At 43.2% G+C, this 72,089-nt stretch overlaps 2 protein-coding genes across 2 annotated transcripts in view; one reads left to right on the top strand and one right to left on the bottom strand.

Annotated features, from left to right (window-relative positions):
- Positions 1–26,533: 26,533 nt before the first annotated feature.
- On the top strand, positions 26,534–46,955 carry CD3E (CD3 epsilon subunit of T-cell receptor complex; the record flags this gene model as incomplete). Its single annotated transcript, XM_082274689.1, has 5 exons — positions 26,534–26,549; positions 26,649–26,855; positions 35,987–36,142; positions 36,475–36,518; positions 46,805–46,955. The coding sequence occupies 5 exons, from the start codon at positions 26,534–26,536 to the stop codon at positions 46,859–46,861; spliced, it is 480 nt and encodes a 159-aa protein (XP_082130815.1). The 3' UTR covers positions 46,862–46,955.
- Positions 46,956–69,745: 22,790 nt separating this feature from the next.
- Positions 69,746–72,089, bottom strand: part of LOC309568585 (T-cell surface glycoprotein CD3 gamma chain-like) — a 35,663-nt gene continuing 33,319 nt past the window's right edge. Inside the window, exon 5 of the mRNA XM_082274291.1 lies at positions 69,746–69,975. Coding sequence (XP_082130417.1) covers positions 69,910–69,975 — 66 coding nt within the window. The 3' untranslated portion in view covers positions 69,746–69,909. The remainder of the gene's footprint in view (positions 69,976–72,089) is intronic.

The following is a 72,089-nucleotide window of genomic DNA, read 5'->3' as shown; positions in this document are numbered from 1 at the left end:
ATAACTACAGGGGTTTCAGGGGTTGCAATGGCAACTGGGCCTCATGCTCCAGGGGGCTTGTGTGGCTCCCCTGTACACCTGCATAGGAAGGGCGGCGGGGGCAGCATGTAGAGAAATCACTGTCCTCCTTTTTCCTCCTGTAGCTGCAGGAGGAAAATTGAGGAGATTGGTTCCTCTGTATGCTGCCCCCGACACTTCTCCTATCCAGTTCACTTGTGTTCTGCTGTCTCTGGGCCCCTGTTTGGCTGCTGCAGGGGATGTCACAATAGAGAACCAGGAAGGGGTTGGTAAATATGTAATTTACCAGCTCCTTCCTTTTCTGAATGGGCAGAGTCATAGTCAGTGACATTGTAAAAAAATAAAATAAAATGTTAAAAAATAATGCAATTAAAATACCAAAAAATAAAAACTACTGACAGCAGTGGGTGAACTTCCAGGGTCGCAAAGGTCACACTTGCAACCAGGCCCCGGCATTCCACCACCGTGGGGAGGCCCCAAGATGGAAGGAAGGGGGCCCACTTCAGAACTTGTGAAAGGGTCCCACTGCAGGACCATAATAAAGGGCCCCGCAATGAGAGTAAAGGGCCCCAGGATCAGTGGAAAGAGCCCTAGGCTTGAAGGGAAGGGCCCCGGCCAGGGGTTCTGGGGGGAGGGGGGCCTTCATGGGTTCTTGCATCGGGGCCCTGAAGGTTCTAGTTACGCCTCTGGGTAATCTCAAAACCTAATGTAATGCAGACAGTGACAGGCTGGTTATAAAACAATGCATAGCACTTGGCAAGTCTTCTAACATTTTTAGACGTTTTCAGTAATAAGTCTGTCATAAGATTAGCAGTTAAATAAGCAATTCAGACTTGCAGCCAGGCATGCTTCCAAAACATCTATGATGTCACATTGGCACTGGTTGTACCACTTCACAAAGCTTCTAACAGTGGTGCCTCCTCTGCATTTTTTTTTATTTAGGATACTTTTTTTTCATCTAGAGTATTCATTGCACATCTTGTCCACACCACAACCTGCATTATTAGAAAGGACCTTTTTAAAACAAGTAATGGGTTTTTGACCTTGAAAGTTCTTAAACTATTAGCTAAAAATAAAAAGCCCATATGAGACATTAATGCACAATTCAGCAGAAGCGGTTACAGAATCCATATATACTGTTTTTGCAGCCGTTCATCTGCTCCGGAAAGACCTACTTTGAAAACATCAGATCGGAAAATCTATGTGGTTGTAACTGTGGGTTTATGCATTTTCAAAATGTTTGGTTCTTCTGACAAAAGCAGGTGTCATTAGAAGGCAAAATGACTTGCTTAGATATGAGAAAGGCACTTACAGGCATAAGGGGGTAAAAAAAAAAAAAAAAAAGTTGTAAAGGAAACACATAGACTAGAAGGCACACATCAAACAAATTCAGTTAAACAGAAAAAAGAAGAGAGAATGTGAAAAAACAACGCCAAACAAAGAAGAAAAAATATTTAGCAACATTTTGAAAAATAAAGTAATTTTTAACTAAATAAGCTTACAAAAGAACAATGAAGACGCAGGTCCTTCTGTCTTTTCTGCTTGCATGGCTATGTGTTGGTGAGTAAGAACTTTTTTTGGTTTATGGTGTCTATTGTCCATATGTAGATATTCTCTTTTAAATGTATTACAAGGATTTGTTATTTTTGAGAGATTTATATACTCTAGTATAGTTTTGTAAATAAAAAAAAAAAAAAAAAAGTAGAATAGTTTGAAATTTAAAAAAAAAAGACAGTATATACTGTATGTTAATTGATGTTATTAAGATGACATTTATAGTGATGTGTATGTAAAACAAATCATGCTTTATTAAGCAAGTTTTGGATATTTATTATAATGACTATAATTTATGTGGTACATATATTTATTTACAACCAATATCAAAAAAGTTGCGCTATAAAGAATTATCAGTGATAATAAAAATCCATATATAATAACATATTATGGAAACATTCACATAAATAATGAAAATGAAGACACCAGTGATAACATCCAAGTAAATCATGAAATCATAGTCCCACTGTGCAAATATAATTCATTAGTGAAAAGAGCCTGCGCCACTGTGACTGTATCCTCCACCACGTTGAATGGCCTCTTACCAGAAAATAATGACCTGAAAGGTCAAGAACGCCTGCGGAAACACCCAACCAGGGTTCCAAGAGATGGAAGAAGTTCTGAATTCAAAGGGTTAAGATACCGCATAAACCTCCACTTCCACCTTCTCTCACTCCGGTCAGCAATGCAAAGCAATCCAAATAAAATACGCATAGATCTGTAAATAGGACAACCGGAGGGCTACTTATTTACAGATCTGTGCGTGTTTTATTTGGATTGGTCTAAGTGCATTCAATCTTTTATACTATTAAAGTACATTCAGTTTTACACTATGGAGGCTTATCATCTCTTTTATGGGGAGTATTGCTGGCCATTCAACGTGGTGGAGCATACAGTCACAGTGGTGCAGGCTCTTTTCACAAATGAATTATATTTGTACAGTGGTTCATGATTTGCTTGGACTTTATCACTGGTGTCTTCATTTTCCTTATTTATGTGAATATTTCCATAACATGTTATTATATATGGATTTTTATTATCACTGATAATTCTTTATAGCGCAACTTTTTTTTATATTGGTTTTGAATGTGTTTGTCTTGCACTTATAGTTGCTGATTTTTTCTTTTTGTGCGAGCGCAGATTTTTATTTTTACATATATTTATTTGACAACAGTTGTTATGTTCTAGTTCTCTGTTGACTGGTGATAGATGTAGGTTATTTTAATAATGATTTAGAAAAGCAGATTCTGCAATGTGCCTCATGTGTATATGTTCCTCAGATCTATTTATGATCTTATACATTACATTCAAAGTTAATGAAAGACAACTAAACCTGGTCTTAGGCTGCTCCATGTAAATGTACAATAATCAAAATTAGATTTCCATTAACTTGACAGATGAAATGATACTTAAGGTTAGGATCTCTAAAAACCTAAATATATTTTTTCTGATGATTTCCATTTTACTGGCAAAAATGACTATTGAAGGACATAAATATTAACTTATCTTGCCTAAAATGGCTAACAAAGCGTAGCTTGCTTGCTTGTTTTAAATGTAAGTTCAGCATTAAGATAAGGTGAAATGGATAGGGCTGTATACCAAGGTTTATTTATTTACTTGTTTTTAATAGTACCAACATATTTTACAGTTCCTAACAGATTTTATATGGATGCATTAGACAATTACTTTTTAATTTACAAAAATGTTCCAATACTGAATTAATCAGCCTTTTCTGATGGATTTGCTGTATCTGTTAAATGTTAATTTATCTCCCATAATTTTTTGAGGTTTCTATTTTGCATTTTTATAAATTTAAGTATACAACAGTACAAAAAAAGAATACAGACCTAGGGAAAGAAACAAAGCACAGAAATATTCACATTTATACAGCATACTTGTTAACTCGCATATTTTAATATCAATATAAATACAGTATCTCACAAAAGTGAGTACACCCCTCACATTTTTGTAAATATTTTTTATATCTTTTTATGTGACAACACTGAAGACATTACACTTTGCTACAATGTAAAGTAGTAAGTGTACAGCTTGTATAATAGTGTAAATTTGCTGTCCCCTCAAAATAACTCAACACACAGCCATTATGTCATGTCTAAACCGCTGGCAACAAAAGTGAGTACAACCTTAAATGAAAATGTCCAAATTGCGCCCAATTAGCCATTTTCCCTCCCCAGTGTCATGCTACTCGCTAGTGTTTCAAGGTCTCAGGTGTGAATGGGAAGCATGTTTGTTAAATTTGGTGTTATCACTCTCACTCTCACTCTCACTCTCATACTGGTCACTGGAAGTTCAACATGGCACCTCATGGCAAAGAACTCTCTGGAAAAAAAAGAATTGTTGCTCTACATAAAGATAAAGATAGCCTAGGCCAGTAATGGGGAACCTTGGCACCCCAGATGTTTTGGAACTACATTTCCCATGATGCTCATGCACTCTGCAGTGTAGTTGAGCATCATGGGAAATGTAGTTCCAAAACATCTGGGGTGCCAAGGTTCCCCATTACTGGCCTAGGCTATAAGAAGATTGCCAAGACCCTGAAACTGAGCTGCAGCATGGTGACCAAGACCATACAGCAGTTTAACAGGACAGGTTCCACTCAGAACAGGCCTCGCCATGGTTGACCAAGGAAGTTGAGTGCACGTCCTCAGCATCATATCCAGAGGTTGTCTATGGGAAATAAACGTATGAATGCTGCCAGCATTGCTGCAGAGATTGAAGGGGTGGGGGGGTCAGCCTGTCAGTGCTCAGACCATACTGAATTAAATTGGTCTGCATGGCTGTCGTCCCAGAAGGAAGCCTCTTCTAAAGATGATGCACAAGAAAGCCCGCAGTTTTCTGAAGACAAGCAGACTAAGGACATGGATTACTGGAACCATGTCCTGTGGTCTGATGAGACCAAGATAAACTTATTTGGTTCCGATGGTGTCAAGCATGTGTCAAGTACAAAGACATGTGTGTCTTGCCTGCAGTCAAGCATGGTGGTGGGAGTATCATGTTTGGGGGTGGCATGAGTGCTGCTGGTACTGGGGAGCTACAGTTCATTGAGGGAACCATGAATGCCAACATGTACAGTGACATACTAAAGCAGAGGATGATCCCCTCCCTTCGGAGACTGGGCCGCAGGACAGTATTCCAACATGATAACAACCCCAAACACACCTCCAAGATGACCACTGCCTTGCTTAAGAAGCTGAAGGTAAAGGTGATGGACTGGCCAAGCATGTCTCCAGACCTAAACCCTATTGAGCATCTGTGGGGCATCCTCAAACGGAAGGCGGCGGAGCGCAAGGTCTCTAACATCCACCAGCTCCGTGATGTTGTCATGGAAGATTGGAAGAGGACTCCAGTGTCAACCTGTGAAGCTCTGGTGAACTCCATGGGTTCTGGGTTAAGGCAGTGCGGGAAAATAATGGTGGCCACACTAAATATTGACACTTTGAGACAATGTGGACATTTTCACTTAGGGGTGTGCTCACTTTTGTTGCCAGGGAGGATTATGGTGTGGGTTTGTTTTTCAGGGGTTGGGATTGGCCCCTTAGTTCCAGTGAAGAGAACTCTTAAGGCGTCCGCATACCAAAACATTTTGGACAATTTCATGCTCCCAACTTTGTGGGAACAGTTTGGGGATGGCCCCTTACGATTTCAACATGACTGCACACCGGTGCACAAAACAAGGTCCATAAAGACATGGATAAGCGACTTTGGGGTGGAGGAACTTGACTGGCCTGCAGAGAGTCCTGGCCTCAACCCGACAGAACACAATGGAGATGAATTAGAGCAGAGACTGCCAGCCAGGCCTTCTCTCCAACATCTGTGCCTGACCTCACAAATGTGCTTCTGGAAGAATGGTCAAACATTCCCATAGACACACTCCTTATCCTTGTGGACAGCCTTCCCAGAAGAGTTAAAGCTGTTATAGCTGCAAAGGCCAGACCAACTCAATATTGAACTCTACAGACTAAGACTGGGATGCCATTAAAGTTTGTGTGTGTGTAAACGTAGGTGTCCCAATACTTTTAACAATATAGTGTAAATTGACATTCTCAAGGTCCACCTGCAAATTCCTAAGAAAAAACTGACTCCATTATAATCATAATATATATAGGACAATAACTCAGAAGGCGTAAAATATAATAATCTGTCTCACCAGCAAAAGGAGCTCTAGTATCGTTTCACATTTTCAGCTACTTATTCTTTCCATTAAGCAGAAAGAAGCCCATTTAAAAGGAATTCAGTGTCATCACAGTAGTAGCTCGTCCCTAATCGGAGGCTCAGTAGGAGGTTTTATTCAAAGGATGCTGCAAAGCACAGCTTTGGAGTTGTACATATACAGTAAGATAAAAAAAAATCAGGTATAAATAATAGTTTCAAAACTTATGAACCGAATAAATGTAATGAATGATATGATTTTATTTCAGGAAAGAGTTGAGAAGCACATCCTAAAGCCTAAAACACATGGGAGGGGTTCATTCTGAAAACTCTAGGCACACATGTTGCTTCCTCTATTTAGTAGTGCAGTCTCTTATTGTTTAACCATATCCCAAAGTTAGCAAAATAAAAAATGTATAATTTTTCAAGACAAATGCCTTTCACTGAATATGTAAAAAGAAACCTGTATTGAGAAAAATGAAGGTTGCCATTGTTGGTAATGATGTTGCTGAAAATGCTAGTTCCCTGGCTGCAATGCTGACCCATAGACTTCAGTGCTTTCTGATTCATTTGCAACTTGCAACAAGTATCTAAATCAGGCGTTTTTACATTCCTGTGATTTCCTTGCCGCATAGTTTGAGGAGAGGCTCAAATTTTTGAACCCTGATGGTCAGTGTGATAGTTTGGCCGCTACCATGTGACAAGTACTCTCACCAGACTTAACTAGTGCAGTATATTAGCTATTGCTGTGTGTGGCCAAAGGTGTGGCAAAAAATGACCGATGGCTGGGCCTTCATTTTTATTTGTATTTTTCAGGGACATACTAAAACATTTAATGTGAAAATAGCTTAATGTAGCTTAATGTGTAATAAATTGCCTAAACCATAATCAATTGCCCTGAAACTTTGCACAGACTAAGTTTTTAACTTTCCTCATCTATCCTAGAAATGTCATGAATTTTGGTCCTCTATGAAGCAAACTAGGGACATTAAGCTTGTTTTATGGGGAGCTTAATGTGGCTTAACGTACAAAAAAGAGCTTAGATGTTAACCAATTTCCCTCAAACTGCACACAATAGAAGAGTCCATCTATGCCAATGTAGCAGGTTTTTCAGGCATTGAGCCTGGTGTGGGTCTGCCATCGTGACTGGTTACCTCTCCAGCCCATGTGAGCTGCGGCCCTGAGTGTGAGAACTGAGACATTTACAACTCCGGCATCTTTGTTTTGTTGTTTTATTGTATTTAAGGGGATGGGAGAAGGGAATGAGTGGGATACTCCTTTAGGCTTAACTATGTACAACTTGGGACTTTATCCAGAAAAATGTCTGTTAACGCTGCCTTGACGCCAGCCAATGCTAGCCAACGCTCACTGACGCTTAGAACACACTGTAACTTGAAAGAAGTGCTGAATCCTCGACTTTAAGTCCAGAAGACTCAGGACTGTAGAGTATTGAACTACTGACACTGCTGCACTGCAAAGTCACTGACTACTCCCTCCAGCCTTGCACTGGCTTGAGGTAGCTTGTTGTAAATTCCTGTATAGCTGCAACTCTCAACTGGTACTCTGTACAATTCAGGGCCCAAACTGCAGGTGCCCCTTTACACTTTTAGTTCTTCAGGGTCCACTGACTATGTACCCCCTCCGTCACTTCAGGGTCCTCAACCTAGGTACCCCCTTTACAGCTAGCTGACACTGGATCCCAGAACCTCTTCCGGAGTGGTCTCCTCTAACACTTCAGGCAGACCCCCAGGAGCAATCCTCAGTACTCACGACCTGTGTAGGCTTTCCTGGGACTGGACCCCTCTCGCTCTCCGCTGGTTCTCGGCACACCGGATCCCCTCAGCTCAACTCAGCACTCTCTGGATTCTCAGACGACAACCCAAGATATCCCCTTCCTCAGACAGGAGGAGAGACAGCCGTTCTCTCCCTCCTGGGACTCTGCTCCCGCCAAAGACACCCAGTCACGCACTTCCCACAAACTTATGCCCACTCCCAGAATCCCTTGCGGAATAATCTGCCTTCTGGGGTAGTTACATGCCTGAAAGTGTCCCCTGATTGGGTTTCGTCCACCGCCCTATGAGAAGCCTCTCACAGGGATCAGTGGGGAGACTACCCTCTCAGCAGGCACACTTGGAAGCCATGACACTCTAGCAAAAAGAAATCATGGCCCTGCTGTTAGGCAGACAAGGCCCACTATACATTTGCCTAGCACCTACCTATAGGGTGCTACACCAACATATTCTAAAAAGTTTAGCTCATTTGGTAAATCAAACTAAAAGTTATTTACATTTAGCTATTTTTTTACATTCCTAAAACTTTAATGTAAACAGCTTAATGTACAAAGAGCTTAATGTTCCAAAATGTGCCTCAACCTCAGTCAATTGTCTTGAAACTTTGCGCAGCCTAAGTTCTACACTTCCCAAACCTATCCTAGAAGTTTCATAGGTTTTGGTCTCCCACAAGGAAAACTAGGGACATTAAGCTCTTTTTTTTTTGAGGAGCTTAATGTGGCTTAACGTACAAAAAAGAGCTTAGAAATAACCAATTTCCCCCAATTGTTGGGGAGTGTAGAACTTAGGCTGTGCAAAGTTTCAAGGCAATTGGTTGAGCTTTATGCACATTTTGGTACATTAAGCTCTTTTTACATTAAGCTGTTCACATTAAATGTTTTAGGAATGTAAAATATAGCTTAATGTGAATAACTTTTGGTGTGATTTACCAAATCTGAAATTTTCAGAATAGGTTGACATAGATAGACTTTTCTATTGTGCGAAGTTTGGGGGAAATTGGTTAACATCTAAGTTTTTTTTTTTTTGTACGTTTAAGCCACATTAAGCTCTCCCAAAAAAATAAAAATAAAAGCTTAATGTCCCTAGTTTTCCTTGTGGGAGACTGAAATCCATGAAACTTCTAGGATAGGTTTGGGAAGTTTAGAACTTAGGTTGTGCAAAGTTTCAAGACAATTGGTTGAGTTTTAGACACATTTTGGTACATTAAGCTCTTTTTACATTAAGCTGTTCACATTAAATGTTTTAGGAATGTAAAATATAGCCTAATGTAAAAAAACTTTTAGTGTGATTTACATAATGAGCTAAAGTTTTCAGAATATGTTGGCATAGATGGACTCTTCTATTGTGTGAAAATTGGGGGAAATTAGTTACCATCTAAGCTCTTTTTTCTAAGTTAAGCCACATTAAGCTCTCCAAAAACAAAACTTAATGTCCCTAGTTTGCCTCGTAGAAGATCAAAATGCATAAAACTTCTAGGATAGATGAGGAAAGTTAAAAAGCTAGTCTGAGCAAAATGTCAGGGCAATTGATTATAGTTTAGGCACATTTGGGAGATTTCTCAAGACACAACAGTAAGGCCCTTTCTCATGGGCCCAGTTAGTTTTCTTAGCAGGGGAACCCGTTCTGAGCTGAGCTGTGCGGAGTGGGAGGATGACCGGTCCGTGCCCGCTCCACTTATGCAGAATGGACATGGAGGCCGCCCGCTCTGCTCTGTGGACAGTTGGATTTAAACAGGCCAGTTGTCCATGTACACCCGACTGCCCTCTGATCCGATCCGATGGAGGGAAACAGATCCTCCCTGTTTGCTTTTGAACACAAGTCTGTTTACATCCGCCACTCCAAAACGTACAGGCGAACCCATTCAGACCACTAGTGTAAAAGGAGCCTAAGAAAGGAGAGATCTCTCCAAACTAATGGAAGATTCCTCTTAGACAGTGGTCACTGGAACAAGTGTGCCCACAATAAGCTGTCCCCTATTATTTTTGCTGTTTTGGTGACAACTTAAATTTTTTGATTTTTCCAGTGGTGATGAACATAAAACATCGACAGAGGTTCTTAGCCCTCATCATTGCATTCAAAACTAAAAATAAAGTTTCGGCTTTAAATACACATTAACCATTTTACCTAACTATATTATTTGCTCTACATTACCATGGTATTAAACCCAAAATCTAACATTTTATATGTGGTAGCTTACCAATTCTTAGGTATGATGGCTGCATTCGTTTTCATTTTTAAGCCTTTTTTCCTTTTTTCACCTGGTGATCTGGTCAGTTGGTCAGTAAGTCCTGTTTTTTCAACAGAAAAAAATCTGTTCTACAGATGTAGCAGTTAAGGGTTGAGACAAACCATTTTATACTGACAGGGGTGCATACAATGATCAGCTTTTATTTATTTCTGTAAAACCTGTATCCCAAAAGTAAAAAAAAAACTGTTGCTGTAACTACTTAAAAAGTTTTAGCTGGAGTTTGGCTTCCGTTTGTTAGTATATTTTAAATCTGCTTGTCCATCTAACTCTAACGCCCCCAGACTGAGTGTGTTGCTATCCAAAGGTGACCCCTGTGTTTCTTCATCCAGAGTGGAGACACTCTAATACAGGAGGTGTGTTAGTGGCTAGATAGCCAGGTAAAAACAAAGGGGAAAAGCCCCAAAAAAAGAACACTAATGCAGCCACAAAATCGAATGATTGGTAAGCTGCAATAATTACGTTTTGGGTTTAATACTGATTTAACCATAACATTCCTGTTCACTTTTCATTACCCTTAATTGATCAGATAATACTGTTTATTAACTCCTTTTTCTTTAAAGTTCCTATTCATTTAGCATTTTATTGTGCGATTGATATACTTGTTTACATTTAGCCTTTACTGCAACCTTAACAATGACAGTACATTAGCCATTCTTTCCATTCACTGTTATTTACTGATTGACCTTCTTATTCAATTACATTAACTTGACTTTACACATACTATACAATGCCATTTCCAAACGTTAATGTTTTTCTTACCATTTACATTTCCACTGTATAGCATTTTGGAGAACACTTACCACTTTGTACATTAGCCCTTTACTGTGTGCTAAACATAAACTGCACAATAACCATTCGTTTGCCTTTCCCAGTCGCTGTAAAGTGCATCTCTGCCCATAAGATACAATCTATTTGAAAATCAGTATAAACAATGGAACCAAAAAGGAAAAACAAAGAACAAAACAATAAAAAGATACATGTGCTATATATTTTAGAGCCCATTCACACTAGAGCGACTTGTCAGGCGACTTGTCAGCCTGACAAGTCGCGGTCCCTCGCGGTCCATTGACTGCTACAGGACCCATTCTAATAGGAGTGACACAAGTCGCTCCGACTTAGAAAAAGGGTCCTTTACTACTTCGGGGCGACTTGCATAGACATTCATTATATGAAGTCCGTGCAAGTCACGCCGAAGTCGCGGTGCACGGGACTTCACAAGTCGCCTCCGAAGTAGTACAGAGTCGTGCCGCTCCAGTGTGAATGGGCTCTTATTGTTTCGTTCTTTGTTTTTGTTTTTCATTTTTGTTTCCATTGTTTATAAAGATATTCATATAGATGTATCTTTTCTCTTTTTTTTCCACAGATACAATTTTATTTACATTTGAGAAACAAACCTTCTGTTGACAGATTTTGAATCAATTGGTATGTTTCCTTAAATGGGAAAAAAGATCGAAATGTGTGGGCTCAATCCCCAAATTACCTGTTGCCGACCACCCGCCGCAGTTATACGGCGGCAGGCAGCCGCTCTGAGGCGAATTGCCATAGCTGTACAGCGCTCGCTCTCGGGAGTCTAGGGGGCAAGAGCGCGTTGCCAGCAGGGAAATCGATGCAGCGGGTAGGCGGCTCCGATTGCTGCCTGACACCTGCGATCGTTCCCCGCTGAGAGAGAACGGTCGGCTGTTGTAAACACAGCTGACCGTTCTTCTCCCAGGAATGATCATAGAGCCCATGTGATCCTTCTATATGGGATCACATGTCTCTATGGTCATATCAAAAGCCATGCCCCCCCACCGTTAGAATCACTCTTCTAGGCTCACATTTAACCCCTTGATCACCCATAATGTTAATCCTATCCCTGCCAGTGTCATTATAACAGTAAGTGTATATTTTTAGCACTGATTACTGTAGTAATGTCACTGGTCCCCCCAAAAGTGTCAAAAATGTCAGTCAGGGGTCACTTCTATCCGCCGCAATGTCGCAGTCCCACAAAAAAACGCAGATTGCCGCCATTACTAGTAAAAAAAAAAAAAAACAATAAAAATGACATAAATCTTTCCCATAGTTAGTAGACGCGATAACTTTTGGGCAAACCAATCAAAATACGCTTATTGCGATTGTTTTTTTTACCAAAAATATGCAACATAAAACAAATTGGCCTAAAATGCTAAAAATTTTGATTTTTAAATTTTCTTTTTTTGAGAATGTCATATAGCAGAATGTGAAAAATATTTTCCTGACAGACTCCATGGCAGCATACATTCGGGTAGGTCCCACCTCCTCTCCTACCCTATAGGACCCCACTCCCATAAATCTTTGCTCCCTTTCAGCATCCTTGTTCCTTTTTTGTCCTCCTCTGGTTGCACACATAACGGTGCCTTCCCACCTTCAACAGACGTCAAGTGATTATGGAAGTGGTTCGACATTATCCTTTCCAACGATAAGCCCTTGCTATTAGCTGGGTATGGAGGGGGCAACTGAAGACTCAGAAAGCCCAGCTGCTGCGGGTGGCCCAGTGTTGCGCGAAGCCCGGTGTCCTGCGGTGACTGTGTCTGATCTAATCGCAAGTAACCTGGTTTTGGATGATTGTTTTGTGAATCTGACTTCCCTGGTTTCTAGAGGTGCTTCCCTCTCCACTCCCTCGTTTTATTGTATAGTGGCTCCCTAATGTCTTCCTCTTCTATGTTTAGGCAGGAGTGCTTGTATATTCTGTTCCTGCTGCGGTGGGGGCGGCGCTTTCTTACCTGTGACTCGCCGGTTTCTTCTCGGTCCCGGTGTTCACGTCTTCTGCACATGCGCGGGCGGGTCCAAAAACGAGGCTTGGTTGGCGCATGCGCAGTTTCGGGGTCAGCGGCCATCTTGCGCACGCGCAGTTGCCGCGGACGGCGCTGACGTCATCCAGGCACCAATTTTAAAAGGGAAAACTGCTCTGTCAATAGTGGGAATGTCATTTTCTTTGCAGCAGGCTTCCCCAGGCACTGGAACTCTGTCTACAAGTTGGTGGTGCTGGGAGGGTCCCTTCCCCCCCCCCCCCCTTGCAGCTTGAAGGCACAGTATTCATTTTCTTTCCTTCTGCCTCTAGTAATTGCTTCTGTTAGGATGGAGTTGTCCCCTCCCCTATGTGGTCAGCCCTCACATGGCAGGTATTTTGGGGCAGCTTGGGGGAGGCAACGATCTCTAATTTCCCGTTGCTATTTCTCTACTGTATCTTTTCTATAGCTCTTCTAGGTCTGATCCGCAGCATAATACTCGCAAGGAGGATCGGTATTCAAAGACGCAGCAACGGCATTCCTCGTCCAGGTCAAGGCGTAGATCCCCTTCCAGCTCAAGGCACTGTGGTGAAGGCCTGTCCTCTCCATCTAGAGCCCACGGTCGCTCGGGTCAATCCTGCGAGAAAAAATGCTGGGGATGTGGCCTGCAGGTCCCAGACGGAAAATCTCTGCGACCGTTGCTATGCTCAGGCAGCAGGTGAAAGAGGAAATACGGACCAGCATCTGGAGTCCGTGGTGAGATGGGTCCTAAAGGATTCCTTGTCAGATCTTTGGGTCTCCCACCAAAGAGCAACTTCTGTTCATCCATGCTCCCCAGCAATGGAATCGCAGCGTCAAGATTTCTTGGACTCTTCCCAGCCAAGTCGCCCTTCCCTCCTTCTATTGGAGAATGATTCAGAGACGGACGATCCCTATGTGGGGTTTGATTTTGGGATTGTTCCTCCTCTCGTAAAGGCGGTAAGGAAGGCCCTCGATTGGGAAGAGCCTATGTTCTCTCCCCCCTAAACCAGAAAAATTTTTTCAAGATGTGACAGTAATGAGGCTTGTCAAGCACGTAACTCTCCCTATGGAAGATACGGCCTCCTTTAAGAATCCATTGGAGATAAGGATTGACTCTGACTTGAAGCAAGTCTATCTTACAGCAGGCATGGCCTGCAAACCAGCTTTGGCCCTGACGCAACGTCTAAGGCAATGGAAATCTGGACCAAAGACATTGAGGAGGCTCTTAAGGGTGTCTCCGAAGAGGTGGCCAGGAACTCTCCCATTCAGTAATTGAAGATGGCGTCGGCATTCCTGGGAAAGGCGTCCATTGACATCATCCGTCTTCTGGCCCGAGTGATGCTATCTTCCGTGACCGCCAAGCGGTGCTCTGGCTTCGGCCTTGGGTGGCTGATGCCGCATCTAAGCAAGTGTAGTGTCGGATCCCATTTGAGGGTTATTCTCTCTTTGGAAACAAATTAGAAAGTGCTATTACTAGGGCCACTGGCGGTACGTCGGGGTTCCTCTCTCAGGATAGACACGCTGTTGGCTCCAAACGAGCTCCGCCAAGGAAGCAGAATACAGGTCGTGCCAGGGAGGCACGTAGCTACAAGCCAGGCAAAAGCTACGGTAGAGGCTGGAAATCCAGACAGTCCTCTTTTCAGAAGTCCCCCAAGGGAGATTCGTTTGGCGACCGGGAGGCCACAAAGTCGTTTTGAGATTGGGCCCGCTCAGACATTTCTCGTCTTTTCCACTTTCGGTGTGTCTGGGCGGCCTCTAAACAGGACACTTGGACCATCAATACGGTCTCTGTGAGTCATTCCTGGACCTTCTACAGAATTCCCAAACTCAGGTTTGTTCCTACTTCTCTTCCTGTTTTAGAAAAAAAAAGTCGGATTCTTCTCACCTATATAGAGTCCCTGTTCAGGGCGCCGTGGTTCCCGTTCCAGAAATCGAAAGAGGACAGGGTATCTACTCACCTCTTTTTATGGTCCGGAAAAAGAACGGTGCCTGCCGTCCTGTCATAGACTTGACACACCTAAACCGGTTTATTCGCAAAGAAAGATTCAAGATGGAGTCTCTCTTGACAATTCAACATTCAGTTCAGCCGGGAGATTGGCTAATATCAATAGATTTAAAAGATGCATACTTTCACGTTCCCATTGCAAGCAGTTTTCAATAATTTCTTAATTTCGCCATAGGAAGGAATCACTTCCAGTTTACCTGTCTCCCCTTCGGGCTTTCCACGTCGCCTCGCACGTTTTCGAAGGTCTTGTTGGCGGTGGTGGCCTTAACTAGAGTCAGGGGCATCAGACTGCACCACTATTTGGACGATCTCCTCCTCTTGTCCCAAGACAAGTCTCAGCTCCTCGAACACAGAGACCGAGTCATCAAGGTCCTTCGAGAGTTTGGGTGGATCCTGAATATCGAAAAAAGCCACCTGGTGCCCACTCAGTGTCTCGTCTTTCTGGGGGCACAGTTTAATACAGCGTAAGGTACCATCTCTCTGCCCAAGGAGAAGATTCCAGTGGTCTGGGACAGGGTTTCGCTGGCCCTTTCCTCCTCTCATCTCACTGCTCGGCAGTGTCTGAAGATAATTGGGACTCTAGTAGCAACAGCTCCCCATGGTGAAGTGGGCACTATGGAAGCTACAGCCGTTCCAGATAGGCTTTCTACAGCAGTGGAAGTCAGACGACCTGGCTCAACGCATATCTCTAACAGCAACCATGAAGAGGTGTCTTCCCTGGTGGTTGCTACGGGAGAACCTTCTGAACTCTCACTCCATAGCTCCCATTTCATGGGTCACGGTAACATCAGATGCCAGCAGCACGGGTTGGGGAGCCCATTGTATGTCCAAAGTGGCACAGGGCAAGTAGAGCTTCTCTTCCCGCGGAGTAGTCTCCAATATTCTACAACTAAGGGCGGCCTTCAGGGCTCTTCAGGCCTTTTGTCATTTAATTTGAGGGTCATCTGTAATACTCAGGCTAGACAACATAATGGCGGTAGACTATGTGAAGAGACAGGGTGGAACCCACAGCTGGTCCTTGCTTTGGTAGGTGAAACCAATTTATGTCCTGGGCCCAGAAGAATCTGTCCAATCTGTCAGCACCATATGTTCCGGGAGTACAGAACCTGCAGGCAGACTTTCTCTCCCGGGTCATACTCGACAACGAGTGGTCCCTCAACAAAGAGGTCTTCAAGTGGGTTCAGTTCCTAGATTTTCTTCCGGAGGTCGACCTGTTTGCATCTCCATGCAACAAGAAGCTTGCAAAATATTACACAAGATTCCGAGACCCCCAAGCCTTCAGGGTAGATGCTCTCACGGATTGTTGGAAGTTTCACAGAGTCATCCTTTCCTCCGGTCCCGATCATTCTTCAATACCTATGGAGTCTCAGGATGGAAGCAGTGGAAGTTCTAGCAATAATTCCATACTGGCCCAACAGGCCATGGTTTCCCTTACTGACACTGCTCAGTTACAGGGCTCCAATCTCCCTGCCTCTCAGGCCGGATCTTTTATCTCAAGGTCCTGCTTTACAGCCGTGCCCGGCACGTCTGCACCTCAAGGTTTGGTTCTTGAGAGGGGGAGGCTGGAGGCCCTAGGATGTCCAGCAGAAGCTATTCCTTCTCTTCTGAACGCTAGGCGGAGGAGCACCAGTAGAGTTTACGAGAGGATTTGGGCAAAATTCTCTAGCTACTTGTCTCCTAGAATCGTTCCTGATGCGACTCCTACAATACAGGATGTTTTAGGCTTCCTACAGTCAGGCCTGGATCTGTCTTTATCAGTCAGTTTACTATGGGTTCAGGTATCAGCCATCTCAGCTTTCACAGGAGTATCTTTGGCTAAGCATGCACTGGTCGGCCAATTCTTTAAAGGTGCTATGAGACTTAGGCCTCAGAGGAAGCCGAGATTTCCCAAATGGGATCTTCCCTTGGTTTTGTATTTCTTTTCCTCACTCGGATCGACTTAGAATAGGCCTCTGTCGATTAAGGAGCTTACACTCAAAACCGTGTTCCTGGTGGCAATTTCTTCTGCAAGGCGTGTCTCAGAGATCCAAAGTTTAGGGTTTAAAGAGCCATTTTTAACCTTCTTCCTGGACAGAGCACTCCTAATACCTATGCTAGGGTCAACTCCTAAAGTAACCTCAGTTTTCCATGAAAACCAGGAAATTGTTCTTCCTACCTTTAGGACTGGAGAAGACTCTCGGATTCATCCTCTTGCTGTAGGTGACACCCTGCAGCAGTATATAGGGGCCACAGCTGCTTTTTGTCAAACAGAGTTTCTCTTCATTCTTCTTCATGGGAAGAAAAAAGGGATGCGGGCCTCATCCAGAGTGGTTGCTGCATGGATCATTCAAGCCATTCAGTGGGCATACAAATCAAGGGGCTTGGCTTCTCCGGAAGTGGTGACGGCACATTCAACCCGAAGTGTCTCTACATCTTGGGCGGTTTCCAGACACGTCACCCTTGAGGTGGTCTGCAGGGCAGCTTCCTGGTCGTCTATGAACACTTTTATGTCTCACTATTGTGTTGAACCAGCTGCCTTATCTTCTGTTAATTTTGGTGTTCAAGTACTGTCAGTTGATGGTACCAATTAAAAGTTTTTGTTCAGCATCTGCCCACCTGGGAGTGTATTGCGAGTTATTTCCCGAACGTATGCTGCCATGGAGTCTGTCAGGAAAACGGAAAATTGTCTATAAGATACTTACCGTAATTTTCCTTTCCTGATGGATTCCATGGCAGCAGGAGTTCCCTCCCAGTTCCTAAGTAGACTAGTTACAGAACACGGGAGCAAAGATTTATGGGAGTGGGGTCCTATAGGGTAGGAGAGGAGGCGGGACCTACCCAAATGTATGCTGCCATGGAGTCTAAAAGTATCTAAAAGACAATTTTCCGTTGTTTTTTTTTTTTTTTTTTTCAAAATTGGCACTCTTTTTTTTGTTTTAAGCCAAAAAATAAGAATCGCACAGGTGATCAAATACCACCAAATGAAAGCTCTATTTGTGAGAAAAAAACGGACATCAATTTTATTGTGTACAGCACCGCACGACCACGCAATTGTCCGTTAAAGTATCGCAGTGCTTAATCGCAAAATAGGGCCTGGTCAGGAAGGGGGTAAAACCTTCCGGGGCTGAAGTAGTTAACCAATTACATCTGCATAACCATGTGATGTTTGGTGTATATGTGTATATATATGTATATATATATATATATATATATATATATATATATATATATATATATATATATAGTTATAGTGGTTGTATTCTGCATGGTTCTGACAAAGCACGCTCGTCGTGTGAAACTGAAACACGTCACCTTGCTTCCTTCTGCCTTTATACCTTTGTGCTTTTTGTTTTTATTTATCTCCTGGATAAATTTAATAGCATCATCCATGGGAGTGAAGCCATCCTTCTTTTTCATTACCCGCTTGCCAATCAGCCGCCATAGTTTTACTGTGGCAGGTCAGCTCTGTCCCACGAAATGACGTACCTGTACAACGCTTCGCGAGACCACTGGCGGGGGCACGCGAGCGCGCCCATTCATTACAGGGGAAGCTACTCAGCAGGTTCAGTGACCACGATTGCTACCGGGCACCCGCGATCACTCGCCGTAGAGACAGAACGGCGGTCTGCCGTGTTTACAACGGCAGACCGCTGTTCTGTCTCAACAGGGAGCGATCACGGGTGCCTGGTGGCAATCACGGCTGCCTAACCCGCTATTCTGTCAGTTATGAACACGGATATTTAGGAACATAGATCTCTGTGGTCATGCAGGAAGCCCATCTCCCCACAGTTAGAAAGCACCCCCTAGGGACACAATTAACCCTTTGATCACTGTAACAGTGCATATTTTTAGCGCTGATTACTGTAGCAATGTCACTGGTCCCCCCCCAAAAGTGTAAAAAAAATCAGTAACAGTAGGTGTCCGATCTGTCTGTCGCAATGTCTCAATCCTGCTAAAAATCGCAGACAGCTGCCATTACTAGTAAAAAATATATATATATATATATATATATATATATATATATATATATATATATAAATAAAAATGACATAAATCTTTTCCCTAGTTTAACTTTTGCACAAACCAAGCAATATACACTTATTGGGATTTTTTTTTTTTTTTTTACCAAAAATATGTAGCAGAATACAAATTCGCCTAAAATCATGAAAAATTTTTGATTTTTAAATCTTTTTTGTTGGGAATTTTCTATAGCAGGAAGTGAAATTTATTTATTTTTTTTTTTTTTGCAGAATTGTCGCACTTTTTTGTTTATAGCACAAAAAATAAAAGTCACAGAGGTGATCAAATACCACCAAAAGAAAACTCTATTTGTGGGAAAAAAAGGACATTCATTTGTTAGGGTACAGCGTCGCACGACTGCCCAGTTGTCAGTTAAAAAAAAAAAATAGAGTGGTCATTAAGGGGGCAAATCCTTCTTGTCCAGAATTAGTTAAACAGTAAAATAACTTTATGGCCTAATTTACCAGGGGCATCCCAGTGGTGGTAAAACCAGGTGGTTGAGTCCAACCATCAACCACCTGAAAGATAAAATGCAGCTGCTCAGGGTTGTACACATGTCTGCAGCTTCAGTGTTTGCTTTGTGACTGCGACAAAATTATACCCCCTGTTCCATGCACCAAATGTCACCCATTCAAGAGACTGGGGCTGCACCCTTTTTGCATAGCAAGGGCATAGTTGCCAACATTTAAAAAAAATTTCCAGGGACACTTTGCAGCACAGATATCAATTACCACACCCACTTCCCCGAAGCTCCACCCACTCTGCATAAATAATCTCACCTATTTATCAGATTATAGAGTCTACTCAATATAGAGAGAATTACAGGAAATTAAAAAGGGAATTTTAAACTTAAGGCCACAGTAGCAGAGTTGGAATAATTCTCCCATTCAGCTGCACTACTTCTGCGTAACATTTATGGGCAGCCCGATTAACAGGCGCTTCCAGGGACAATATAAATTACCTGGGACAGGCTCCTATTTGTAGGGACTGTCCCTGGAAAAAAGGGACAGTTGGCAAGTATGCAAGGGCTACTGTCAATGTGAGCAAGCCCTAAAGCAAGTCACCATTGAGCTTTCCAGTCATTTGCACTGTTAAGTAATTTATTCTTAAAGACACTCAAAGATCACAACAAAGATTATATATAAGCAGCTGCTATGCATTTATTTTGCAGTCTGGCAGGCTGCAAAGTTTAACAAGAAAAGAGCAAAGATTTCAGTATTTCTGTTGTGAACTTTGAAGAATTCCTTCACAATGCCCATCGCTACATAGTTAAATGTAAGCTTGTTTTAACCACTTGAGCTCCGGAAGGTTTTACACCCCCTGCGAAACGGCACTGCGTTACTTTGACTGTGAGATGTGCAGTTGTGCAACGCTGTGCCAAAATTAAATTTTTGTCCTTTTTTTCCCACACAAATAGAGCTTTTTTTTGGTGGTATTTGATCACCTCTACGGTTTTCATGTTTTGCGCTATAAACAAAAAAAGACAGAAAAAAATCAATATTTTTTATTTTCTGCCATAAAACATTCCCAATAAAAAATGTAATAAATCTAATTTCTTCATCTATTTAGGCCAATATGTATTTTGCTACAATTTTTGATCAAAAAAGTCCCAATAAGAGTATATTGATTGGTTTGCACAAAAGTTATAGCGTTTACAAACTGTGGAACATTTTTATGTGTTTATTTATTTTACTAGTAATGTTGGCGATCAGTGACTGCGATATTGCAGTGGACAAATCGGACACTAACTGAAACTTTTTGGGGACCAGTGACACTAAAACAGTGATCTGTGCTAAAAAAATATGCACTGTCACTGTACTGATGACACTGGCGGGAAAGGGGTTAACATCAGGGGCGATCAAAGGTTTAAATGTGTGCCTAGGTTGTGCTTACTCACTGAGGAAGCTGTGCTTTGACTAGGGGAAGGCAAAGATCGACAATCTGCCTTATTTACATAGACAGATTGTCATTCTGCCTGTGTCCTGTGTAATCGGCGGGTGCTGGTAGATATCGAGTCCACGGTGCCCGCTGCTGGGCTTCCGCTGTTTATGATCACAGCGAAATCGGGTCACCAGCTGCATGCGCATGCGCCCCAGACCCCCAATTGTCAGATCATGTACTAGGTACGTGATCTGGCTTAGAGTGGCCACCCTGCCACAGTAAATGTATGGTGGGAGATCCGCAAGTGGTTAAAGCTCAACTCCAGGCAACAGAAAACCCTTGCACAATGCAAGTTTAAAAAACAATTTTTTTGCCTAGGAATGGAGAAATAAGGTGCAATACTTACCTTATTTCTCCTCTCTAAGGTATTCCAGGCCACACTTACTTTCCCACATTGAATGAGTTAACAACCTTCTAAGCTTTGCAATATAGGAGCCCCACTGCAAGGGTTTTCTCCATCTTGTAGTTGTGCTTTAAATTGGTTTTACTACTTATTCAAAATATGTAAATGCTTTAGTGTACATAGTCTAACATAGGTTTATCGCAAGGTGAATCTAAACTTTCATGCAAGGCAAAACAGCGAGTTTACTATAATGCAGACCTTCACATGCACATATATTGTATTATACATACAGTATTTCTTCCATTAGATCAGTAATATGGACTAACAGCAATTCTTATAATGCAAACAACATAGAAACTGTGCTCTGACCTATTTAGATGACTTTTGCCCCCTTTATCAATATATATGTCAGTTACAGTGAACATAGAACAGCCTTTGCATTTCAGCTTGTCTTTCTAGTACAAAGTTTGTATTGATTTTCAGATTTCAAAGTAAATAAACAAAACAGATGATCAGAACGAGTAGCTATAAATAAAGAGCCTTAAATGCAGTTGTGGTCTGATATTTATATAATTATAATAAGCAGTAAACAAGCTTTAAACCAAGCTCTCAAAGACCTCTGTAGCTGCAAACACTGTGGAGTATTTCATCCTCAAATTTACAGCAAAGGTATTTGTAGATCAAGAACTGAAGCAAGGAAAATCTGCTCCCTAGGTACACAGACAGCAATCTAATAATCTGAAAAATTCCCATAATGGGGATATAGTATAACCTGACAAATACAGCAGTTAGAAACCTAAGGGGAAAGTTTGGGCAGGAGTTGGACTGCTAGGACCAAGCCAGAAAGGTGAGCATTAATTATCTGCAGGTAGGGATGAGCTTCGAGTTCAACTTGATCATTGGCTGTTCGCTCGTTCGTTGAATAAATTGGCTTCTTTCGCTGGAACTTCAAGTTTCCTGCATTATCATGGACTCTGACCTCAAAAAAAATCCCATGCTGGCCGGGGGATTTGAACCCCACAGCCATTTCATTACAAGCCTGCTATTCTACCATCTACGCCACCATTAAGCCTGCTTAAGCTAAGCACACTCTCCCTAACTTTTATCTCAGCCACTGTGTGAGATAGGAGTTAGTTAGTTAGGCAGGGAAAGTGTGTTCAACCTAAGTGTGCTTGAGAGTGACGTAGCTGGTAGAACACCAGCCTTGCCAATTGCGTGATTGTGGGTTCGAATCCCTTGGCCAGTGCAAGATTTATAAGTGGAATTCTACAGTTAATAAATACATTGCTGGCAGGGAGAGAGATTTTTGCTTTTTACAGTTTGTTGAGATCAGAAAGTGCAGTGTATACCACAAAGTCATATATATATATAGGCACTTCAATTCATATCAGTTTATGTCAGTATTGCTAAAAAAAAACAGTGTGGGGTCCCCCCCCCAGTCCATACCAGGCCATTCGGGTCTGGTATGAATTTTAAGGGGAACCCTGTGCCAAAAAAAAAAGGCGTGGTGTTCCCCCTAAAATCCATACCAGACCCTTATCCGAGCACACAGCCTGGCTGACCAGGATGGGGGTGGGGGCGAATGAGTACCGCCCCTCCTGAACCATACCAGGTCACATGCCCTCAACATGGGGGGTGGGTGCTTTGGGGCAGGGGGCTCTGGCCAGTCTAGCAAGGACTAGCTGAAATGCAATCAGGGTGTGGGTTCTCCCGCTTGAGAGAAGTAGATATTTAATTGACTTCTGTTGAAGGGACATGTTGGAAAAATTTCCATCGATCAGGGCCTGCAGCCTCTGACCAATGTATTCTGACAGTGGTGGGTGCAGCTGTAGGATGCCCTGTTTGGCTGGGAAAAAAAAAAAATCTAACAGTGTATGGCCAGCTTTAATGCATGTGTATTTTTCTTGAGGAAAAGAGGAAGCTATTTCCAACAACATTTAGATCTAGTTCTGGAACTACTCAGTGTTGTCTTCAAGCACAATAATTTTCCATTTAAGAACACAATATATCAACAACATGGAGGCATTTCAATGGGTACTTGTACACCCACATTTGCAGATCCATTTTTAGCCTAGAGGAAGGAAGATATGGTATTTTGCACGGAATTAAGCCAGTATACAGCTCTCATATTGCTATGGATTCAGTTCATATATGATAATAGATTTTTTTTTGTGGGGGGGGGTTTGAAAAGTTAGCAGGAGTACTAACTAATAACAAAATAGACATATACATAACAAGTAAAGCCCAAAGAGAGTTTATTGCTTGATCTTAAAATTTAAAGGGACAAGCGTGGAACCCTACATACTAAAGGCCGTACACACGTACCGATCGTCGGCCGTAAATATTTGGCCGACGACCGATCGGCCGATTGTAGGCTTGTTAGTATGATGCTTCCGACAGCCGACAGCGCATTTTCGGCCGAACAGAATCTGTTGTGCAGGCTTTAAAATTTTTGTATGCCGACACCAGAACGGCCGATTGTTCGCCCAGTCAGTACAGAATTCGGCCGTCAATCAGCAGATTTGCAAGACTGGGCATGCTCAGAGAAGAAAAAACACAGGGAAAGTTAACCATCACATGACATCACTTCTGCAGTCGGCGGACAAAATTCGTGTGCAGTCTTTTGGCACTTTTCAGCGGACAGGACATCCCTGGACAAAAGACGGCCGATCGGTCGGCCGACGATCGCTACGTGTGTACGGGGCTTTAGACCTTCAGAAAACCCCCATCCACAAATACATTTCTGCACTGGGATAGGCATCATCCAACCCCCTCAAAATGGGATCTCAGTGGGGCAATTTGTTAGGGTGGGTGAAGAGAAACTGCTCCACGAGGGAGAATTGTAAAAAACAAATGTAGCCACCTGTGAAACATATTCAATATACCCAGATAAAAACCTTTGAGGAGCATACTACAAGGCTAAAAATAAGAAACAGGAACATTTATTGGTATACCTAGATCGACATAAAAAGCATTTGATTTGGATAACAGAAAATTATCATGCGCGATTGAACAGTATTAATGGCCTTTTTTTTTTTTTTTTATAAATACTGGTATTTTGACCCAGGAGATCTCACAGGGTGGAATTTGGCTCCTTCATAAATTATAGGGACAGAAGTAGTATATGTGAAATGCTCTCTTTCCCTTCTGTATATAGGTAAAACTATTAGACGGTTAAGAGGAGAATATTGGAGCATATTGGTCATATAAACCTATCCCTCACCCATGTGGGAGAAACATGGAGGCTAAATAGATAGTCTACAGTCTTGGTATAATCTGGATAACAAAAGGTGACTTGGATAAAAAATGTTTTGTATAGTGGCCAAATGGATATTTGTTCAAGATTCAATTTGATGAGCTCAAAAGAGTTAAATAAAGGCTCCACTTATATTCTGTTAATTTAAAGTACAACTAAAGGCACAACGTTGTTTTTAGCTTTATACAGTGTAGAGAGGGGTTAGAACACCTGTCAGTTTTTATTGCTGTCTGTGCTCCCAGTAGGGAGATTTACCTTCTCTATTTGTCCTGTTTAACATTTATCATAGAAAGTAAAAGAAAATCCCAAATTTTGTGTTTTCCCTGAAAAGATATAGATGTGAAATCTTTCAATTGGGCCACTAGTTCTGGTCACCTGGGGATGCTCAAAGGATTTTTCAGGGATTTCCTCTCACTTCCTGTTTTGGCTATGGGACGGGAAGTGAAGGAAACTCTCCCTAATAGGACACAGATGGCAAAAAATAAACTGACAGGCGTTATGACCCTCCCTTACTCTATCCAAAATGAAAACGTTTTGCCTCTAGTTCTATTTTAAGTAACAAAATATTAAAACTTGTTTACACTTGGAATATAATAACATGAATTAAAGTGGTTGTAAACCCACCTTTTAACTTTTACCTATAGGTAAGCCTTTAATAAGGCTTACCTATAAGTACTGTAAATATCTCCTAAACTTGCACTGTTTAGGAGACATTACCTTTGCATGCAGCCGATGATGTCATCAGCGCATGGGCTCTGAAGAAACGACCACCCGAAGATGGCTGAAAATGGATGGGGCCTCCAGTGGGGACAAAGAGGGCTGCGTTTGGAGGTAAGTGTCACATAAAGTATGCAATGCATACTAGCACATTATGCATTTACTTTTCAGGGAAAAAAAAAAACACACCAGGTTTAATTCCTCGTTAAAGCGGAGTTCCACCCAAAAGTGGAACTTCCGTTTTAGGTAGGAATAGCCCCCTGACATGCCACATTTGGCATGTCATTTTTTTGGGGGGGGGAGCGGGTACCTAGTTTTGACAGGTACCCGCTCCCACTTCCGCTCGGAGCGCCGCGGCGCCCTGAACGGAAGTTCTCCTCTCCCCCTCCCTCCCTGCAATCTTCTGGGACATGTCAAAGGTCCCAGAAGATTGCCGGCCAATCAAGACGCGCAGCGCGACTCGCGCATGCGCAGTGGGTACCCGGCTGTGAAGCCGCAAACTGTCACAGCCGGGTGCCCACAGCAGTGATGCCGGCGCCGAGGGAGAGGATCGAGGCGTCGGGCGGCCGCATCGCTGGACCGTTGGACAGGTGAGTGAATGGCTGGAACTCCGCTTTAAGTTCAATTAACTGCTGTAAGGGATGTAAAGGCATTTTTTTGTGTGCTCTATGTTACCCATTTGCTTTCATTAAAAATAAAAAGGTAAATGTAAAAATATAAAAATAAAACACCTGAATGTGTATTTGTTTGCACTGGAAATGAAATAAACAAATCTATTTTGTCCATGTTTCAGGTATATCAATTGCAGATGATGAAGATTCAGGTAAGGTGAAATTTTATTTATATACACACACACACACACATATTTTTTTTTTCTTTAATTATATGTGAAAAATCTGCTTTTCCTGCCTTTTTTATTTCATTTTGGATAGAGTAATGCCTCGTACACCCGCAACGATTGTTGGCCGTGAATTTTCGGCCAACGTCCGATCGGCCAATTTTCGGCTTGTTAGTATGATGCTTCCGACAACAGACTGCGACTTTTTGGCCAAACAAAATCTGGTGTGCATGCTATAAAATTTTTGTTGACCGTCAACACAACGGCCGATTTTCCGTCAGTCAGTACAGATTTCGGCAGACAAAAATGTGATGAGCAAGACTGAGAAGAAAAAACACACGAAAAGTAAACCAGCACATGACATCACTTCTGAGGTTGGTTTTTGTTGGCCAATAAAATTCGTGTGCAGTCTAGAGCACATTTCAACCAACACAACAACACTGGACAAAAGACGGCCGATCGGTCAGCAGATAATCGTTGCGTGTGTACAGGGCTTAAGGGAGGCCAGCTTCTTTAGCAATGACCTTTTGTGACTTGCCCTCCTTGTGGAGGGTGTCAATGCCTGTGTCCTGTACAACTGTCAAGTCAGCAGTCTTCCCTATGATTGTGAAACCAACTGAACCAAAGAGACTATTTAGAGGCTCAGGAAACCTTTATATGTGTCTTGAGGTTATTAGCTGATTAGAGTGTGACACCATGAGTCTACAATATTGAACGTTTTCACAATATTCTAATTTTCTGAGATATTGAACTTTGGGTTTTCACTAGCTGTGTAAGCCATAATCCTCAAAATTAAAATAAAGAAATTCTCGAAATATATCACTGTGTGTAATAAATCTATATAATATATGAGGTTCTTTTTTTTAAATTGAATTACTGAAATGAGATGCACCTGTATGTCAGTTGGGTCATATCATGATTCTACTTTACATGCTTCCATATTGTTCTCAGTCTACATTAATTCCTCTCTGCCATTTTGCAATTCTTTGTTTATATTATAGGAGACATAGATAAATATAAATTTAATGTGGAAATCTCTGGGCTTTCGGTCAAGATCACTTGCCCTACAGGTGCAAAAAACCTGGCAAAGGTAAATGGTGCAGCACTTTCTATTGGTGAAGATGAAGGATATACAAAGGACCAGTTTTCAGCAGGTGATAATGGGTACTATGAGTGTGACGGCAAGCGTCTCTACTTAAAGGCATATGGTGAGTATCAAAAGGTTGTTAAATATGTCCTTTCCAGCTGTCCTGCTTTCCTATATTTTATAACATTAGAATTTTTGCTCAGAAACAGCCAAAGACACTCGACTTCAGCCATCTATCCCAGAGCTAAGCAATCTATCTAGAGCAAAGCCCTAATCCAAGCAAAAATAAAAAGATACCCCAGGAGGTGCAAAATCAAAAAGTGGCTTTGGCTGCAATACTCCCCCTCCTTTCTGGTGCTGCCCCCCCCCCCCCCCCACGTTAATTCCTTTCCATCACTATATGTCCTCAGTCTGCTGGTGTAAAATGATGCCCCATGGGACTTCACTAAAACACCTTAAGCTGATATCCAATGATGCAGACAGTGACACTGATGTCATAACATCTGCACCACTCCCTACATCACTGAGAATCACCAAGCACTGGAGAAGATGCAAAGAGGACCCTGTGTATCAAATGACTTGCCTGAAGGCATTTTTAAATAGTACGTATAAAAAAACCCCATAGACTACAATATGGGGTGGGGGGGCATCCAGAGGGGAAAGGGGCAACTGTGGGGTGAGGATCCCAGAACTCCAAATTTTGTCAGTATGCTTTTAAGCAAATCCAATTCAGGTTTTCTAAGTTTTATGTTCTGTTCAATATTAATATTTTAGACTCACCTACCTGTTTTACAATCTGGTATGACTAAAAGTGGCCATACAATCTGATTGTACAACCTCTGTACAATCTCCTTTAGATTTACAAAAGGATATACTGTAATAGGTTGACACAGATAATCAATCCAATCAACCTGTATCCAGTCTGGTAGGCCCTTGCACTAAATGGTGGATCCAAAGGAGATTGTACAACCAGATTGTATAGTGTTTGGTGAACATAAGGCTGGTCATAGATCGAAAATTTGGCTGGTTAAGCAGGGATCTACAGTGTATCTGGAAAGTATTCACAGCACTCTACTTTTTGCACATTTTTTTATGTTACAGCCTTATTCCAAAATAGATTAAATTCATTATTTTTCTCAAAATTCTACAAACAATATCCCATAATGACAACTTGAAAGAACTTTGTTTGAAATATTTGCAAATTTATTAAAATAAAAAACAAAAAAACCACATGTGCATAAGTATTCACAGCCTTTGCCATGACACTCAAAATTGAGCTCAGGTGCATCCTTTTTTCTACTGATCATCCTCTAGATATTTCTACAATTTAATTGGAGTCCACCTGTGGTAAATTCAGTTGGTTGGACATAATTTGGAAAGGCACACAACTGTCTATATAAGGTCCCATAGCAACAGTGCATATCAGAGCGAAAACCAAGCCATGAAGTCAAAGAAATTGTCTGTAGACCTCTGAGACAGGATTGTAATGAAGCACAGATCTGGGGAAGGGTACAGAAATTTTTTGCAGCATTGAAGGTCCCAATGAGCACAATGACCTTCATCATTCGTAAATGGAAGAAGTTTGGAACCACCAGGACTCTTCCTAGAGTGGACCGCACAGTCAAACTGAGCGATCGGGAGAGAAGGGCCTTAGTCAGGGAGGTGACCAAGAACCCAATGGTCACTCTGACAGAGCTCCAGCATTTCTCAGTGGAGAGAGGAGAACCTTCCAAAAGAACCATCTCTGCACCACTTCAACTATTAGGCCTGAATAATAGAGTGGCCATAAAGGAAGCCACTCCTCAGTAAAAGACACAACAGCCCATCTGGAGTTTGCCAAAAGGCACCTGAAGAGCTCTCAGACCATAAGAAACTAAAATCTCTGGTCTGATGAATCAAAGATTGAACTCTTTGGCCTGAATGGCAAGCATCATCTCTGGGGGAAACCAGGCGCCGCTCAGCCCCTGGCCAATACCATCCCTACAGTGAAGCATGGTGGTGGCAGCATCATGCTGTGTTGATGTTTTTAGGCAGCAGGAACCGGGAGACTAGTCAGGATCGAGAGAAAGATGAATGCAGCAATGTACAGAGACATCCTTGATGAAAACCTGCTCCAGAGCGCTCTTGACCTTAAACTGGGGTGAAGGTTCATCTTCCAATAGGACAACAACCCTAAGCTCACAGCCAAGATAACAAAGGTGTGGCTATGGGACAACTCTGTGAATGTCCGTGAGTGGCCCAACCAGTGGCGGCTGGTGCTCAAAATTTTTTTTTGGGGGGGGGGGGGGCGCAAACAGAAAAATGTAATAGGCATTGCTTTGCGGCAAAAAACGCTGTAAAAAATTGCGTGACTTTGAGGTCACAAAAGTGTGAAAGGGGCCTTCAGTAATTAAGGTATAGTGTGCCCCCTTTCAATGCAGAGTGACCAGTGTGCCCCCTTTCAATGCAGTGACCAGCGTGCCCCCTTTCAATGCAGAGAGACCAGCGTGCCCCCTTTCAATGCAGAGGGACCAGCGTGCCCCCTTTCAATGCAGAGAGACCAGCGTGCCCCCTTTCAATGCAGAGAGACCAGCGTGCCCCCTTTCAATGCACAGTGACCAGCGTGCCCCCTTTCAATGCAGTGACCAGCATGCCCCCTTTCAATGCACAGTGACCAGCGTGCCCCCTTTCAATGCACAGTGACCAGTGTGCCCCCTTCAAAACAGTGACCAGCGTGCCCCCTTCAATGTAGAGACCATCGTGCGTGCCCCCTTTCAATGCAGAGACCATCGTGCGTGCCCCCTTTCAATGCAGAGACCAGCGTGCGTGCCCCCTTCAATGCAGAGACCATCGTGCGTGCCCCCTTTCAATGCAGAGACCATCGTGCGTGCCCTCTTTCAATGCAGAGACCAGCGTGCCCCCTTCATGCAGAGACCAGCGTGCGTGCCCCCTTCAATGCAGAGACCAGCGTGCATGCCCCCTTCAATACAGAGACCTGCGTGCATGCCCCCTTCAATGCAGAGACCAGCGTGCGTGCCCCCTTCAATGCAGAGACCAGCGTGCATGCTCCCTTCAATGCAGAGACCAGCGTGCGTGCCCCTTTAATGCAGAGACCAACGTGCCTGCCCCTTCAATGCAGAGACCAGCGTGCGTGTCCCCTTCAATGCAGAGACCAGCGTGCGTGCCCCTTCAATGCAGAGACCAGCGTGCGTGCCCCCTTCAATGCAGAGACCAGCGTGCGTGCCCCCTTCAATGCAGAGACCTGCGTGCGTGCCCCCTTCAATGCAGAGACCAGCGTGCATGCCCCCTTCAATGCAGAGACCAGCATGCGTGCCCCCTTCAATGCAGTGTGCCCCCCCCCCCGAGACCAGTGCACTTACCTGCAGCGGCAGCGGCGGCGGCTTCTCCTCAGTCCCCCGGGGTCTCCTCGAGTCCTCCCGCCTCCTCCTTGGCCAATGGCATGGGGTTTGCCTTGCGGCCAATCAGGAAGCGGGTACTAGACCCGCTTCCTGATTGGCCAGGAGGAGGTTCTGTGTGACAATAGCAAATTTTAATTCACTATTGTCACACAATGGGTGGGCTCGGGGCGCACTGCTCTTTGCTGAAGCCTATTAGAGCCTCTGGCTCTAATCAGGTGATTTAAAAAAAAAAAAAAAACGTCTGATGTCTGCATGCTGATTAGGGGGCCAGACGCATGGATGGGGGAGGCAGCGCCCCTGCGCACCCAACGCACCGGCCGCCACTGGGCCCAGCCAGAGCCCAGACTTGAACCCGATTGAACATCTCTGGAGAGATAAGAAAATGATTGTGCACCGATGTTCCCCATCCAACTTGATGGAGCTTGAAAGGTCCTGCAAAGAAGAATGGGAAAAACTGCCCAAAAATAGGTGTGCCAAGCTTGTAGCATCATACTGAAAAAGACTTGAGGCTGTAATTGGTGCCAAAGGTGCCTCAACGAAGTATTGAGCAAAGGCTGTGAATACTTATGTACATGGAATTTTTTTTGTTTTTTAATTTTAATAAATTTGAAAAGATTTCTAACAAACCTCTTGCACTTTGTCATTATGGGGTATTGTTTGTAGAATTTTGAGGAAAATAATGAATTTAACTCATTTTGAAATAGGGCTGTAACATAACAAAATCTGGAAAAAGTGAAGCGCTATGAAGACTTTCCGGATGCACTGTATATACTACCATTCCCATTCAAGAGGAGTCGATGATCAACTCCTCTCGAACTGGACTGTTGCTAAAATTTTGTTCAATGAGCGCTATTGGTTGCATCGCAGATCAGTGAATTCTGACAGTGGAGGTGTCCCTGATGTAAGAACACAATAGCACAGTGGGGAAGATTCCTCTATTCACCTCGCTTGTGTGGATAGGGGATCAAATTCAGTTTTTTTTGCAGCCAACCAATGGAGTCCTCTATGGCCAGCTTTAGGCTGCATGCACGCTGGGCTTAAAAAAGACCAGTTCCCTTGGCAGAAAGAAAATGCTGATATAGTGTGTTTTTGTACTGGAGTTTATGAGAGCTTAGGTGAGTTTAGCATTTGTTCTGCTAGAAAGCTCCAATCAAAAGCGCAAACCAGAAGGGTTTTTTCTGCCTCTAAACGCTGAGCTTAAAATATGCCTCTAATTGTCCTACATGGACACATAGGATAACAGTGAGCTGACTCTACAGGCAAACCACAAAACTCCTGAGAAAACGGCGATTTTATAAGCCAGTGTGCATGAACCCCTAGATAAGGTGTGGCTTAACCGTTTAGTGACCTCCCCACACACATAGACTGTGGCCGGGCAGCCCCTCTGTGCCAGATCTCATGGCTAGTAGCTTCTCCTGTGATTGGACACAGCCGGAGCCAATCAGTGGCCACAATGTCCGTTGGGACCAGCCGATTGTTCAGGAGAATGGCCGAACCTTCAGGAGCTGAAGTGGTTTAACACGTAACCATGGGTGCCTTACACGATCCTACAATAAAGGAAGGTTAGGCTGAAAATGACAAGTAAATGCAAAGCTTTTTCTATTGTATTGGAATTCTTGATCTTAAAAACTGAATGTCATTCAAAGTACAGTGCACATCACTGATAATGGCATTTCTTTTGGCACAAGCTACATATTATATTGACTATTCACAAATAAAAGTAATAAACTGATACTACATGGACTTTTAAAGTTGCTTTCTTTCTCCCCATAGAAATGACATTAAATAGCCACTAATAGGTTCTAATAGATGAAAACTGATCATTTTAAAGTGATTGTAAAGAGATTTTTTAATAACAAACATATTGTACTCACCTGCTCTGTGCAATGGTGTTGCGGGGGAGGGGGGAAGGACACTACTCAAAGGGGAGGAGCCAGAAGCGCCGGCAAGGGAACCCAAAAAAAAAAAAAGAGGATCGGGGCTGCTGTGTGGACTTTAGAACCACTTCACAGTTTTTATTCGCAGAGCCAAGATGTTCTGAATCTTTGAGAAAGGCCTTGCATCTTGAGCTCCTGGTACACAAAATGTTATTTTTGTTCTTTGATCAAGCAGATAAGCTGCTGACTTTTAAATATTAGAACTTGCCTGTCCGGGGTTCCCGCAATGTCGGCACCCGAAGCTGACTTTCATATTGGCTCTCGGATGCTGCCACCGCCATTCAGGGTAAGGGAACGCGGCAATGAAGCCTTTTGGCTTCACAGCTGGTTCCCTACTGCGCATGCACAAAGTGCGCTGCGCTTTCTAATTGGCCCAGCGGCGAAGGAAGAAGGAGGGGGGCTGAACTGCTGAGGGACGGCGCCGCTGCGCTGTTTCCCGGAAGTGGGGAAGGGTACCTGTCAAAAACCGGTACCCGTTCCCCCCCTGAGAGGTGCCAAATGTGGCACCGGAGGCGGGGAGGAAGCAGATGAGCAGAAGTTCCACTTTTGGGTGGAACTCCGCTTTAAGTCCTCCAGTAACATAGTTTCATTTTACACAGGTAGTAGTTATCAGTTTGCTGGGAAGTGATATGTCTTCTCTTCAATGCCTATTTTAACCCTTAAGAGGCGGTAGCACTGCGCCGCAACCACAAGCATTACACACATTTGCAGTGCATCCCCATTTGCTTGAAAAGGTCAAGTTTGGCAGCTGTACTGCACGTAACATGGGGTATGATGTGTGCCACCTTGTTATGTTAAGGTGTTTGAAAGCAAGTGTATACAAAACCATACAGCAAAAAAAAAAACCATGTAAATAAAACCTGACAGCTATAAGCACTCCAAGCAGTGCTTTATGGTTTGCTCCAACCCTAGCAACTGTCACTTTTGACAGCTTGGTGTGCCTCTTCAGTGTTGTGCATTGCGGTAATGCGTGTATTAACACAACGCATGTTATGCGCATGCACTGCAGTGCACCATAATGCACAGCAATGCACCACCGTGTCTTGTGGAGAACTGCATTGGAAAAATGGTGCAGGTCCAATTTTTTTCTGTTTTTTTTTTTTTTCGTTTTGTCTATTAATAGATTCTATGCAAGTATGAGCACAATACAATGCAAAGAACGCTAATGGAATTTGCAAATAATTTAATACCAGAAACATAAATCTGACTTTAGTTGTTACAAATCCGTAAGATCTCTGGAGAGGTCACAAGAGTATTTTAGAAGTCTCTTTTGGTTCCTATTAGGTAATCTATAAGATTCATTTTTTTATAAATGTTTTCTAGCCACTTGAAAACTAGGCCTCCTTTGTCACTTTTTGTTTATATGTAAAAAATAAGTATTTTTTTCCAGAAAGTTACTTAGAACCCGCAAATAAAATATATATATATTTGTTTTGCAGAGGCCCTAGAGAATAAAATGGTGTTTTTTGCAATTTTTTATGTAACACTGTATTTGCACAGTAGTTTATGAAATGCAATTAAAAAAAAAATGCTCTTTAAAAATAAAAAGGAATTTACAAAAAAATATAAACATTTTAATGTGCAAAAACACAATGGATAACCCAATTTTTGGTAAGACATAAAAGATGATGTTACGTTGAGTAAATAGATGCCTAATATGTCTCGCTTTAAAATTGCGCACATTTGTGGAATGGCAAAAAAACGACGACACTTAAAAATCTCCACAGGTGATGCTTTAAGCATTTTTACAGGTTATCAGTTTAGAGTTACAAAGGAAGAATTATTGCTCTTGCTATAACATTTATGGCACGTGAAAATTAATTCATTTGATTTCATTTTTTTAAATATTTACACTGTTCCGTTAAGTGTTTTTCACTTTTATTCCTTTAAGAAGAAATTCAAATATCCCTCTTGATAGAAATAAAGCATGACTGGTCCTCTTTATGGAGACATTTGGGGTTTATAAGACCCCAGATCTCTTCTCTACCCTTGAAAGCATGAGATTAAAAAAAAAATAAAAATGATCTCATGCTTTTCAGAAAAAAAATGGCAGTGCCCTAACCAGAAGTGACGAAAATGCTTGTTGCTTCCAGTCTCCTAGACATGGGGTCCCCAAACTTTCTAAGTAAGGGGCCAGTTCACTGTCCTTCAGGCTTTAGGGGATCGGACTGGGGCCAGTGGGAGAAGAAAATGCCACAGAATCATTGCCCCATCATTGATTTTAAGGGGAGGAATAGAGCCCCACTGATGGTGTTAGTAGGGGAATGGTTCACCCATCATTGGTGTCAGTTGGTGGAATAGTGCCCCAAGGGCCAGATAAAAGCAAGCTAAGGGCCACATCCGATCCCTGGGCTTCAGTTTGGAGACCACTGTTCTAGACCATAGAGGTGATCGGAGGTGATCCGGTCTCCAAATACCTTTATTGTAAGCTGGCGCAACCGCCAGATCTGATCCTGAGCTCTCAGCCGGGACGGGAGAGGCACCGGAGGGAGGCACTAGGATTGCTTTTATTTGGAAGAGCATCGTTGGCTGAAGGAATACCGGGACTATTGCTGACAGCTGCAGCCATAACCCTGGTATAAATACTTGAAGTCAATAATGTACATGTACGTGATTTGGCAGCAAGTGGCTAGAAATTTACATAATACCATCTACTACTACTTCTACTACTACTACTTTTTTTTGTTTTCTTATTGTTTTTATCATAATTAAGAAAAAAAAATATAAAAGCCAATAAAGAATCCATTGTTTTCTTTCAATTCACTTTAAATCTTGTCAAGCAAATAGTCCATTCATATAACATAATTATTTAGCTTAGTCCAAAGTACAGTCCATAGGATGCAATAAAAACTATTTTTAATATTTTATTATTTTTTTCATCCATTGGCTACTTCTGAGGGAGATTTAGTTTACTCTGAAACAGTGTTAGCTGGCCAACCTCAATTTTTGCGCCATCTCCATGGCCTCTTGCTCCTCTCCCCACTACACCTTATCACCCTTTTCTCTTGTCTTTACTCTCCCTCTCTGGTCCTGCTCATCTACTATTCTTTACCATCTCCCTTCCTTTATCAAGCCTGCTCTCCAATTCCTGTTCTCCTCCAGACACAAGTCACAGAACAGCAACATGCTGTGCCAAATATAATGCACATAAAGGGGCTGAATTACTAAAGGCAAATAGGCTGTGCACTTTGCAAAGTGCAGTTGCACTCTGCAAATGCAGGTGCTCCAGAGCTTAGTAAATGAAGGGGAGCTCTGCTGACTTCCATGATCCAGTCATGTGCAAGCAAAAATGCATTTTTGTTTTTCTTAAATTTTCCTTGTACGGGATTGGGTACTTTTTGCAAAGTGAAGCTTTATCTCATTTTACTAAGCTCTAGAGCAGCCTTTCTCAACCATTTTAACACAAAGGAACCCTTGAAGTAAATTTCTGGTCTCGGGGAACCCCTGGTAAAAATTAAAAATCTACAACTCATGACACATTAGTGGGAAGAATGCTCCTTACTCTTGTCATCATTGGGAAGAATTACCCCCTTACAGACAGCTAAAAGGAAAAATGGTGTCATTGGGAACTTATCTGAGAGGTGAAATCGCCCATTTCTCAAGGAACCCCTAGCAACCTCAAGAGGAACCCTAGGGTTCCACTGAACCCTTGTCTAGAGCAACTGCACATTGAAAGTGCAACTGCACTTTGTAAAGTGCACAGCCTATTTTCCTTTAGTAAATCAACCCTAAAGTGTTGCCTATAAAGAATACCCTTTCGGTAGCTCAAGACATCCAGGTTAATACATGTCCAGTTTGTGTCAGGAATTGTTATCCAGTCTTTTATAATCTACATGTGGACCATTCCAATTGACGGAGATTGTGGAAGGGATGGCAGTGTAACCTATCCGAAACTAACGTTATCCATTTCCTTGCAGTATGTGAAAATTGCACAGAGGTCTCCATTCTTCTGGTAGCTGGTATCCTGATAGCTGATTGCCTGGTGACACTTGGTGTAGCTCTTTTCATTTATTTTGGATGCAAGAGAAAACCTTCTAGGAGCAGCGAGATGGCACCTGGAGGCCTAAACAGAGGTAAAATATACCAATATGCTAATGGATGATTTTGGTAAATTGGGAAGAGTTTTGGACCTTTGCTGGTGAATTTACTTTTTTTGAAAGTATTTGTTTCATTTTGAGCACTACAAAATGAGGAGGATTTTATGTAACAAAGCTAATGCATATGTATTTATTTATGTAGAGTATGTCACTATAGGAAGCAGTGCTTGTAAAATTCAAAATTGTAAAATTCTGAAAAATTGTACAAAATAATGACACAATATCAGGAGGATATAGAGATCTTGCAACATCTGATCTGAACTTATATTGTAAATAACACAGCTTTGTTTCATTTTGTTGTTTAGCAGGGAATAAAGAGCGCCCCCCACCTGTTCCTCACCCTGACTATGAGGTAAGTTGTGTTGGGGTATCTGACAACCAATTGTCAACAAGACACCAGGTGGATCAAGCCTGCCTTTTTTTATTACATTAACTCTATTTATATGCATGCGTGCATCATTATAACTTTGGGCACCGTATAGACCAGCTGCTGGCGTCCTAACAACTGATAAAATCATTGGTTTATAAGGGGGACATTGGACACCTGAGGATGTCCTTGTTTACCCTCCCCAGTCCCTCTCCATCAGCACTGAGTTCACATTGCCTGAATGGGGGAGATAAACTAAGGGAGAAACAAAATGCTGGAATACTAATAAGTACTAATATGCAAAGGTGCAATGCATTCATAAAGTATTCAGACCCCTTTTACTTTTTTTATGTTTTATTATGTTGTAGCCTGATACTACAGTTGTTTAAATTCATTTTTTTGCTCATTAATCTAAACTCAGTACCCCATAATTACAAACAGAATATAATACATTTTGCAAATGTATGAAAGAGAAAATACTGAAATATCACATTGTCATAAGTATTCAGAGCCTTTGCAACAACACTTGAAATTTAGCTCAGGTGCCTCCCATTTCCCTTGATCGTTGCTGTGGTAAAATACGTCCATTTATTGGACATGGTTTAGAAAGGCACATGCCTCTCTATAAAAGGCCTCACAACTGACAGTGCACAGTGGCACAACCAGGACTCTTCCAAGAGCTGGTCACTCGGTCAAACTGAGAAATCGGGGGAAAAGGGCCTTAGTAAGTGACCAAGAACCTGATGGTCACTCTGACTTAGCTCCAGAGATCTTGTGTGGAGATGGGACAAAGTTCCAGAAGGACAACCATCACTGCAGCTTTCCACCGATCTCAGCTTTATAGCAGGGTGGCTATACAGCAGCCTCTCCTCAGTGCAAAACACATGAAAGCCTCCTTGGAGTTTGCAAAAAAGAACCTGAAGTTCTCTCAGACTGTGAGGAACAAGATTCTCTGGTCTGATGAAACCAAGATTGAATTGTTTTGGCCTCAATTCTAAACATTATGTCTGGAGGAAACCCGGCACCACTCATCACATGACCAAAACCATCCCAACAGTGAAGCATAGTGGTAGCAGCATCATGCTGTGGGGGTGTTTTTCAGAAGCAGGGACTGGAAGACTAATCAGACTTGAGGGAAAGCTGAATGGAGCAAAGTACAGAGATATCCTCAATGAAAACCTGTTCCATATCGCGCAAGACATCAGACTGGGTCAAAGGTTCACCTTACAATGATCCTAAGCAGACAGCTTAGACAACACAGGAATGGCTTGGGGACAACTCTTCTTTGAGGTTCTGTTCATACCACAATTTTCTGTTTGAAGCTTGTAGCTCTAATATGCTCAGCAAGCCAAATACTATTCATTTCAATGGCCCATTCACATACGAGTGTTCTGGCGCCTGAAGCAAAATGCCTAAAGCTCAAAAAAGTACATGAGCTTCTTTTTGACAAATTAAATTATATTTTGGGCCCCATAGACTGTAATAGAAACGCCTGAAATTGTGTGACATGAGCATTTTATGAGAGATTTGTTTCATGTTTTCTGCTCAAACAGCAGCTCTCCACTGCTACTTTCCTCCCCCTCTCCTCCCTCTAGTGCTTTCTATTGGCTAAACAAAAATGCCTGAAGCTGTAAAACTATTGTAATACAATTTCAACAATGCTCACAAACTCTCAAATAAAAACTCCTGAAAGTCATTCTGCTCAGGTGTGAATGGAGCCATGTCTTAACCACTTTACCCCCAGCCCTATTTCGGACACTTTTTGTTCACAAGTTAAAACCAGTATTTTTTCCTAGAAAACTACTTAGAACCCCCAAACATTATATATATTTTTTTAGCAAAGACTCTGGAGAATAAAATGTCGGTCATTGCAAAATTTTTTGTCACGCGGTATTTGCGCAGCGGTCTTTAAAACGCCATTTTTTTGGAAAAAATTAGAAAAATCACATTTCACTAATTTTAAAAAATACTAAACAGTAAAGTTAGCCCATTTTTTTTGTATATTGTGAAAGAACATGTCACGCCGAGTAAATAGATACCAAACATGTTACGGTTTAAAATTGCGCCCCCCCGTGGGATGGCGACAAACTACGGTCAATAGAGATCTCAATCTGCGACGCTTTAAATGTATTTAACGGTTACCAGTTTAGAGTTAGGGTGTAGCTCTTTTTTTTAAATTATTGCCCACGCTCTGGCGATCGCGGCGATACCTCACATGTGTGGTTTGAACAGCGATTTCATTTGCGGCTCGACTTCCGTATACGTTTTTTTTTGTGCGCGAGCTAATGGTGACGGGGGCGGCTAAATTTTTTTTTTTTTTTTTTTTCCTATTTATTTTTTCTTTTTTTTTTAACTTTATTACAGGTTTTTAAAAAAAAAAAAAAATCTAATCACTTTTATTGCTGTCACAAGCAATGTAAACATCCCTTGTGACAGCAATACGTGTGACAGGTACACTTTATGGAGGGATCAAGGGTCTAAAAGACCCTAGACCCCTCCACTACACTTCCCTGTATGCAAAACGCCGAAAACGGCATTTTTGCATACAGCCGTTTTTTAAATCTGCCGCCTTTTGCGGCACAGTAACCCGGATGTGACGTCATGGACGCCGCCTCCGGGTTACGTCATCGGAGACCCGATCGATGCCGTTTCCGGCATTCATCGGGACTCCATCCAGCCGGCGGACGTGGCGGCTGGGTGCTCGGGGCTCCCGGTGGGACGGGAGCCCCGAGCAAAGCCGCGGAAGGCGGCGGGAGGGGGGGGGACGTCCCCTCCCGCCCCCCCGGGTAACGATCGAGCGGCTCCCGAGCCGCATCGATCGTTACCGACGGAAAGCCGACCGCCGGCTTCAAACAACGGTACCGGGATGATGCCTCTAGCTAGAGGCATCATCCCGGTATAACCACTCAAAGTCAGCCGACGTAGATCTACGTGGCTGGTCGTTAAGTGGTTAAGCTGGATACACACTTTCCAACTTTTGTGGTTAGATTTCCTTCAGATTTACCTTTTCTATGTAGTGCAAGGGCCTGCCAGATTGCATACAAATTGAAAGTGTTTAGGTTTGACCTCATATTATATGGTTTTGGTAAGTCTAAAGGAAAAAGTCTTCAGAAAATCTTATAGTGTGTATGGCCCTTTAGAATGGCCCAGCCAGAGCCCTGACTTGAACCCTATTGAACATCTCTGGCGAGACCTGAAAATGGCTGTCCACCGACAGTCCCCATCCAACCTGACTGAGCTTGAGAGGATTTGCAAACAAGAATGGCAGAAAGTTCCCCAATTTGGGTGTGCAAAACATGTTGCTTCATACCCAATAAGACTTGAGGCTGTAATTGCTGTCAGAGGTGCTTCAACATAGTCTGAGTACTTAAGTACATGTGATATTTCAGTTTTTTCTTTTTAATAAATTCAGACATTTCTAAAATTCTGTTTTCACGTTGTCATTATGAGGTACTGAGTGTAGATTGAGATTTTTTTTTTTAAACTGTAGTATCAGGCTGCGCTATAACAACATTGAAAAAGGTGAAGGGGATCTTAATACTTTATGAATGCATTGTATATTGCTTTGTAAATATTCTCCAATATTGGATGTTTTACAATGTTGCGGCATTTTGTAAAACTAAAAGTTTTGTTTTTACATTTTAAAATGGGATGTTTTGAGATTGTGCATGTAGCACTGTCCCCATAGGGCTTGCTGTGTGAGGACTTGTTAGGCCTCCTCTGATTACCTGCAGACAGTCACTTAGGGTACAGTTCACACATTCATCCTTACTCCCAATGGCTCGTTACTCAATAAACATTCCAGGGGTTTTGGTTTTTGGTATTTATTGTGGAACTTGGATGGGAGAAGGGAATAGTGGGCTACTCCAACTTGAACTATTTACAGTTGATAAGGACAACTCTCACTTGGCCTCACCAGGTTACTTGTCACAGTCACACTGCTTTAACCATACTGCCACGTGAATTGAAAGTGTTATGTCTTCTTGCTCTCTCTTTAGCAACAGATTTTATGCACTACATTACCTTCAGGACTTTCACTAGCATCCCCTTTACTGACAACCCTCCACTGACTCTTCTAGCTGAAGGGATCACCCCCCTCAGGACTGGCCCCTTGACACAGATCAGTACTCACTCTATGCATAATCAGATCCTTCCAATGTTTCCCTGCATGGCAACTTCTACAGGGGGGGAGGCAGCCGCCCCCTCCCTCCCAGACTCTGCTCTCCAGCTGAAAGACCCCGAGCACATGTGCTCTTGGTATTTATACAGTATTCCAGCATGCACCGAGGCACTTTCCTCTGCCAATCACCAGGGCTGTACTAAATGCCTGTGCACTCATTTGTCAGGTTTCCTCCCATTCTCCAATATGCCTCCCTATTGGACCAGTGTGAAACACTTCAGACAAACTGAGCTGCACCTGAGCACCATGAGCAGATCTCACTAGCAGATCCTGCTCTCTGGTAGGCTGAGAAAAATATAGATTTACCTGGCAATCCTTCTGGTAAGCAGATAAGATACAAAACTATACTCTCTCTCTCTAGCAACTACCTAAGAGGGTGCTACACGCAGAATGTTAAAGGGGGCATTGACTTAAAGTGTTTATAAAGGCCCCCTTACACTTACCTGGGCTTTTATTTGCTCCAGCACTGTACCCATTTGCAGCAGCTCCCTTCCCTCACTTCCTGGTCTCAAAGTTTGCTGAGGCAATCAAAAACCGCAATAAAAGCTAGAGAAGCATCCAAAAAACATCCAGGTGTGAACCCTTGATTATTTCATAAAGGAACTCTTTACCATCATTCCAAATCCATCACCATAAATTTTCTTTAAGAAAAGCAAATAAAAAAACATATAGTTGTGCTTACATTACGTATAGTAAGTGCACCGAGCACTATGATAAACATCATGCAAGTATGGAAAAATGGTCATGAGCATAGGGTCCGACCACATACCCATATTTACTCATCTGAGATAAGAGACAAGGCAGCGGCACTCCAAGATGTAAAGAAACAGGCTTCTTTATTTATTCAATCCATGCAGATAAAAAAGGACACACCCAGCTCCAGGACAGGCAGTAAACGCGTTTCACACGTCATTGTGATTACTCAGTAATGATTAAGCACTCATTTACTGGCTGTCCTGGAGATGTGTGTGTCCTTTTGCTTTTTAATCTACAACGATTGAATAAATAAAAAAACCTGTTTTTCGCATGTTGGAGTGTCACTGCCTTGTCTCTTATCGCCACTGATTGCGGCTGCGGATCGTGTTCAGGTGCATCCAGTGGCTTTGGATTTCTGCAGGCTAGCTTTGGAGCGGCGAGTACCCTGTGCATCTTTTCTCCATATTTTCTCATTGTCATTGAATAAATGTGGGCATGTGTCAATATAAGGGAACCGAATCTATTTTAACTGTAGCGCTTTGCTTATGTGACTTATAAACAAATAACTAAACAATGAACTAATAATTGGTGTTGGATCCTATTGGACAATTATTCCTATTAATAATAAGTGGTTTACAAATGTCAATTTATATACAGCAGGTAAAATAAGTATTGAACTTGTCACTATTTCTCTAGGTAAACATATTTCTAAAAGACATGAAATTTTCACCACATGTCGGTAACAACCCATGTAATCCATACATACAAAGAAACCAAATCAAATAAGTTCATAAACTAAGTTATGTGTAAAAAAAAAATGGAATAACACAGGGAAAAAGTATTGAACACGCTAACTGACGTCTATTTAATACTTCGTACAAAATCCTTAGTTGGTAATGACAGCTTCAAATGCCTCCTGTATGGAGAAACTAGACGCGTGCATCGCTCAGGTGTGATTTTGGCCCATATTTCCACACAAACAGTCTTCAAATCTTGACGGGTCCGTGGGCCTCCTCTATGAACTCTAATCTTTAGTTTGTTCCATAGATGTTCCATTGGATTCAAGTCAGGTGATTGGCTGGGCCATTCTAGCAGCTTTATTTTCTTTCTTTAAAAACCAATTGAGAGTTACCTTGGCTTTGTGTTTGGGATCATTGTCTTGCTGAAATGTCCACACTTGTTTCATTTTCATCATCCTGATAGATGGCAGCAGATTTTTATCAAGAATTTCTTGGTACATTTTTACATTCATCCTTCCTTCAGTGGTATCAAGTTTGCCAGTACCATATGCTGAAAAACATCCCCACACCATGATGTTCCCTCCTCCAAGCTTCACTGTTGGTATGATGTTTTTGGGGTGATGTGCAGTGCCATTTGACCTCCAAACATGGTGTGTATTCTGGCATCCAAAGAGTTTAATTTTGGTTTCATCTGACCACACTGTATTCTTCCAGTATTTCACAGGTTTGTCAAGATGTGGTGGAACAAACGTTAAACAAGATTCAACATGCTTTTTCTTTAACTGCTTGCCGACCGCCGCAAGTAGATTTACTGCGGCGGTCAGCCCCTACCAGGCAGAGTGACGTTAATTAACGTCACTAGCCTGGGAGGGTCTGGGGAGCGAGCGAGCGCGCGCCCGCGGAGGCGCGCTCCCGCTCCCGCGCGGTCACGCACCCCCCCGCGCGTGTGACCAGCGGACCCGATGTCCGCCGGCCACTCGGCGATCGGCGGGGGAGAGGGAGAATGTCAGGCAGCTTGTGTAAACAAGCCACCTGTCATTCTCCTCGCTGTAAAGACACTGATTACTCGGATCTAGTATGTAGATCCGTTGATCAGTGTCCTTACAGCTAGAGCCACAGCCAATCACAGTAAGAATCACGCCCCTAGGGACACACACAGCCCCTCCCTCCCAAATAAAGTTAACCCCTTCACTGCCAGTGTATTTTTACAGTAACAGTGCATATGTATAGCACTGATTACTGTAGAAATGTCACTGGTAACCCCAAAAGTGTCAAAAATGTCAGTCAAGGGTCCGATCTGTCCGCCGCAATGTCGCAGTACCGCAAAAAAAATCGCAGATCGCCGCCATTACGCGTTAAAAAAAAACCAACAAAAATGACAAAAATCTTTCCCTTTGTTAGTAAACGCGATAACTTTTGCGCAAACCAATCAAAATACGCTTTTTGCGATTTTTTTTACCAAACATAGGTAGGATAAAACAAATTGGCCAAAAATGTTAAAAAATTTTGATTTTTACATTTTTTTTTTGGGGAATTTCATATAAAAAAATGTGAAAAATATTGCTATTTTTGCAAAATTGTCGCTCTTTTTTTGTTTATAGCGTGTGATCAAAAAATCGCACAGGTGATCAAATACCACCAAAAGAAAGCTCTGTTTGTGGGAAAAAAAGGACGTCAAATTCGTTTAGGTACAGCGTCGCACGACCGCGCAATTGTCCGTTAAAGTCGCGCAGTGCCGAATCGCAAAATACCCCCTGGTCTTTTAGCAGGAAAATCCTCCGGGGCTTAAGTGGTTAACAATGGTGTCTTGCGTAGTGCATACAGGCCAGGGTGGTTGAGTGCATGACTTATTGTTTTCTTTAAAACAATTGTACGTGCTAATTCCAGGTCTTTCTGAAACTCTCTACAGGTGGTCCTTGGCTCTTAGGCAACTCTTCTGATAATTCTTTTCACTCCTCTGTCTTGCGAGGAGCACCTATTTGTGGCCGTTTATGGTGAAATGATGTTCTTTCCACTTCCAGATTATGGCCCAAACAGTGCTCACTGGAACATTCAGAAGTTTAGAAATCCTTCTGTACCCAATGCCATCAGTATGCTTTGCAACAATAAGGTTGCAAAGGTCTTGAGAGAGCTCTTTGCTTTTACCCATCATGAGATGTTTGTTGTGTGACACCTTGGTAATGAGACACCTTTTTATAGGCCATAAGTTGAAACGAAACCAGCTGATATTAATTTCCACTGACAAAGGGCAGGGTTGCTTTCTAATTACTGATAGATTTCATCTGATGTCTTGGCTTTCCATACATTTTTGCACCTCCCTTTCTTCATATGTTCAATACTTTTTCCCTGTGTCATTCCATTTATTACACATAACTTAATTTCTGAACTTATTTGATTTGGTTTCTTTGTATGTATGGATTGCATGGATTGTTACCGACATGTGGTGAAAATTTAATGTCAATAGCACCTTAAAAATGCATTTACCTAGATAAAATGGTGATGTGTTCAATACTTATTTTACCTACTGTATATACACATCAGTTTATTCCTATGTTGTATCAATTCATATATGTACATTAATAAAGTGCAGGATTTTTAAAGTGCTCCCAATGTTTGTGCAATATTCTTGTGCAAAACTGTGACATACGAACTGAAAATTAATTAAAACCATAGTGCAATAAACAATAGTACACAAATCCTTCACATAACTTTGACAATCTAATTATATGCATGGCCGCTCACCTTCTGGTCCAATCTATATTCTCATATAAATCAAACAATCTTGTAAGTAATCCTAAGATCGCCTGTATGTTTGTTGTATGTCTCCGTTCTCCTTCCTCCTCTCCTTATATCTCAAAGGTGTGGTCACATACAAGGCAAGAAACTCCTTATAGTGTATTAAATGCTTTTTAAAAAAAAAATTAGATATAAACTTTTACACTCACATTTGGTATGTAAAGTACAAGAAAGCACAGAATGTTAGGTGTACTCCTCTATGGTACTTTCAGTCTGAGCGTGACATGGAAGTGGCGTCACCCAGAGGAGCCTGCTCTCAATGATCAGACTTGTCCTGACACAGCCACCCGATCCCCTTCCCCTACCCACAGCCTTTCACTAGTAAGATCAGTGTGCTGCTGTTTCTCCTCCTCCAGTTCTTACACAGCTGAGTAAAGAGGGAATGTGATCACTTATAAAAGGGGAAGACAGTGTTAATAATGTTTTTTTTAATGTCTATACACAAATATTTTGCCTTTCATTTCTATTTTAAACGGAATGGGTTGTTTGACAAGGTGAGAATTTACATATACTTTAACTGAAATAATTTTACTTCTTTTTTAAATTTCTCTTTTTTTTAATCTAAATAATTTTAAATGGCTGTTTTATATCATTTTATTATTTATATAAAATATTTATAGTACAAATAATTAATACAATACATAAGGTGCATACATGACACTGGTTTTGTAAAGCATTCTGTTTTTATATAAAATGGTCTTTATATGAAAGTTACACTTATTTCCCGCCATTGAATAAAAAAAATGCTGGTTAAAAAAAGCTGCCTTCTGAGAAAGTCGAGGATGCCAAATCACATAAAACCCTGACAAAGGTTCTAATAGTTCCTCATGTAGCACCCTCTAGTGTGCTACTAGCGTTAGTGCAGGCCAATTTAAGTTATGACTCATGGTTCAATTGTGAGTCAGAAATTGGGTCAGGGTTACTGCAGGTCAGGCAGTTCTCTGGTACCTCCCCCTGGATCTAGAAGTTTAGAGAAGCTTCTAGAAATTAGTGGGCGGAGGCCAGGAGGGCTGATCTGCATACTTGAGGAAACTTGGTCAATCTCCAGGCAGAATTTCCTGGCAGGGTGGCTGAGTCAGCCCTTAAATATGATGGAGCCTTGCCAGCAGGGAAGTTGGGTGGAAGTTGGAGTGCTGAAGAGATTGTTGGTGGTCTAGGAGGGACCCTTGGGTCTAGGGAGGGGTAGGGGCTCAGGCTGGCTTGGGAAGATCCTTACAGCATTACAGTTTGGAAATAAATCTTGCCTAAGGATCAGCAGGGAACAAAGAGGACAGAGTGAGTACACCCAGGGATTTACAAGGGAAGAGACTTCCACATGTAGCAAGCTTTCAGGAAAACAGCTCTGCGATTAACCCATTCTATCCCTTGTCCTAGGGAATCTTGGGAACAGCTAGGTGGACTGGTGGAGAAGCAGCCAGGAGGGCTGGTAGTTCCTGCAGGCAGTAGAGCTGGGAGCAGTTCTACAGAGAGGAGATACTCCTAATGGGACTTTCCTTTTCTGATCACTTTTTTGATCCTGTCAGTGTCCAGTAAGACCAGTCTAGGATTTTGTACATAGGAAGAAATGTGTCCCTATTCATTGTTCCGGTCAAGTTGAGCATCCCATAACACCTTTACCCCATCCAAGTTATTACCCCTAATAAAACAATAAAACTAAGCTCAGAGATTGTTTTCTTGTGTCTGGATGCAAGTGCAAAATGCTTGTTGCCTGGGTGTGCAGGAGTAAGTGAACTAGATGCACGCAGCCCCTGTGGGTGTAGTGCTACACTCACTACCCAAACTTAAAAAATAATTTTTGCTTATGGTCTACTTTAAAGTACAGTTAGAGTTAACATTCTGTGTTTTTTTTTTTTTTGCAGCCTTTACAAAGAAGAGGACAAGTTGAATATGATATGCTGAAGAAAAATTTCAAATAGGTGTACAGTACTGTACACAGTCTTGCAAAAGTCCTTGAACTGTCTTTTTACATGGAGTTAAGTAAAAGAGAACATTATGCTAAATATTCTTATCAAGAAAAGACATTGACAAGTGTGGTATTCATGCTAAACAAAAAATAAACAGATTTTTATATTTATTATATAATCAATTTACCAATTTGCTTCAAAACAAGTATATGTATCCATAAAAAGTGAGAAAGAAAAAAAAATATGCTATTGTGTAAAAGAAATCAATATATTTTCTGCATATATTTTTTGCTGTACATTTTTTTCTAAAGAATGCAGTAGCGTCTTTGTGCACCCATACCTATATCACTCATACACCGTACCTAGATAACTCATACACCGTACCTAGATCACTCATACACCATACCTAGATCACTCATACACCGTACCTAGATCACTCATACACCGTACCTAGATCACTCATACACCGTACCTAGATCACTCATACACTGTACCTAGATCAATCATACACCGTACCTAGATCACTCATACACCGTACCTTGATCACTCATACACCGTACCTAGATCACTCATACACCGTACCTAGATCACTCATACACTGTACCTAGATCACTCATACACCGTACCTTGATCACTCATACACCGTACCTAGATCACTCATACACCGTACCTAGATCAATCATACACCGTACCTAGATCACTCATACACCATACCTTGATCACTCATACACCGTACCTAGATCACTCATACACCGTACCTAGATCACTCATACACTGTACCTAGATCACTCATACACCGTACCTAGATCACTCATACACCATACCTAGATCACTCATACACCGTACCTAGATCACTCATACACCATACTTAGATCACTCATACACCGTACCTAGATCACTCATACACCGTACCTAGATCACTCATACACCGTACCTAGATCACTCATACACCGTACCTAGATCACTCATACACCGTACCTAGATCACTCATACACCGTACCTAGATCACTCATACACCGTACCTAGATCACTCATACACCATACCTTGATCACTCATACACCGTACCTAGATCACTCATACACCGTACCTAGATCACTCATACACCGTACCTAGAATCCCCCTTCCCTTATCCCATCTTGGCTCAGCAATGTAGTACCCCTGCAATCATTATTCCCTCCTATCCCCAGGCAATGGCTTGCCACCATTTGCCATCTTTGTTGTTCTTGACACGTTTTCTTGAATAGGCCTGGCAGTATTTCTAATACATTTTACGCTTCATCATTTGCAGGCCAAACAGTTATCCATGGTAGTTATGTTGCCAATTACTTTAACGTAAGGGCAGAGTGCAGGGACACTACCAAATTACATCCATATTTACTAAGGGCATGCATCAGCCACCGAGGGGAATCAGTCGTATTGCCAAATTGCACGCTACCATATTATTTAAGGGTGATGATAAAGACTTCTACTATATTTTATTTAAAACTAACCATGGCCAACTTTGGGAATTGTCTGTTCTGTAAATGTAAAAGTTAGAATGCAAAGGAAGAAATCAAAATACATCCTCTCGAAATGCCACCACCTATCCCCCATATATAGATAGAGAACAATTCGTTTTAAAGGGGGACTCTGGGCTAGTATAAAATGTACCCCACAATAGTGCCCCACTCTTCTACTCCTGCATACATAATATAATACCATATGTATAATAACGTTTTTCTCCAATTCTACATGAGACTGAGATGTTCTATAGTAATTATATATATATATATATATATATATATATATATATATATATATATAGTATATATGATTTTATTTGTCTCTTTGCTCTGTCTATAGATAGCTTGTATTTGTAATATGCTTTTGAAAATATAAAATAAAGATTCATTAAAAAAAAGGGGGTTGATCCTTTTTTTCAACTCAGGTATTCTGTTTTTGAATGTTTTTATTTTTTTCTGACATGTTGGTGTTAGATCTTCCACTTGGATGTTATAAGTTGCACTGACTTCCTAATACTTGCTCGTAAAGCATATAACATGTCTTCTTTATTCCTAATTTTTGTCTTCTTTTACTGTTTGCTGACCTGCTTAAGAAAGAAAGAGAAACTTGAGGGCCCCTGTAAAACACATGCAAAACTTTCCAAATTACATACTGGCACCTAAAACTCTTAATGTGGAACAATGGCCCCCATTAAAGAAATATGTGCTGCAGCACTTACTTATAGGTTCCTCTGCATGTAGGGCTGGTTCACACCATGAATCGCACAGAAACGCACTATGCATTCCAGTTGGATTCATATGCAATCTGGGTGCAGAGTAATTCCAGCTCATTCATTTGAATAGGCTGAAATTGCCCTGGACCGCAGCAAAAGTAGCAAGCGCAACCGGATAGCGTGGTACTTCTGTACCATGCGATCCGGTGCAGGCAAACACACTGCGTTTGTGACCTGCATTTGGGGTTTTGATAGCATTATACTGACACCTGCTGCAGATCACAAGTGCAGTGTGTTTTGAACACAGTGCAGAAAACGCACACAAAATGCAGGTTTCCCGCAACATGTTCTGGTGCGAACTGGCCCTTGCAGTTTTCTTTTAGCTCAATGCAAAGTACCAAAAATACCTGTTGATCCTGCCAGTGAATTCCACCTTTCTGTGATGGTGGCAACCATGTTGCACTGCTCCTGAATTCAGAAATGTCCCCCTCATTTAGCCTGTGCCTGCTTGCACTACAGTGGGATAAAAACTTTGCAGGGGGGTGGCTGTCAGCATTGCCACACCCCTGCTGATTCACAATTCTGTAACTTGTTAATCAGCACCTGACCACACCTAGGCCTGCCTACTGCTTTCTTGATTGACAGCACTGCTTCTGTTGGTGAAACCCTCCCACTGTGAGCTGCAGTGTCTGGGAGGGGAACTGTGTAAGACACAAATGATAAGAATTTACCTTAGTCAGGGAAGGTAAGGAAAGCTTTTTATTGTTTGTTTACTTTATGAGGCATGTATATTCTGTAGCAACTGGATGAAGGTATTGTTTAGATCAGGGGTAGAAAACCTTTGAGAGGTGAAGATCTACAACATGGATGACAGCATCCATGATCCAAAAGATCATCATTTTTAAGTTAATTAGCAAGTCCCCAGAGGTCAGTAGTTGGCAGGGCAGTGTACAGAGGTCAGAAATAGGTAGGGCAGTATACAGAGGTCAGTAGTAGGTAGGGCAGTGTACAGAGGTCAGTAGAAGGTAGGGCAGTGTACAGAGGTCAGTAGTAGGTAGGGCAGTGTACAGAGGTCAGAAATAGGTAGGGAAGTATACAGAGGTCAGTAGTAGGTAGGGCAGTATACAGAGGTCAGTAGTAGGTAGGGCAGTGTACAGAGGTCAGTAGTAGGTAGGGCAGTGTACAGAGGTCAGAAATAGGTAGGACAGTATACAGAGGTCAGAAATAGGTAGGGCAGTATACAGAGGTCAGTAGTAGGTAGGGCAGTGTACAGAGGTCAGAAATAGGTAGGACAGTATACAGAGGTCAGAAATAGGTAGGGCAGTATACAGAGGTCAGAAATAGGTAGGGCAGTATACAGAGGTCAGTAGTAGGTAGGGCAGTGTACAGAGGTCAGTAGTAGGTAGGGCAGTGTACAGAGGTCAGTAGTAGGTAGGGCAGTGTACAGAGGTCAGAAATAGGTAGGGCAGTATACAGAGGTCAGTAGTAGGTAGGGCAGTGTACAGAGGTCAGTAGTAGGTAGGGCAGTATACAGAGGTCAGTAGTAGGTAGGGCAGTATACAGAGGTCAGAAATAGGTAGGGCAGTATACAGAGGTCAGTAGTAGGTAGGGCAGTGTACAGAGGTCAGTAGTAGGTAGGGCAGTATACAGAGGTCAGAAATAGGTAGGGCAGTATACAGAGGTCAGTAGTAGGTAGGGCAGTGTACAGAGGTCAGTAGTAGGTAGGGCAGTATACAGAGGTCAGTAGTAGGTAGGGCAGTGTACAGAGGTCAGAAATAGGTAGGGCAGTATACAGAGGTCAGTAGTAGGTAGGGCAGTGTACAGAGGTCAGTAGTAGGTAGGGCAGTGTACAGAGGTCAGAAATAGGTAGGGAAGTATGCAGAGGTCAGTAGTAGGTAGGGCAGTATACAGAGGTCAGTAGTAGGTAGGGCAGTGTACAGAGGTCAGTAGTAGGTAGGGCAGTGTACAGAGGTCAGAAATAGGTAGGACAGTATACAGAGGTCAGAAAAAGGTAGGGCAGTATACAGAGGTCAGAAATAGGTTGGGCAGTATACAGAGGTCAGTAGTAGGTAGGGCAGTGTACAGAGGTCAGAAATAGGTAGGGCAGTATACAGAGGTCAGTAGTAGGTAGGGCAGTGTACAGAGGTCAGTAGTAGGTAGGGCAGTGTACAGAGGTCAGAAATAGGTAGGGAAGTATACAGAGGTCAGTAGTAGGTAGGGCAGTATACAGAGGTCAGTAGTAGGTAGGGCAGTGTACAGAGGTCAGTAGTAGGTAGGGCAGTGTACAGAGGTCAGAAATAGGTAGGACAGTATACAGAGGTCAGAAATAGGTAGGACAGTATACAGAGGTCAGAAATAGGTTGGGCAGTATACAGAGGTCAGAAATAGGTAGGGCAGTATACAGAGGTCAGTAGTAGGTAGGGCAGTGTACAGAGGTCAGTAGTAGGTAGGGCAGTGTACAGAGGTCAGTAGTAGGTAGGGCAGTGTACAGAGGTCAGAAATAGGTAGGGCAGTATACAGAGGTCAGTAGTAGGTAGGGCAGTGTACAGAGGTCAGTAGTAGGTAGGGCAGTATACAGAGGTCAGTAGTAGGTAGGGCAGTATACAGAGGTCAGAAATAGGTAGGGCAGTATACAGAGGTCAGTAGTAGGTAGGGCAGTGTACAGAGGTCAGTAGTAGGTAGGGCAGTATACAGAGGTCAGAAATAGGTAGGGCAGTATACAGAGGTCAGTAGTAGGTAGGGCAGTGTACAGAGGTCAGCAGTAGGTAGGGCAGTATACAGAGGTCAGTAGTAGGTAGGGCAGTGTACAGAGGTCAGTAGTAGGTAGGGCAGTGTACAGAGGTCAGAAATAGGTAGGGAAGTATACAGAGGTCAGAAATAGGTAGGACAGTATACAGAGGTCAGTAATAGGTAGGGCAGTGTACAGAGGTCAGTAGTAGGTAGGGCAGTTTACAGAGGTCAGTAGTAGATAGGGCAGTGTACAGAGGTCAGAAATAGGTAGGGCAGTATACAGAGGTCAGAAATAGGTAGGGCAGTATACAGAGGTCAGTAGTAGGTAGGGCAGTTTACAGAGGTCAGTAGTAGGTAGGGCAGTATACAGAGGTCAGAAATAGGTAGGGCAGTATACAGAGGTCAGTAGTAGGTAGGGCAGTGTACAGAGGTCAGTAGTAGGTAGGACAGTGTACAGAGGTCAGAAATAGGTAGGGCAGTGTACAGAGGTCAGAAATAGGTAGGGCAGTATACAGAGGTCAGTAGTAGGTAGGGCAGTGTACAGAGGTCAGTAGTAGGTAGGGCAGTGTACAGAGGTCAGAAATAGGTAGGGAAGTATACAGAGGTCAGAAATAGGTAGGGAAGTATACAGAGGTCAGAAATAGGTACGGCAGTATACAGAGGTCAGTAGTAGGTAGGGCAGTGTACAGAGGTCAGTAGTAGGTAGGGCAGTATACAGAGGTCAGTAGTAGGTAGGGCAGTGTACAGAGGTCAGTAGTAGGTAGGGCAGTGTACAGAGGTCAGAAATAGGTAGGACAGTATACAGAGGTCAGAAATAGGTAGGGCAGTATACAGAGGTCAGAAATAGGTAGGGCAGTATACAGAGATCAGTAGTAGGTAGGGCAGTGTACAGAGGTCAGTAGTAGGTAGGGCAGTGTACAGAGGTCAGTAGTAGGTAGGGCAGTGTACAGAGGTCAGAAATAGGTAGGGCAGTATACAGAGGTCAGTAGTAGGTAGGGCAGTTTACAGAGGTCAGTAGTAGGTAGGGCAGTGTACAGAGGTCAGTAGTAGGTAGGGCAGTATACAGAGGTCAGTAGTAGGTAGGGCAGTATACAGAGGTCAGAAATAGGTAGGGCAGTATACAGAGGTCAGTAGTAGGTAGGGCAGTGTACAGAGGTCAGTAGTAGGTAGGGCAGTGTACAGAGGTCAGTAGTAGGTAGGGCAGTTTACAGAGGTCAGTAGTAGATAGGGCAGTGTACAGAGGTCAGAAATAGGTAGGGCAGTATACAGAGGTCAGAAATAGGTAGGGCAGTATACAGAGGTCAGTAGTAGGTAGGGCAGTTTACAGAGGTCAGTAGTAGGTAGGGCAGTTTACAGAGGTCAGTAGTAGGTAGGGCAGTGTACAGAGGTCAGTAGAAGGTAGGACAGTGTACAGAGGTCAGAAATGGGTAGGGCAGTGTACAGAGGTCAGAAATAGGTAGGGCAGTATACAGAGGTCAGTAGTAGGTAGGGCAGTGTACAGAGGTCAGTAGTAGGTAGGGCAGTGTACAGAGGTCAGTAGTAGGTAGGGCAGTATACAGAGGTCAGAAATAGGTAGGGCAGTAGTAGGTAAGGAACTAACCTCTCCGAAAGCCTCTGTCCCAGTTGGGTCTGTCACAGTGTATTTTTAAAATGTTTTTGCTAATTAGATTAGCCCAGCTGCCCAGGTTAGAGAGAGGAAGGGTCAACTCTGACATGTTCCACTGCTAACATTTCACAGGCTTTTGGAGTCCAGCCTCCTGTCCTGTGATATATAAAAGGCAGAGGTTCGGATCAAGGCTTGGGTTGGGTTAGATCAGCGGCAAGAGATCGGGACTGTGCTGAGACCTGTAGTCCTTCTATGGAGCACTGCTTTTTGAATTTTGTCCAAGCTTAAACCTCCCTCATCGAGACATGCCAGCTATGGACTTCACTCACAAAGACTTTACCTGCACAGGTACTCTGGGGCAGCCACTATTAGCATTAGATTGGGAAAGGCCATTCTGACATGTTATGTTTATCATGCCTTACTTTTAGTAAAAGGTTTTAACCACAATGAGCCTGGTCTGAAGTTAATCAAAGGGTGCATATAGGTCCTGGCACACACAAGGGTCTGAGACTGCAACAGCCTGTGACATCACATGGAAGGTTTTGGTCACATTTTGTTGGCATGGTATTTGGTTGGGTGACTGTCAGGGATGTTGTGGCAGAGCCTGAAGTGTAGAGGAATGTCTCACCGGGTATCTGGCGGGACACAGGTTCACCAGAGGCACGGAGTTTAAATGCTAGCCGGTTTTCACCAGGGCCCCAGATGGTGGGGATGGACTTGGCTGCATGCTAACACCAGGTCCCTTTCCTCAGGATTCCCCCCGGTCGAGCCAGGAGCAGGTCCAGGACCAATAGCCGGTAACAGGTAAGCAGATCAGGATGAGACAGAAGAATAGTCAAGACAAGCCGAGGTCAGGGCAGGCAGCAGGTAATCAGAGTCCATAGGCAAGCCGGGTCAGATGATCAGGAACAGCAGATAATATCAGTTACAGGGAACAGGAGAGCTGAATATCACACAGCAAAGATTTAGTGTGATCACTGACTTTAAATAGGATGCTTGGCGCCAAAGAGGATTGAGTGCGCATGCGCGTTCGTGCGAACGCGAGATAGCCGCAAACTATCTTAAGGTAGCCTCAGCGTATGCGCATGCGCATAGGCGTTTGCCGGTTAGCAGCGCCAGTGCGCCTGCGCATGGTAGTGAATCCATGACAGTGACAGGTTCTCCTGTAACAAGGGAGCCCAGTATTATGGCTCCCTCCCTAGCTGTTTGTCTCTGTTAGTCCCTGGGTGTGGACTAATGCAACGGAGAGAGTCATAGCCTGGTCACTTGGTACAGAACATGAAAGGCCAAGCAGCAAGCACACATGAGCGCTACAGTATGTGCTTGGCAGGACCCCATTCTGCTACTGGAAGTGAGGTGGCAGAGTATGGTGACTGGTGGAGTGGGCATAGGCTCTACATGTCCCTCCTAATGCAACACACACACTTGTACAGGTGTATAGTATACAGGACCACGTTCCTCACAAGGGATTCCACATAACACTGCATATAACAGGCTCATCTTTGAGTGAGAGGACTGCCCTAATGTTTAATTCTGCACGTGACTGCAGCCCTTGTCAGGTCCCGGTAATGATGAGCATGCCCTTGGCAAGGTGTAGACCCGATGTTAAAACACATGATCTTTCTGGTCACCTGGCATAGCCCAAAAGAACCCACCACAGGTTTGGCCTCTTCTTGGCATTGTTTTAGCTTGAACTGCGTCTTTGCCATTCTGTCCTGTAGCATTCATACTAGTGTCCCTATTATGTCCCAGAACCTTAGAACATATTCAACAACAGAGACCAGTAATCCAGCCTTCCCATCAGATTAGGCCAGAGGGTTCTATCACTCACTTTCCATCTAGGAATTCAAATGATGAAAAGACTGTGGACTCTTGAGGGGCCTCTTTGTAGGCAAGTAACAGGAGAGGTAAATATGTCCCTTCCCTCAGTGCCTTCCTTGTGCCTCCACAAATGTCCTCAGCATCTGTTTCAAGGTTCTATTGAAACACTCACACAGACTGTTTGTTTGTGGGTGGATAGGACTAGCAGCAATGATATGCCTCATCTGTATTTTCCTACAGAGAGTCCACATCATGTTGGAAACAAACTGCAGCCTATGAAACCACCTATGAAGCTCTGATGGGAAACCAACTCTCCTAATGATTACCAGTGAAGTATTAGCAACCTTGTCTGCCCTAAGGGAGAAAATCCTTGGCTTGTTAATACAGTTTTAACTAATCATTTTTTCCTTTGTGCTTTGTTTGTATCTATTTTCAGCCACATGTTAGTGCCATCACCAATACTCCATATAGACGTTGCCTCTCCTTGGCCCCGAGCTGCCCTCCCACAGGCAGGGTGGGGGGACCTGGTGGGAGCTCTACTATGCACCCGACCTGCTTCATATATTTTAGTTTGTGTTATATAGTGAATAGGTTAGCTTTATTGTTTGCACGTGTTTATGTGTTTTTTTTTTTTCTCTCTTTGCCCTTTGTTGTGCATAGCACCAATAATAATAATATCTGGTAGGACCTGTGTTTATTGTATACTTATGTTATATTTTATTTTCGGATGGAATATATTTTTTTCTTATGTAGCACTACCCCCGTAGGCATTGCAAATGTCAGGGTTCCCCACTGCTGCACAGCCAGACACAGGAAAACCCTCCTTGAGATTTGTTTGTTGTTTTATCGAGGGGATGATTACTTGGATAGGGTTAGGGATTTATGGAATGCCCAACTTGACACAACAGAAAATCCAGGGACAACTTCGTCCCTTTTTATAGCTCCTCTCTTTCCTCCTGCAGAAAACTTGCTCCTTGTACAGCTCCACTGGGTTCACTCCTTTTTAGAACTAACAGGCTCTATGTTAGTTTAGCAAAAGCCCCTTATAGGCTAGGAACTCTCAGTCCTTTGAAAGTGGCACATGTGGAGTGAACTGCATCTTGCAACACCTTCTGCATTCCTGTAGACACTGATCCCAGTTCTACTGCTTGCAGAAATGCTAGCCCACCTGGCAGCCACCAGCCCACTTGGCTTCTTCTTCTTCCCAGTCCTCCTGACTGAAACACTGCACCAGTCCTGCCCGACTGACACACTAGAGATTTCCCAGGGCAAAGTTGGATGAAGACTTAGCTCACTGCTGTCCCTTAAGAGAGACCTGCTACAGAAGGCAGTCTCTTCCCTTGTCTGTCCCTGCACCGTGCTGATCTACTCACTCTGTCACTCTTTGTTCCCTGCTGCCTCTCCAGAAGGCTCTCCTCTAACTGCCTCCTGTGGTAGGATTCTTTCAGCCCAGCCACCCAAGCTCCAGGCAAAGGTAAAGCCCCTCCACGGTAGGAGTCCCACAAGGGTCACCGAAAGACTCCCTCAGCAATGCATCTCCATATTCCACCTGACTCCCCCTCCCAGCATGCCTCATTCCTATTATGGGGATCCTTTTTCCAATGCCAGACCTACTCCTTGAGATTGACCAAGAGCTCCCAAATATGTAGAGCAGCGCCTTCTTACCTCCGCCCACTAGTATCTAGAATATTTTCCAATTTTCTAGATCCAGGGGGAGGCACCAGAGAGCTGTCTGTATGCGTCATGCTGGCCTAACCGCTAATAACCCTGACCCAATTACAGACTCACCAACTAGGCATGAGTCAGAACATGTTTTGCCTACTCTCACTCTAGTAGCACATACTACAGGTTGCTACACTTACTTTGTTTGTTATGTAAACTGCTTCAAGCCAATGTCCTGAAGAAGCGGTATGAAAAAGCAAAACACGTAGACAGAAGCTTGTATGTCTAGAACATTATATGTGACACATGAGAGGATTAACTTTCACTGCCATGATCACCAATGTGGGAGGGATGGGGGGCTTAACTTTCACTGTCACTGACCATTAATACAGGGTGGGTGGGGTTACATTTCACTATCTCTGACTGCCAATACAGGGGGGGGGGGGGTTGGAGGGTTAACTTTTATTACCACTGACCGCCAATGTGTTGAGGATTATTTTTGCGGCCACTAACACGAATGCTGGGGTTTATAATTTTGCTCGCTGACACTAATACTGGGGGTTAATATTGCAGTCACTGACACAAGTAATGGGGTATATTATTGCGGCCACTGACACCAGTGCTGGGAGGTTGTAATTGCGTCCACTAACACCAATGCTGATGGGCATTGTACTCCAACTCAGTGTGCATTGTAATACACTGCAAAAAATGCAGCAGCACCAAAATTCTAGGGCTTAGAAGTGCAAAAATGTGCTGCTATTGTGTGGCCCACTAAGAAGGTTGGGGCCCTCACTGGAGGCCCTCTGTAATTTTCCAGATTACCACCACTGCTGTATAGTATTTTTTTTCTGGAATGCACTGCTTTTACATTTGTGCAAATACATTGTATGCGTATGTGTGGGTGAGATGAGAACCACTTTTATCAGAGACAAATTAAACTCCTTCTGTAGGTTCCTCCAAGGTCTGCTGTGTCTGTGTCTGGATATCTGCCTCGGGTAAATCACAAATCAGGTTCTCCATTGTTTTGCCATGTGTTTTATTCTGCCTTGCTTGGCACACATTCATCAGATTATTTTTGCTTCTTTGCGTATTTTCATGTACCCCACTAAACCAAATATAATGGTGAAATAAGATAAAATAGAAAAACAAAGGATGGAGAGGGAGCTGTTTTTTTATATTGTGTATATGTGTAAAAAATATTATGTATGGGCTTAGCTCAAAGAACCAATTTCACTGGGGTTACAGTGGTGCAGATTTAATATAACTAAAGGCAAAATTATTACTTTTTTTTTCATTTTGAATAGAGCAAAGGAGAGTTATAATCCCTGTCAGAATTTTTTTTGCCATCTGTGTCCCATTGAGGAGATTTCCCTTCATTTCCTGTCTCATAGCAAAATAGGAAGTGAAAGGAAATCCCTGAAAATTAAGGGATTTTTTTGCGAACCCCTAGGTCACCAGAACTAGTGTCCCATTGGAAGATTTCCCCTTCATTACTTTTCTAGGGACAACCCAAAATGTGGGATTTTCTTTGCTTTCACTTTAAATAATAATGGTAAACAGGACAAATAAAGTGGGTGAATCATCTTAATGGGGGCACATGGAACAATAAAAAATGACAGGTGTTCTAATCCAGCTCTACTCTATCCAAAACTTTGCTTTTAGTTATACTGTAGGTTTTTAATAAGGTACCCTTCTTTAACCACTTGCCGACCGCCGCACAACTATTTACTGCGGCGGTCAGCCCCTCACAGGCAAAGTGACGTAGTACTACGTCGCTAGCCTGTGAGGCTCTAGGGAGCGAGCACACGCCGCTGGAGGCGCGCTCCCGCTCGCTCACGGAACCCCCCCCCCGCGCGTGTGAGCGGCGGACCCCATGTCCGCCGGTCACTCGCGATCGCCGGTTACACCGGGAGAAAGGCAGGCGGCTAATGTAAACAAAGCCGCCTGTCTTTCTCCCCTGTGTAACAGCAGAGATCATACGGTCCTGCTATGTAGGACCGTAGATCTCTGCTGTTACATGAAAAACCACATCCAATCACAGTTAGAAACACGCCCCTAGGGACACACTTAACCCCGCCTTCTCAAATAAAGTTAACCCCTTCCCTGCCAGTGTCATTTTTACAGTAACAGTGCATATGTATAGCACTGATTACTTTAGTAATGTCACTGGTACCCCCAAAAGTGTCAAAAATGTCAGTCAAGGGTCCGATCTGTCCGCCGCAATGTCGCAGTCCCGCAAAAAAAATCACAGATCGCGGCCATTATTCGTTAAAAAAAAAACAATAAAAATGACAAAAATCTTTCCCTTAGTAAACGCAATAACTTTTGCACAAACCAACCAAACCAAAATTTATATCAAATACTTACCGTAATTTTCCTTTCCTGATGGACTCCATGGCAGCATACGTTTGGGTAGTCCCGCCTCCACTCCTACCCTATAGGACCCCACTCCCATAAATCCTTGCTCCCTTTCAGCATCCGTGTTCTGTAACTAGCCTACTCAGGAACTGGGAGGGGACTCCTGCTGCCATGGAGTCCATCAGGAAAGGAAAATTACGGTAAGTATTTGATATGAATTTTCCGTTTTCCTGACAGACTCCATGGCAGCATACGTTTGGGAAATAACTCGCCAAAACACAATTGGGTGGGCAGATGCTGATAAACTTTAATTAACACCTGCAACAGATAACACTTGAGCACCAAAACCAACAGAAGAAAGAGCCGCCGGCTCAACACAATAATGTGACATAAATGTATGAATGGACGACCAAGACGCTGCTCTGCAGACCACATCCGGAGCGACATGTCTTGAAGCTGCCCATGAAGTAGCGACACCGCGCGTAGAATGTGCAGTCACCGCTTTAGGAGGAACCAAGCCCTTCTCTCTATAAGCCCACTGAATCGCCTCTACTATCCAGGAGGCAACTGATCTTGAAGAAGCACGCATACCTTTGTTCTTCCCAGACAATAGGACAAAGAGATAACCTGTCTTCCGAAAAGAGGCTGTAGCTTCCAAGTACTGTCTGAGCGTGTTGCCCACATCCAGAGGATGGACTTCCGGAGGTTCGGCCGATGAATTGAAAGTAGGGAGAACAATTTCTTGGTTCTCATGAAAGACCGACGTGACTTTAGGCCTTGCTCCCAGCATTTGAATGAGGACAACTCTATCCGGGAAAAAAGTCAGAAAAGGTTCCTTACTTCCCAGACTTTGGATCTCTGACACCCTTTTAGCAGATGTGATGGTCACCAGAAAGACCGTTTTGAGGGTGAGATGTTTCACTGATATAGGATCTTCAAGACTTGAGCCAACCGATGATAAGAAATCAAGGACCAGAGGCATGTCCCACTTGGGGAATCTCAGCTTCTTCTGTGGCCTTAGCCTTACTGCCCCTTTGAAAAATTGTCTGATCAAAGGATGTGCAGCCCAGGAAATGCCTGTGAAAGCAGATATGGCTGAGACTTGTACTCGTAGGGCGCTTACTGAAAGAGGCAACTCCAAACCCGATTGAAGAAAAGAAAGAATATCTTGCACGGAAGGAGATGACCAGGACTTTCCTTTGGACTCTAGGAAAGAAGTAAACCTAGCCCAAATCCTTTCATAGGTTTTATTCGTGCTCTGTCTTCTAGCACTCAAAAGAGTTGGTATGGCTACTTCCGGACATCCTAACGCTTCCAGCCTTCCCGTTTCAAAAACCAGACCCGAAGGTGCAGACGGGCTGGGCATGGGTGAAGGATGGAACCCTGGGACAGCAGATCCGTCCTGAGAGGAAGAGGGACTGGGTCGCGGTAGCTCAGCTGGAATAGTAGGGGAAACCACGGTCTGTTGGGCCAGAACGGGATTACTGCAACCACTTTGACTGACTCCATCTTGACTCTCCGCAGGAATTGAAAGATGACTGGTACTGGGGGAAAGGCATAAGCCTTGTGAAACCTCCAGCAATCTGTCAGAGCATCCACCCCGAATGCTCTGGGATCTCTGTTCCTCGAGTAAAACTTCTGCAACTTCCTGTTGTTGAAGGAGGCAAATAGATCCACCTCTGGGATGAACTCCAAGGACAGGATCCAGTTGAACACATCCTCGTGGAGAGACCACTCGTTGTTGTTGAGTTGTGTTCTCGAGAGGAAATCCGCTTGTGTGTTCTGAGCCCCTGGTATGTAAACTGCTGACAGATTGACCAGATTTCCCTGAGCCCAGGTCATTATTGGCTCTACTTCCCGAAGCAGGGATGCACTGCGAGTTCCGCCTTGTTTCCTCACATAGGCTACTGCAGTCGTGTTGTCTAACCTCAGCATGACTGAGGTGCCCCGAATGAGGTGGCTGAAGGCTAGTAACACTTGAAAGGCCGCTCGTAGTTCCAAGATGTTGGACACAGTCTGGCGAGACCGAAAGTCCCATTTCCCTTGTGCCATCTCTGTTCCGCAATGACCACCCCAGCCGGTGTTGCTGGCGTCTGATGTCACTATCACCCAAGATATGGGGGCTATGGAGTGACAATTGCTCAAATTCTTTAACTGTAGCCACCACGGAAGCCAGCTCTTCATTGTTGCGGTTATCACAATTCGCTGGGAATTGCTGACTCCGTTCCATTGTTGAAGGAAATCCCTCTGAAAAGGCCTCATCCTCCAGAGAGCCCACTTCACCATAGGGGCTGCCGACACCATGGTGCCAATTACCCTTAGGCATTGTTTTGCTGTGAGACCGGATGCTGACAAAGCTAGAGACACTCTGTCCCTGATTACCGGAATCTTTTCTTCTGGCAGAGAGATGGTACTGTTCTTGGTGTTGAACAGCGCACCCAAAAAGACCAGGGACTGAGTGGGAATCAGATGGCTCTTCTCCCTGTTCAGGATCCAGCTGAACCTCTCTAGAGACGAGATGACCAGAGCTAGATGTTCCAGGATGACAGACTTGTCTTGGGCCAGAAGAAGGAGGTCGTCCAGGTAGTGATAAAGACGGACCTCTCTCAGTCTTATCAAGGCTACCACCACTAATAAGACCTTCGAAAAGGTACGAGGCGACGTGGAAAGCCCGAAGGGGAGACATACAAATTGTAGCTGACGCTGGCCGACCGAGAATCTCAGATATTGTTGAAACTCTGTTGCCACTGGTACGTGGAAGTATGCATCCTTCAGGTCTACTGAGACCATCCAATCTCCTGGTTGAACGGCTTGCTGAATGGAGAATAGAGTCTCCATCTTGAATTTTTCTCCTTTGATGAAGCGATTCAAGTGCGTCAGGTCTATCACTGGTCTCCAGGCGCTGCTCTTCTTGCGCACCATGAACAGAGGAGAGTACACTCCGAGTCTTCTTTCGGATTCTGGCACTTGAACCACTGCTCCTTGAGTGACTAGCGAGTCTACGTAAGACAAGAGAATCTCTCTTTTGTCGCCTGACCGAGGAAGGGAGGTAGGAAAAAATCTGTCTCCGGGAATACTGGTGAAGGTCCAAGAATGACCTGCAGAGACCGTGTTGACGACCCAAGTATCCCGGATTGAGGCCACCCAGACCTGCCGAAAGTGAAAGAGACGACCTCCCACCTGACTGGCCTGAGCAGGCCCAATCTCAAAAGGACTTCGTCGTATCTCTATCCCCAGACGGATTGCTCTTGGGGCCTTTCCGAAAGGAAGACTGCCTGGATTTCCAGTTTCTCCCAAACTCCCTTCCTGGCCTATAACTACGTGCCTCCCTGGCACGATCAAAATTTTGTCTTCTAAGAGGTGGCCTTTTCTGACCCAGAAGACGCCTATCCTGGGGGAGAAAGCCAGATTTACCACCAGTAGCCTTGGAAATGGCGCTATCTAACTTATTCCCAAAGAGGGACGAACCCTCAAAGGGAATGCGACACCACACCTGCTTAGAAGCAGGATCAGCCAACCAAGGGCGCAACCAAAGTGCACGCTTCACCGTAACAGATGATAGCATTCCCCGGGCTAACAGGCGAATAACATCAATAGACGCCTCCCCCAGAAAGGCTGAGGCCAGTTTCAACTCTTGGATAGGAGAGTTCTTAGCTGCATCTTTGGAGAAGCTTCTGAGGGAATCATCCACATTGTCCACCCATACTTCCATGGCTTTGGACAAAGAAGCCAGGGCCAAAGCCGGTTTACAGGCAGCACCTACTGAAAGATAGACACGCTTCAGATCCGTGTCGATTTTCCTGTCAAGAGGGTCCTTGAAGGAAACAGTATCCTCAAGAGGCAAAGTTACATGCTTCACTAGCCTCATGACAGCCGTATCTACCAGAGGAGGAGTCTCCAGGTGTCTGACTTCCTCTTCCTTGAATGGATAGAGCTTAGCCAATTTTGAGATCATAGAATTCCTTTTCTCCACCTTGCTCCATTCTTCCGTTATGATTTCTCCTAATTCAGGAATAAACGGGAAATTCAGCCGTTCCTTGCTCAGCTGTTTAAAGAGTTTTCTCTGCTTCGGGGCCGAAACTACTGGATCTTCCCAGTTTCTCTGACGGCCTTTACTAAAGGTGGAACCAAATTGAAAGAGAATCCTAAACTTGGTTCATCCTGATCCGAATCGCTATCAGACTCGAATACCGAGGGATGGCTAGGTTCAGAGGATTCAAGGGCTCTTCCGCTAATGGCCTCTCTAGCTGGAGATACAGATGGCTCTGGCGCTGGAGATTGACGTCTATTAAAATCAGCCAGCGAATCCTTGACTATGCGTTTGACCATAGACTCAAGTTGTTGGTCAGATCTTCCCCTTTCATTCGATGCTCGGGAATAACAGGAGTCGCATAGTGATCCACCGTCCAGTAAACGGATACCACAGCCCCAGCACTTAGTCTCGCTGGATTGGCGTGAAGACCTGGGAGGTGACCGGTCTTTACTACGGTATCTGGACTTGGATGAGCCATGTTTGGAGGAGGAGCGGTGATGCTGCGGGTTAGCATGGCGGTCCTCCCGCGTGCCCTGCGGTTGTTCCGTCCTAGAAGAGGAGCTGCAAAAGGAAAAGACATAAGGCAATACAGTAATGCGCCCATCCGAACGTGACGGGTCCATAAAGCAAAAGGAATCACTGGAATAGATAATGCATATAAATATACCAAGATGGCCTAAAATGAAGACCCCCATAAGACCCCCATAAAAGAAACCCACATACCTGAAATCTAGAGTGTCAGCTCTTGGGAACAGGCTACGGGCTGGGCGCCGTGATGTATAGTCAGTTCCACCGACTGTGGAACTGACAGCTGTTTAAATCTGGCGCCGGCCATGATGTCACGGTCGCGGCGTACTGCGCATGCGCGAGTATCGGCATTCGCCGCTACTGCGCATGCGCGAACCAAGCCTCGTTCTCGGTCAGTCGGCGCACATGCGCAGAGCGACCGAGGACGCCGGGGATGGAACACATAGCGTTCCACGGTGTCCACAGAGCCTCCCGGACCACCAGGAAGACTATGAACAGAACGAGGAGCCACACACTGGACCACCAGGCAGCGCTAGACCACCAGGTATACAAGAGGGATAAAATAAAGAGAAAAAACACTTACCCCTCCAGTCGCACTAGACACCAGGGATACATTAGAGCCAGGCATCAGGACATCCAATCCAGCGTTGGGGCAATACAATGAGGCCACCCACCACAGCTGGGCCATCGGCCATGCCATTACTAGCCCGCTTTGTCAGGCACTTTCTTGGCTCCTCTTCAACTTGCCCATCCCATACCCCGCAGCAGCAAGGGCTTATTGGGAAAACAGGTCCTGCCGACTCCCAACGACCCTGCGTCATATAAAACGACCATACTCGTAGGAATTCAGCACCAAACAGGTGCATGGAGGAGGACAAAAAAAGAACACGGATGCTGAAAGGGAGCAAGGATTTATGGGAGTGGGGTCCTATAGGGTAGGAGTGGAGGCGGGACTACCCAAACGTATGCTGCCATGGAGTCTGTCAGGAAACGCTTTTTGTGATTTTTTTTTTTTACCAAACATATGTAGCAGAAAACAAATTGGCCTAAAATGTTAAAAAATTTAGATTTTTACATTTTTTTGGGGGGGGGGGGATTTCATATAAAAAAAATGTAAAAAATATTGTTATTTTTGCAAAATTGTCGCTCTTTTTTTGTTTATAGCACATGATCAAAAAATCGCACAGGTGATCAAATACCACCAAAAGAAAGCTCTGTTTGTGGGGAAAATTCCATTTGGGTACAGCATCACACGACCGCGCAATTGTCTGTTAAAGTCACGCAGTGCCGAATCGCAAAATAGGCCCTGGTCAGGAAGGGGGTAAAATCTTTCGTGGCTTAAGTGGTTAAAGAGACAAGTTATTTATTTCTGCTTAGGACATCTGAACAGTTTTTATTATAATTTTAATGAAAGGTAATATATAAAATATTTACAGAAAAAACAATATTACAAAGCAGAAAATAAGTAAAATGTACTCTGCAGCCATGGCACAAAATCTTTGCACCCCCTTCATTTCTGTCAGATAATGCACAACTTTGCTGGGAAAAGTGTTGAAATTACAAATGTTTAGGCATTCTCATGTTAATTTCTTTAGTTTTTTTTGGAATGACACAAAAAAGTGGAAAAAAAACAAAAAGCCAAATCTGAAACATTCCATGCAAAACTCCAAAAATGGACTGGACAAAATTATAGGTCCCCTCAATTTACTATTTGGCAGCAAACCCTTTGGAAAAAAATAACTGAAATCAATGGCTTCCTGTAGCAATTAATGAGTTTCTTCCACCTCTCTACTGGAATTTTGGACCACTCTTCTTTCACCAACTGCTCCAGGTATCTCAGATTGGAAGGGTTCCAGAGATCTCTCTACAGGTGCTCTATAGGATTTACATCTAGACTCATTGCTGGCCAGTTCAGTACTTCCCAGCACGTTGCCCTAAACCATTTCTGGGTGCTTTTTGATGTGTGCTTTGGGTCATTGGCCTGCCGTAAGACCCATGAGCCCTGATGGAAACCCAACTTTCTGACTACATTGCACCACAGAATTCTTTGGTTGTCAAGACATCCAGTGCCTGAAGCAGCAAAGCAACTGCAAAACATCAGTAACCCTCCACCATGTGTAACTGTAGGGACTGTATTAATTTATTTTTCTGAGAACAGAATGATGTGCTTTAACAAAAAGCTGTCATTTTGTTTTGTCTGTCCACAGCACATTCTTCCAAAAGGATTTTGGCTTCCTCAGGTAAGTTTTGGCTTTTTTTTGTTTCTGCGTCAGCAGTGGGGTCCTCCTGGGTCTCCAACCATAGCATCCCTTTTGATTCAGGTGGTAAAATATAGTGCCTGAAGTTCAGCTTAAATTTGTCTGGAAGTTGATTAGGGTTCTTTATCCACCATTCCAACAATCATTTGATGCAATCTCTGATGAATCTTTCTCTTTCGTCCACATCCAGGGAGATAAGCTACAGTGCCATGGGCTGTAAATTTCATGACAATGTTGTGCAAATTGGACACAGGAACATTAAGATCTCTGGAGATGGACTTGTAACTTTGAGATTGTCCATGCTCTTCCACACTTTTTGTTCTAAAATCCTCAGACAATTCTTTGCTGCTCTTTCTTTTTTCCATGCTCCGTGTGGCACTCAGAGACACACAACAGAAAGGTTGAATCAATATTGCACCATAATACCTGGTTGCCAGTGTGATTTCTATATTGGCAGCACCTGTTAATTGATACAAGTGAGTTTAATTACAAATTACAGGAGCATTACAAACTTGAAGTGAATTATTACAATTTTGAGAAGGTGGTAATAATTTTGTCCAGTCCATTTTTGAAGTTTTGCATGGAATGTGTCAGATTTGACTTTTTATTTCTCCATTTTTTGTGTCCTACCGATACAAACAAAGGAAATAAGCAAGAGAATGCCTTTTAAAATTGCAACACTTTTCTGAGCAAAGTGGTGCATTATCTGACAGAAATGCAGAGCATTTAACAGACTTTTTTTATGACAGGGTCATTTGGAGTCAAACCCCAAACTCAGCATGGGTATTTATTCAAATCATTCAACAGAATGTTTTAACAGGTTTATGACAGGGCCATCCAGAGTCTGGCTTAACCACTTTAAGACCGGGCCTATTTTTGACACTTGGTGTTCACAAGCTAAAATCATTTTTTTTTTGCTAGAAAACTACTTAAAACCCCCAAACATTATATATATATATATTTTTTTAGCAGAGACCCTAGAGCAGGGCTTCCCAAACTTTTTTGGGTCGAGACCCACTTCTGAATACAGTTATTTTTCGGGACCCACTTGCTTGTAATTGAATATTGTAAAGTGCTACAGAATTTGTTGGCGATATTTAAATGCAAATAATAATAATAATGCATATTTTAAAGGGAGGGGATGTTAAATTAAAAATACCAATTTACTACTTTTCGATTTATTATTGAATACACTTGCCAGATGGTCTAAGTGAGGGGTCATAAACCTGTGGCATGTGTGGCATATAAGCGGAGTTGTAAGTAATCAGCACCCTCATAGACAGTATAAGGCAGGCAGAGGACAGAAATCAACCACCCCAGGACAGTGATCTGCAGGCTATATGGCACTCACCCTCCTTCCTCTCCCAGCGGTCCACAGCGAAGGTGAAGCCCCTGCTTGCCCTCTCCAGGGCCCAGCACACCTCACCCAGAGTCTCCATGATGAGGAGCTCTATGCTGGTCTTGGTGTCCTGGCTCTTCTCCTTCAGATTCCCTACTGGCGTCACAGAAGCTGCCATGAACTCCTGACACCGCTGGGCCACCTGGTCCTCCTATGACACCGAGGCTGCCGCCTCTGCCTGCTATGGCTAAGAGAATCTCGCCGCCAGTCTAGCCACCACCACTGCCACCAGAAGGACCGAGGAGCTGGCTCTGCACCCCATGAACATATCCTACATAACAGCCTAGATACGTACTCACTGATGCAAGTATCCTCCTCCCTGAAAATGCAGACCAGCCTCCATAAACTGCGTGGGTGGGGTCCTGAATCCATCATGATTTGACTGCTCTGGCGCTCTGTAATTTGTGTGGGCTCACACAGCACAATTTATGTGGGCCAGCTCAGTGTGACCCACTCAAATGCAGCTCGTGACCCACCAGTGGGTCCCGACCCACAGTTTGTGAACTCCTGCCCTAGAAAATAAAATGGAGATCGTTGCAATATTTTTTATCACACCGAATTTGTGCAGCGGTCTTCCAAACGCAATTTTTGGGGAAAAAAGTTTACTTTTTTAATTAAAAAATAAAAAACAGTAAAGTTAGCCCAATTTTTTTCCATAATGTGAAAGATAATGTTACGCCGAGTAAATAGATACCCAACATGTCATGCTTAAAAATTGCGTACGCTCGCGGAATGGCGACAAACTTTGGTACTTAACAATTCCCATAGGAGACACTTTAAAAATGTCTACAGGTTACCAGCTTAGAGTTACAGAGGAGCTCTAGGGCTTAAATTATTTTTCTCGCTCTAACGATCGCGGTGATACCTCACATGTGTGGTTTGAACACCGTTTACATATGTGGGAGGGACTTCCGTATATACTCGCTTCTGCACACAAGCTAACGGGGATAGGGCACTTTAATTTTTTTTTCCCTAGTTATTTTATTTATTATTTTTTATTTTTACACAGTTTTTAAAAAAAAAAAATGTTTTGATCATTTTTATTCCTATTACAAGGAATGTAAACATCCCTTATAATAGAATAAGGCATGACAGGTTCTCTTTATTGTGTGATCTGGGGTCAAAAAGACCTCAGACCTCACAACTACACTAAGGGTCCTTTCACACGGCCGCTCAGCCGCTTTCCGTGTGTCCGCAAATCATCCTATTTTTTTGCGGATGATTTGCGGACATCAATGTAAGTGAATGGCACTGCGGGTGTCAGCGGAATACCATCCGCTGACACCCGATTTTCCTCCTGTCAGTTCTGTTCTGTTTTTATGAACGGAACAGAACCCTATTTTTCCTTCCGTGTAAAAAACGGAAAGGAAGGAAAATCGGATGTCAGCGGTGTCATCCGCTGACATCCGCAGTGGCATAGACATACATTATGTCCGCATATCATCCGCAAACGGATGGGATGATATGCGGGCACACGGAGCGGATGACAGAAATGTCATCCGCTCCGTGGAAAAAAAAAAAAAAAAGTCCCGCAGCGGACCTTTCACACGGAGCGGCCGTGTGAAAGGAGCCTAAAAAAGAAAAAAAAAAAAAACATTGAAAAATAATCGGCCCTTTAAACCGGTTGCTAGGCAATGACATTTGACGTCGCTCTGGTTCTCCAAGGCCATAGAGTCCAGTGAGGGCCATCTTGCCCTCACTCGACTTCCTGTCTCTGAGGACTCGGGACCGCATTGTTTTCCCCGCTGCTGGCGGGTCCGGTAAGCGGGGAAAACGGCCGGGACGCGGCAGGGGGGCACCTCTTCAGCTGCACCGTAAGGGTGATCCCACGGCGAATCCGCCGCTGGGACCACTCTTATCTGAAAGCCAATCGCCCGCCAGTGAAGTAACTGGCCTCAGGTGATACACAGAAATGAAACAAATCCTCCTACGTACGTTGTACCAGTTTATCTGCAGCCATCTCTTCTTACATCCATTCAAAGTGCAGAATGTTTACAGCTTGTCTGAGCTTCCAGATATCAGGGGGCAGAGAGCTCAAGTTATACTCTGCAGAACCCAGTGATTGCTGATTGGAGGGAAGGGACACACCCCCTTCACACAGCACACAGGTACAGAGCTGAAGCTGTCAATCAGCTGGAGCTCCCTCCCCTGTCACCTTTTTTTCTCTTTGCGTCAGGAAAACCTGCCAAAAGTGACTCATACTGATAGATGCTAATTCATGCTTCGGCAATCATTAGTAGTAAACCCCATTACTCTCTTCTTAAGAAATGATGTTACTGGAAAACTGCTTTTTCAACAATTTTATTAGCTCATATCAAATACATAACATGTTCCATAAGTATATCTCTAGAATGTGCAAAGCTTAATATTTCCCCTGGTGACATTACAGCAAAAAGATTTTCCAGCTTAAGTGCTAAACAGAATATTTACTTTTTCCATTGTTATTTGATTAATTAGCATTTCTTGTACGCATGGCTGGCATACTGTATTCATCATTCCGACGTGGCCCTAGTTCCTGAGAAGGGAAAAAAAAGCATTCAAATAAGGCAATAAAAAAATCATCAACAATTATAAAAATGTTAATTTCAAGATATACTTTATTTTAAAACCCAAACTATTTTTTTATACTTATACTGGATAGAGCTGTGAAGGGATAAAATCCTTTTAAATTGTTTATTTTTAATAAAAATAAATAAACTCTAATAAAATATTTTTTCGATTTAAAATAAAAACCTTTTTTGGCTGTCTGTGTCCCCTAGGGGAGACTTTTCTTCACTTCTTATGCGTATTTCAAGCTCACCAAAGTGAATTAAATCGCCCATTAGACAATTGTCACTATAGAAGGGATGGAAGTTTTTCCCTGCTTTTCTGCCCCGGGGAACAATGGGCTAAAACTCCCCCAGCAAGGTCAATAAAAAGCAACAAAAACTTTGGAGTAGTTGGTATGGTGTTTATTTTAGGACATATTGGACATATTGATTTCCAGTAACATGACATTTACTATAGATTGTCAGCACTACTTGTGAATTTATTGTGAAGTGCACCACATCATCAAGAAAAATGCTATCAAATAAAAACAAAACTAGATGTAACTGACTACAATAGTGTAAATGTATGTGTGTAGTATTACATTAGAAAGTGCATACTATCATCTTCTGATAACACTTTTTTCCCCTAAAATCTGTGTGCATTAGCCCTAAAGATACAGAGTAGAGGAGACACCTGGTGACTGCAAAGACTGTTTCATTTCACAGTAAGAAGCTAAGTGCAGGAAGTGGCCAAACAGTAGAAAAGGCAGCTGCTATCAATGCTACCTATACCTATAGAATGAAAAGCTGTCTCCGCTAATATTATATTAACCACTTAAGCCCCGGAAGATTTTGTAACGCTCCTGCGTTTTTGTAGTAGGCTGGATTTGCAGCTGCAGAATCTCCACTCAGTAGTCATGTAGAGATGTGTTGAATAACCAGATCCAACTCTCCAGACTCATCACTGTGGGCCTGTCAGCTTCAGCATACAGATATACACACTCAATAAGATGTTCCTGGAGTGATAGGATGTATATAACAGTATGAAGATGATGTGCTGAAGGGACAGGTGTGAACAGTGACAGAGATGGCAAGCACTTGATAGAAATGTTCAGGAGAGTATTAGATGGTATTAGGTAGAATGCAGATAGGTTAGTAATCAAGTATGGTAACAGGTGGTGAGGACAGCAGATGACAAATACAGGATAGACTAACCCAGTGCAAGGATAGATGGTAGTAGACTCAAGACCTAGCAATCTATGTAACAGTGCAGATGATAGAATTAGTATGCATAGATAGTAACAGTCCTTATGTGCAGAGGTAGATAGTGTAAGTAAGGTTATAGAGGATTCCCCTGTGGGGTACTTATCACTAGTAAAGTTAGTAGTAGCAGGGTCCAGTAGTAAGGGAGTGATCCAGTAGCGAGATACAGGGATCGGTAGCGAGTTTCCGGTCTGTTTCCAAGTAAAAGAGAATAGCTGGAGGTTCCGGTAGCAAGGCAAGCTTGTAAGCATGTGGACACACGGCAGGAATAGAGAGTGAAAGCAGTAAGCCAAGAGTGATCCGGTAGCGAGATATGGGATCAGTGATGAAACTAGTTCAGGTAGCGAGATACAGGAGCGAGTGACATCAAGTATGGCTGCTTTGCTGACGGCTTGAACGAACTAACCGTGCGGTTAGAACGAACTAACCAGGCGGTTAGAACGAACGATGTGAGAGAGAACGCCGGCGGTTGAAATAGCCGCTCTGCGGCGCTCGGCGATGACGTCATCCATCTTAAAGGTGTATGCGTACCACCTAATTAGAAAGGTGGGACGCATATTTGAAAGAAAAGTGGAAAATAAGGGTACCAGAGGTACCAGAATCTTACAGATTTTACCCCCTTCCTGACCAGGACCTATTTTGCAATTCGGCACTGTGTGACTTTAACGGACAATTGCGCGGTTGTGCAACGCTGTACCCAAATGAAATTGATGTCCTTTTTTTCTCACAAACAGAGCTTTCTTTTGGTGGTATTTTATTACCAGTGCGATTTTTACTTTTTGCACTATAAACAAAAAAAGAGCAACAATTTTGCAAAAATAACAATATTTTTCACATT

This window comes from Pelophylax lessonae (genome assembly GCF_965119305.1).
Source record: "Pelophylax lessonae genome assembly, chromosome: 12".
Lineage (NCBI taxonomy): Eukaryota > Metazoa > Chordata > Amphibia > Anura > Ranidae > Pelophylax > Pelophylax lessonae.
Note: the sequence above shows the minus strand (reverse complement) of the source record. Positions and strands in the feature narration are given on the sequence as shown.